The sequence below is a fragment of the Vicia villosa genome, linkage group LG3, assembly GCF_029867415.1.
Source record: "Vicia villosa cultivar HV-30 ecotype Madison, WI linkage group LG3, Vvil1.0, whole genome shotgun sequence".
In the NCBI taxonomy this organism is placed as follows: Eukaryota; Viridiplantae; Streptophyta; class Magnoliopsida; order Fabales; family Fabaceae; genus Vicia; species Vicia villosa.
Window position 1 is genome coordinate 145,163,052 of NC_081182.1, and position 72,089 is coordinate 145,235,140.

At 38.4% G+C, this 72,089-nt stretch overlaps 2 long non-coding RNA genes across 3 annotated transcripts; both read left to right on the forward strand.

Moving 5' to 3' along the window:
• Window positions 1-2,838: 2,838 nt before the first annotated feature.
• Window positions 2,839-4,669, forward strand: LOC131656770 (uncharacterized). Its single transcript, XR_009300285.1, has 3 exons — window positions 2,839-2,919; window positions 2,994-3,063; window positions 4,448-4,669. It is a non-coding gene; the product is annotated as an uncharacterized LOC131656770 (long non-coding RNA).
• A 26,476-nt stretch (window positions 4,670-31,145) lies between these two features.
• LOC131656771 (uncharacterized) lies at window positions 31,146-34,199 on the forward strand. 2 transcript variants are annotated; one of them, XR_009300286.1, is made up of 6 exons: window positions 31,146-31,557; window positions 31,676-31,968; window positions 32,127-32,179; window positions 32,301-32,340; window positions 32,485-32,614; window positions 33,662-34,199. It is a non-coding gene; the product is annotated as an uncharacterized LOC131656771 (long non-coding RNA). The 2 variants fall into 2 exon arrangements; XR_009300287.1 differs by having other exon boundaries at window positions 32,485-32,607.
• Window positions 34,200-72,089: the final 37,890 nt, after the last annotated feature.

Genomic DNA, 72,089 nt, shown 5'->3' on the forward strand with positions numbered 1-72,089 from the left:
GATTGCACTTGAATGATCCATTGATATTATCCTTTATGAAAGAGTTGTGGTAGATCATAATGATCGCAGCGTAGGGCGTATGTAGCCTTCCGGAGATTTCGTAGTTTTATCCTATTGCTTTTGTATTGAAAGTTTGTAAGTTTCTCATACTAAATCCAAGTTAAAGCTTATGAAAATAATTTATTCTTTGCAAATGGTATTGAAATGAGAGAGAAAGCGTAGTATGCAAGAAAAGAAACTTTTATTGATATTGCCTTGAATTGGCAAGTGTACAAAAATGCGAGAAAAGAAAATGACAAATAGAAATGATATTAATATTGTCGTTGCTCCTTTGTTATCGAGGGTCCCAGTAATCCTTTGACCTTAGAAGTAGATGATTGCACGAATCCTTATCCTTCGTAGTTTGCCTCTGGCTTATAGCCGGTAATCCTGCCTTTGCTAGGCGTAATACTTCTTGACCACATCAGAGTTGATTGGGTGCGGTAGCTCGTCCCCATCCATTGTAGTGAGAACTAATGCTCCTCCGGAGAACACCGTTTTTACAATATATGGACCTTCGTAGTTAGGTGTCCATTTTCCCCGAGCGTCAAGTCGAGGTAGTAGAATTTTCTTGAGGACAATGTCGCCTTATTTATAAATTCGAGGACAGACCTTTTTATCGAACGCCTTTTTCATCCTTTTCTGATAGAGTTGCCCGTGACACAAAGTCGTCCGTCACTTTTCTTCAACGAGATTAAGCTGATCAAAACGAGTTTTTACCCATTCTGATTCTTCTAACTTTGTGTCAGCTAGGACTCTTAATAAAGGAATCTCCACTTCGATAGGGAGGACTGCTTCCATACCATAAACCAAGGAGAATGGTGTTGCTCTTGTGGATGTGCGCACTGAGGTTCTGTAACCGTGTAGGGCGAAGGGAAGCATTTCGTGCCAATCCTTGTATGTTTTCACCATCTTTTGTATTATCTTTTTGATATTCTTATTTGCAGCCTCGACAGCGCCATTCATCTTAGGCTTGTATGGTGAAGAAATGTGGTGTTCAATTTTGAACTCCTCGCACATCTCCCTCGTCATGTTGTTGTTTAGATTCGACCCATTGTCAGTGATAATCCTATTTGGAACCCCATACCGACATATGATGTTGTGCTTGATAAACCGGGTAACTACTTCACTCATCACGTTGGTGTAAGATGCAGCTTCAACCCATTTGGTGAAATAATCTATGGCAACCAATATGAATCGGTGTCCATTAGAAGCTTTCGGTTCGATCATCCCTATCATGTCAATCCCCCATATTGCAAATGGCCACGGTGAACTCAGAACGTTCAATGGATTTGGCAGACATGTACTTTGTCGGCGTATATTTGGCATTTGTGACATGTTCTTGCATATTGGAAACAGTCCGCTTCCATTGTTAACTAGTAGTACCCTGCTCGCAATATTTTTCTCGCCATTGAGTGTCCATTTGCATGAGTTCCGAAGGTCCCTTCGTGTACTTCTCTGATAATATCCTTGGCCCCATTTTTATCCACACACCTTAATAACACCGAGTCGTAGTTCCGTTTGTATAGGATATTTCCACTCAGGAAGAACTTAGATGCCAATCTCCTTAGTGTCTTTTTATCAATCGTAGAGGCGTTCTCCGAGTATTCTTGTTTCTCCAAGTACCTTTTGATATCGTGGTACCATGGTTTGTCATCAGACTGTTCCTCGATTGTGAGACAATAGGCAGGCTCATCAAAGTGTCTAACCGTTATCCGTGGTTCATGGTTTGGCCAAGTCATTTTGAACATAGAGGAAAGTGTTGCTAATGCATCTGCCATTTGATTTTCTTCCTTTGGGATGTGAGTAAATGTGATTGTCTCAAACTCGGCCATTAACTCCAGTATAAGATTTCGATATGGGATTGGCTTTGCATCTCGAGTATCCCATTCTTTATTTACTTGGTGGATTACCAGCGCTGAATCCCCATACACCTCAAGTAGTTTAATCCTTAGATCGATTGCAGCTTCTAACCCCAATATGCATGCTTCATATTCTGCAATGTTGTTGGTGCAGTCAAAGCACAGTCTTGTAGTGAAAGGTAAGTGACAATTGTCAGGAGATGTCAAGACTGCCCATATACCATGTCCTAGTGCATTTGAAGCACCGTCGAACGTAAGTGTCCATATTGCCCCTGGTTCAGGTCCTTCGTCGGGTCCTGGTATTTCGTAATCCCTTACCACCATGATATCCTCGTCGGGAAAGTCAAATTTCATAGATTGGTATTTTTCGAGAGGTTGATGAGCAAGATGTTCTGCCAGTACACTCCCTTTTATCTCCTTTGGGGTGACATATTGTATGTCGTATTCTGACAGTAACATTTGCCATCTTGCGATTCTACCCGTGAGAGCTTGTTTTTCGAACACGTATTTTAAAGGATCCATTCTCGATTATAACCATGTGGAATGATTCAGCATATATTGCCTTAGACGTTTGGAGGCCGATGCTAGGGCACAACATGTCTTTTCCAATGGTGAATATTGTAACGCCTGTATTTAATTAAATATTTTAATTAAATATTATCGAATATTATTTCTGCTTAACTGTTGATTATGTTGAATATGCGGTGTAAGTTGTTAAATTGGTACTCGGGTAAGATTAACCGAGAAATTAATATTAGATCTAGTATTAATTTTAGTAGAACTTATTAAAATAAATAAAAGTGGGTGTAGTAGTAGAAATAGGTGTATTATTTAGTGAACCCAAAATGAATTTAGAAGCCCATTAATTAAGTGGCCCGTAGAAAGAGTTAGTGGGAAGTAGTGGTAAACAAAACAAAATAACTCAGTACCCTAGCAGAGAAAATTCACGTAGAAACTGAAGAGCAGAAAGAGGAACCGAGGGTCTGAAGGCTAGTTTCAACCAAGAGAAAAACACCAGGTAAAATTAATTGATTTCCATGGAATTAGTATAAAAAAAAACCCAGAAAATTAATATTAGTTTATCAATTTCAGAATTAAGGTCCTGTTAGATCCGTGAAATTCGACCGAGTGGAGTATTTAGAGCTCTCTTCAATCCAATCAGGTAAGGGTGGGGTTTGATTATTATAATCGATTGTATGATGGTTTTTAGATGGGATTCCGGGTTGTATAATATTTGCTTATGCGTTCATGAAATTGTTGTTGATTGCTGCATTTTTGGGTTAAATTGAAATTGATTTTCGGGGTTTGATACTGAGTTGCATCGATGGAACAAAATATAGTTTAAGTGGCTGAGTTGTGTTTGGTTGAATCCTAATGGGTAAGGTGAAATTCAAGACTGTTAAGGGATATCCAAACGAGGCCTAACTATAGGTGGGACCGGTTTTGTTGCTTCTTGGTTTTACTGTGTGGTCATTTTCGTGAAAACATATATATATATTCTATGACTTGAACCATTGGAATGAAGACTTGTTTCTAATGCATTAATAGTAGCAGGTATGTATAATGATATAATATATAAATAATATATAGTATGAATATTTGAATGAAGACTTAGTTTTAATATATATTTATAATTGAACTAGAAGACTACTATTAGATGAATTTGATAGTATCATAATATTAGTTGATTAATGAGTATTAGTTGATTTAATATAATATGACATAATGAGAAACTAAATATACTAGTAGAAAAGTGGTACTAGTAGTATATAGAAACTAGTTAATTTATAATTTAGCAGAAACATGAAATAGTGATAGCAGGTCAATAATAGATACTGATATATGTAATAATAGAGTGGAAATTTTGTTCACAGTATAATTTTGAACACAGGGATATTATTATATTAGTATAATAAAATTTGTAGAAGCTAGTTAATAATTGCTCGGAAAAGAACCGAAATTTATGAGGTAGTTCGTGTATATGAGTAGATACGTGAATTGTGTTTATCATGTTAAATTTAAATTGAATGCGTGGACTCGCAGGTACAGTTGATTAAGTTGAATTGTCCCGGATTCAGACAAATTTTTGTTGTAGGCTTAAATAGCCAAAGTTGAATGTTGTTTAAGTTGTGGTTCAAGTTTTTGATTTTGTAGTTGGTGTTCGAGTTGTGTTGTGCTGTTGTTGATTGAATATCATTCATAAGTCGCATACATTCGCATTGATTAAGTTGGCCGAGATTGGCACCCGTTTAAGTTGGCCGTAATGGCAATCTGATTAAGTTGAAATGCCCTAATAATCTGGCATAATGTTTAAGTTGGGAGTTTTACTCCAAATGGTACCACATGCATTTGCATCAGTTTGAGTCGCATTTGAGTCATGTCGATGAAGTTGTTTACGTTGAATATTGAATAGTTGTGTGATGAATGTTGTGAAGTTGTGAATATTGTATGATTCGAATCTAATTTATTAATTATCATACTTTTGCTTATAATTTTGATATCTCACCCCTTCTGTTTGAATGTTACTCTCTGTTGGTAACGTGCAGGTAATCAAGGAGAGTAGCCGTTATCGTTTAGTTCGTGAGGGTGTCATTGCTCTGATACGTAGCACTCGGGGATAATGAACGCTTGAATGATTTCTTTTGTTGTTTCAGTTGTTTTATTTTAAAAGAATTGTGTTGATTATGTTGTTTATTTTGAAAGATGCTACGATGGTTTGAGTTTTCGTTAATGTTGGAATTATGTTGAATAATCCGCTGCGTGGTTTTTAATTGAAAGTTGTTTGAATTGAGACTATACCAGTTGTGAATTTATACTTACAGGTGTTATGTATCTCTTTTTTGAAAATGTGCAATTGAGTTTTGTGTTTAGGTGGAATGTGATATCCCAATGATTGTTGAATTTTGAAATTTACTCTGATTATTTTATCGTAAACGTTGGGTAGATTTTGGGGTGTTACAAATACCGAGATTTGCAATCCGTGAATTTCTTGCTAAGGTAGTAAATAGCGTGTTCCTTTCTGCCAGTTTCATCCTGTTTCCCCAGTACACATCCCATAGATCTTTCGAGAACTGTGAGGTACATGATCAGTGGTCTCCCTGGTACGGGAGGCAGGAGTATCGGTGGTTCTTGCAAGTAACTCTTTATAGTTTCGAAGGCTACTTGACAATCATCATTCCATTTGATTGGTTGATCTTTCCTGAGCAACTTGAATATAGGCTCACACGTGGCCGTTAAATGTGAAATAAACCTTGTATAGCCTTCACCTTGTCGGGATCTACCTCTATGCCTCGTTGGCTCACAATGAATCCAAACAGCTTTCTTGACCTTACACCAAATGTACACTTGTTCGGGTTTAACCTCAGCTTGAACTTCTTTAAGCGCTCGAACAACTTATGTAAGTGTGTGATATGCTCTTCTTCTGTGCAAGACTTGGCAATCATGTTGTCTACATACACTTCGACCTCCTTGTGAATCATGTCATGGAACAGTGTGACCATGGATCTTTGGTATGTTGCCCCTGCATTTCGCAATCCGAAAGGCATTACTTTGTAGCAGAAAGTACCCTAGGATGTCATGAAGGTGGTCTTCTCCATGTCCTCGGGAGCCATCTTGATCTGATTATACCTGGAGAACCTATCCATGAAGAAAAACACTGAAGCTTGTGTTGTGTTATCCACCAAAACATCTATGTGCGGTAGTGGAAAGTCGTCCTTTGGACTTGCTTTGTTTAGATCCCTGTAATCCACACACATGCGTACCTTCCCGTCTTTCTTCGGAACTGGCACTATGTTGGCAATCCATGGTGGATAGTCAACAACAGAAAGAAACCCGACGTTGAACTGTTTGAGCACCTCTTCCCTGATTTTGTTATCCATATCCGGTCGAACCCTTCTGCGCTTTGTCTGACCCGTGCACACCCTTCTTTGAGCGGTAACCTATGCACGACGATATCTGTATCCAACCCCGGCATGTCACGGTATGACCAAGCAAATATTTTTGCATACTCGTGGAGGAGCTTGATTAGCGTTGCTTTCACGTCCTCGTTCAGCATTGCCCCAATCTTGATTTCCTTGGGTTCTTTGTCTGTACCCAAGTTTATGATTTCAATGGCCTCTTGAGGAGGGATCATGGTTTTGGATTCTTTGTCCATTAACCTTGACAACTCTTCTGGAAATTCATCGTCTTCCTCGTCCCCTTCTTCGGACTGATTAGCGAGAGCCTCGAGTTTGTATAGAGTTTCAGCAGTATTATTATCGGTAGTGTTAGAAGGTGATCTGCACACGTTTTATGTTTTGTTTTTAGTATGCAGATATGGATGTGGTTTTTTGTGCAAGAAATTTATTTGTCATTTTGAAAGAAAAGAAATAAATGCGAGAAAAGACAATGTTTTCAATACGAAATGCAAAGACAATTTTATTAATAAACTTTAAATCTTGAAAGTAAATAGGGCCCTTACAAACAAACTCTATGCTTCGGGCGAGGCATGAGCGTTATTGTTTTTTGTCTGAATTTGAAAAGAAATAAAACACAAAAAGCAAATTACTTCGAAATGAAAACTATCTCCGGTTTCTCCAGGCTTGTCCAATTCTGAAGTTTTTCTCCTGGCCTGACCTCTCGGATGAAGTTGGACGTTCCTTCCTGAGAATCCTTGTTGGACACCATAGCCCCATGTTCGTACCCGCCTGTCACAAAAGTCTGCATAATCGGGGGGAATCGTTGTCCCTCCTTCTCAGTGCTTGTGATCCTTGACGGTCGGTATCCTAGCCCTAGGCGATCCTTCTTCTCCAAGATCTCTGGTACTTTGTGTCATACCCCAAAATTTACCTCCCACACTTTTCTCATAACAAAAGCAAGGTTCAAATCTCAAGGCATGGCTCATTCACATAATCCAGATAATTCACAGTCAACTGATCCAAATTGAAAGGTCAATCACAATCAAGGCATGATCCAAACCTTAATCATTGGGCAAACATCAAGTATGGGGTGCATAACCATCATTTGATCAAGAATTGATCATGATTCCATTAATAGAAACTCAGAGATGAACAAATATGAAAAGGTTCAAATTAGGGTTTCTTAGGAGAAAGTCAACCCAACTTTGACTGGGCATAACTTTCACATGGAACATCAGAAATTCCCCACTCAAAGCCTATTTTGAAGGAAATTGAATTTTCTACAGCTTTGTGTCTCACAAGCCAAGGCTAGAAATGCTTCATTTAAAAGATACAAAGCAAAAGATTACAGGTCAATTTTAGGCATCCTTCAAAAGTAGTTTTTTCCCAAAGAGAATATGATCAAGATAAAAGCTTCAAACGAAAAATATGTTCCAAAGTGGCTTATAGAGGACCTCTTGAGGTTTCTAAAAAGTATTAGAACTCCCTCATAGCTTAAAAATTGAAGGAGATATGCTTGATCAAAGTCAAGTGATTTTGAGGGACCAAATGTGAAATAAAAGAGGTCCAATTTGATTTCCTTGCAAGTGGGCCTATATTTTATGACCCAAACTTGATTCATAAGCTATCCAAAACATATGCCATGAATTATATCATTTTATTCGATTTTACATAATTTTATTTCATTTAAAATTAATTTTTAATGATTTTAATTAAATGGAGAATCAAATATTTGGTAAAAAATATGTTTTGATTGTTTTTCAATAAACAATAATGGCAAAATACACTTCAATTTTCGTGGCAAATCAATTAGGAAAAGATTGATATAAGTTAGGCCAAAATAGAAGCTTGCCTTACAAGAATAAAATCAATTTCTCAAACTTTGGCAAGATTGGATTCTTAAAGATTTTTGGTTGTTTTAAGTGACCTAATTCACTCCTTATAAGTAGAAGGACTAGGGCATACGAATCAGGGGGGGAAAAATCTGCAAGAGGAGCACATTCACGAGCAAGAAATTTCTCCAAGAACTCAAAATCGGTTTGGGAGATTTAAGGCATCTCAGAGAGTTTTAAAGGCCGCACAAGGTTCTCTGAAGGATTCTGAAGCTGTTAGGATCATCACGCTTCATCAGTACCCCCAGATAATCCTCCAATTGACCGAGGTATGTAGTTTTATAAAACGGATCGATTGACATGATACCTGCATATTCATGATGTTTTGTTTGTATGTTTGGCTACGTTTCATTGCTGTGATTGTTTCTGGGCCGGTTAATTGAGTTTTCATGCATTATGTCGTGATTTACCATTGGTATCCGAATGAAGGTTTAGGGTTTAAATTGGGGATTCGTTGTAGAGGTAAAATTAAGGTAGGATAATAGCGTGGTTAGATTCGTATGGTGAAAACGAGTGGAGTTAGGGGGTCGCGCCTGATTTATATGAACGTATGCTCTATTCGCTGTTTTTGTGTTCTTGTGTTGGCTACGGAAAATTCGTAGCTAAATGGTAGCAAAACCTGCAGAGGTTTGATGTTTTGGGGAAGAAGATGATAACGTGTCCCTACCTGTGTGGTTATTTTGAAATTCGCGCGCGTTTCTTGGTCAGGTGGGCATTTCGTTTTATTTAATTTACTGGGCGCGTATTATAAACAAAGAGCGTGTTTGGTTGGGTTGGTGGAACGTGCGTTCGTGAGGGGAGAGGTCGCAGGTTCGAGCCTCTCCTCCGTCATATATTTTTCTGGATTTGTTTCTATAAGATCCCATGCATCCACAGCCCTGCGTACCTTCATATACCCTCAGATCCTCACCACTGGATCTCCACTAACTTGAAATCTAACGCCCCAGATCGAACCACTATAACATGAGCCTTCATGAATATCACATTGAATCATTATCTCAATAGAACTTATTTTCTTTTAATTTTTTTGTTTTCTTTTAATTAAAATAATTATTTTAATATATATATATTATGTTATAATTTTCTTAATAAAATAAATACATGATAATTATATTAAAATTTTTAATTTGTTATTTGCGCCGATTAAATCGATTAATCGCTGTGGTTAACAATAATTTTAATTAAAATGCCATTTAATTTAAAAAAAATAAGAATCAAACTAAATTCGATTAAATGGTTGCAATCATCTTATTGATTGTGATGATTAATCTCGCCTTATTATTTAATTTAATTTGTTATTATTTGTAGTCGTGCTAACCGATTATGAGAGGTAACAGTATAAAAAATAAAAATTCATAAAATAACAAAATACAATAAGTTGTTATTAGTGATGATCGAATCTATCGATTTGAATTGGTAACAATGCAAATCCTAAATCTTTTAACTATGGTGGTCAAACCTATTGATCATTGCGGTTAATTGTGCCAAATCAGGGTTGTACGCCCAAAACCCTAATAATTCTAAACTCCATTCAAATTACAAAGACAAAACAAACTGCGATAGGCTAACCAAAAAGCCTCTAAAAAACCATATCAAATCAAATTCAAACTCTAAATGGCGTACAACCCTTCCCGAACTACGTAGACTCTGATCCTCCCTAAGGAGGTACGTAGGCACTTGGCAACAAGGCGAGTCCCCCTCTTCAAAATCTCAATCAGGTCATTAAAATTCTATTTGCCACATTTCTTTACAAATCCTGCCATGCAACCCTAATCTTTGAACATTAGCCTTTAGGAAAGGGCTGAGGGTGCCTAACACCTTCCCTCAGCCTGATTATAATAACTTACCCTCAATCTCTTATCTGTGTAGGGTTTCCTATTCGCCCTTCAGAATAGGTGGCGACTCGAAAGCTGAAATTATTAGGCAGGTTGCTACAGCTGGCGACTCTGCTGGGGACAACACTTTTAGTGAATTATTATGCTCCTAAGGCTTGAGTGGGTTTAGGTTTATGGCTCGTGGTTTATGGTTTAGGGTTTGTGGCGCATTTTAGGGTTTGGCAAACTTGCCATTTTTAGGGTTTGGGGGAGGTTCATCTTTTAATAAAAATTAATTTATTTTTTTTATTTGTTTTTGTTTTTTTTAAATGTTTATTTATCTGCCTTAAAATGTTTAATTATTATATGCATTGCTGAATTTATGTTGTGTTAAAACCCTAAGTGTGGGAGTTAACTTTGAGATCAATAGGGGAGTACGAATCTCCTACGAATCTCACTGATAACTCCACTCGGAGTGGGTTGAGTGTTCGGAAAGATCCAAAACGAGGCTTGACTTTGTTGAGGGCTGGACTGGATACTTGGCTGATCTCTCCGAGAACCTACCCCAAAAATTCGAACCTCATGGATAGAATGAGTCGTTTTAAAATCCGAAGAGACAAAGAGTCCCGGAGGCTACGAATGACCCCATGAGACCTTCTAGAACCCCCCATAAAAGGTTGGCTCCCTAGAGCCCCCTACGTCGAACCTATGAACTTGGGTTTCTTGAAATATTGTGTTATATATGTTTGATTTGTTTATATATTTTTTTGTTGCTATGATTTTCTTTTCTTTGTTGTGTGTTTGCATGCATCATCTCTCATTTGCATTCTCATCATGTTTTATCCACAAAAAAATAGTAAATAAAAAAAATATGTAATATAAATGTAAAAATATATTCTATTTGGTGAATGTGTAGGAAGGATGAGTACCAAGAAGACCATTGTTCACTTTTCTGTTTCCACTCCGGATATCAAGAAGCTGAAAATAATCAAGGAAAAATTACCATCAAGTGCTTTGGATAGATTTGTAATCCGCTATGGGAACATTTTGGACTTGCTAAGGGTGAGAGTACAAGAAGAAGCAATTACTGCTTTGGTTCAATTTTATGACCGTCCTCTTAGGTGCTTCACTTTTCAAGACTTTCAGTTGGCTCCAACTTTGGAAGAGATGGATGCTACGTTGGGGTTCTCAAAAATTAAAAAAGAATTCTATACTGGTGTGGGTAAAGAAGTTGACTTTTCAGATTTGGCAAAAGCTTTGGGGTTATCTGCTACGGAATTGAAGACTAATTACAAAACTGATGGGGATGTGCATGGGATCAAAAGATCTTACTTAGAAAATCAAGCTTTAATGTATGCTCAAAAGAAACAATGGGACATTTGTGGACATTTACTAGCTCTTTTGATTTTTGGAGTTGTTTTATTGCCAAAAAATGTTGATTATGTTGATCCCGCCGCTATTCATGCTTTCTCCTCCTTTAAGGTTTATGGAAAAGATCCTACGCCAACTATCCTCGCTAATATTTACTATGCTATTCATATGAAGTACGAAAAGAAGAAAGGAATGCTATTTTGTTGTGTCCACTGGCTATATTCTTGGTTGACTTCTCATCTCTACAAATCTAGTTGCTTTATCAAAGAGCTTGCTAGGAACGAGTGGTCTCAAAAGCTAAGGGCTCTTAAAGCAGATTCTATCTTATGGTATGCAAAGAAATTAAAATCTGATAGGATCATTTACAAATGTGGAGATTTCGACAATGTGCCATTAATGGGGACTCTTGGTTGTATTAATTATAACCCTGTTTTAGTATTGCGTCAATTAGGACATTCTATGGATAGTGAACCTTCCGAACAACAAATAGAAGAATTGATCTTGCATGATAATGGGAAAGGTGCACCAAGAACATTGAAAAGAGTGATTCAAGCTTGGAGTCAGGTTCAAAGAAAATATTTTGGACCAAAGAATGCAATTGCAAAAGCACCTTACACCACATGGGTCCAAGAAAGAGTTGGGAAGATTTTGCTACCTTTTGTTGTGGATCCCGCATACAAGCCTGATTCTCCTGATCCTGTTCCTCTATCCATCGAAGAGATAGAAGGAATCAAGGCTGCCCTAGAGGCATCCCAAAAGGAGAAAGAGAAACTAGAACTTGATTTGCATCAACTTACCAACGAAAAGAGTCAACTACGCTTTGACCTCAAAGAGAAAAATCAAGAACTTCAAGCCATGAAGGAGGAGAATGATAGACAAAGGGGTAAGAGGAAGCGTGCAACTGAAGGGTATTTAAGTGCTAATTTTAATTTAGAGGCTCATGATGAGAGGTTGGAGCAAGCTAATGCGGAAATTGCAAGGTGGAGAAGGCGTTATGAGAAGGCTTCCCATGACAAAGCGGAATCCGAGAAAAATCTAGAAGCTGTAGTCTTTGAATTAACTGATAGAACTAAGGATCAAGAAGAGGAAATAAGGAACCTCAAATATGATCTTCAAGAAGCTCGCAATTCTGAACAACAAGAGCGCGCAAGAAGATTAACCACGGAAGAAGAACTTTTACAGCGCACTGGTGAGTACGAAAGAGCATTTCAAGCTATGGTATCACTTCGGGAAGTGTTCATGAGAGAAAAAGAGATACACGAGGAAGCCTTGAACGAAAGAGACTATTGGAAAAGACTCTACACAATTGTTTCTACGGCAAGTGAGCATGTGAGCATGGTTCCTAAGATGCTTGAAGACTATGAGAAATGTCGCGATGATTATGATAAGCTAGTCTTCTTGTGTAATGATTTAATTCAAGATATTCCAAAGAGTTTGGCAAAAGCAGAATCATCTCCTATCATCCTTCCCGAAGTAGTCAAAGAGTTCATGAAGCTTTGTAGATATATGGTGGACAAGTTCCAAGAAGACATCCAAAGGCGTTCTTAGCTTTATGTTATTTCCTTGTTGCTTTTATTTCAAGTACTTTTAATTTAATTTATTTTGAGTATTTTAATTTCAGTTTCCCTTTCCTTTTTGTAAACCAACAATGAAGTGGCACTTCTTTTCAATTAATAAAGTGTGTTTATTTTCGCATTTACTTATTGTTCCTATAATATTCACCAAATAAATATATGCAAAAAAAAAAGAAAAAGAAGAAAAAGAATAAAAAAAAAGGAATGTATATTTACTATAATAATGTGGATAAGACATGAACATAGCATAAGCATAGCATGCATATCATGCACGTCATATTTATTTCTTCAAAAACATAAGAAAAACCATCTTCATCTCCAGTCACACCATTGCAACTCAACCGCTGATTCAGACAAGATCTCAGAAGAAAAAGGCAATGGAAAAATTGGAACAGAACCAAGCCGCCCTTCGTGAGGAAATGACCCAGCTGAAAGGTACTGTTGAAGACCTCAAGGGAGGAATGGCCCAAATGCTGAGCTTCATGAAAGACCTCAAAGATAAGCAAGACAAGGCTAAGGAGGTTCAGGATCAGTATGAGGAGATACCTCAAGATGGCAACCCATTGTTAGGGTATGTACGAGGCTATGACCCTCACAAAACAAATGCTCACGCATCTAAAAAAGGTCACTACGACCCATGAAGAGGGAGAGGCTTCTCGAGAAGGGTTTATTCCTACTGCTCAGAAAGAAGGGACGTCTCGCACAGTTCGCATCCCTATCAACAATCCGCTTAGGGATGAGGACTACTTGGATCTACAGTATGGGGACACTAATGACATAGATCAAGTCCCTCAACCAAAGCTGACCTCTGCTGATTCTGGGGAGAATTCTAAGGAGAGTGGACAAATCAAGGCACTGGAAGAGAGACTGAAGGCTGTGGAAGGGTATGACGCTTTTGACGTGGATACTTTTGAAATGAGCTTAGTCCCAGATCTGACAATTCCACACAAATTCAAAGTTCCGAATTTTGAGAAATATAAGGGACTCACCTGCCCGAGGAATCACTTGCGCATGTATGTGCGAAAAATGGCCGCTTATGCTCATGATCAAAAACTGATGATTCATTTCTTCCAAGATAGTTTGAGTGGAGCATCGGTCGACTGGTACATGCAGTTAGAAAAGTCTCATATCCGAAGCTGGACCGACCTTGCTAACACATTCCTGAAGCAATATAAGTACAATTTGGACATGGCGCCCAATCGGATGCAACTCCAAAATTTGTCACAAAAGAAAGAGGAATCATTCAAAGAGTATGCACAGAGGTGGAGGGAAATGGCTTCCCGAGTTCAACCTCCCCTGTTGGAAAAAGAGCTGGTGGATATGTTTATGGCTACACTACAAGGGCCATATTACGATAAGATGGTTGGAAGCGTGTCATCAGGATTTTCAGACTTGGTAGTCATCGGTGAAAGGATTGAGAACGGAATCAAGAATGGGAAGATACAAGGGGCATCGTCTGGATCCTATCAGGCGAAGAGGCCTACCCCCAACTTCACAAAGAAGAAGGAAGGAGAGGCTAATGCTGTAGGGCATCAGGAGAACAGACCTCCCATGTCATATCCACCACAACAAAACCGGTTTCAGGGAGGACAAAGGAGATTCGATCCGCTACCTACTTCCAAGAAAGAAATTCTGAAATATTTAATAAATGAATCCTTGGTAGAAGTTAGGCCACTGCCACCTCTTCCTCCAGGCAAGATCACACCCAACTACAAACCGAATGAAAGGTGTGAATTTCACGCCAATTCTCCTGGACATACCTTGGAGAAATGTTGGGCTTTTAGACACATAGTTCAAGATCTGATTGAGTCAGGGGCAATCGCCTTTGACAAACCCAATGTGAAAACAAATCCGATGCCACACCATGAAGGCGCAGTCAATGCAATAGAAGTTGTCAATGAGCAAGAGTTGGTTCAACAACGGAACTCCCCCATAGATGCACTTAAGCGGTATCTTCTTATAAAGGGGTTTATCCTAGAACATAACGAAGCTTTCAAAGACACCTTGCAAAGGCTCATGGATCAAGGATTGATCCAACTGGAAGAACACCCTGAAGAGGAATATGTGGCGATGGTGGAAAGAAACGAGCCTTTAATGATACCTGCACAAGGGGCAAGGAAACCATTGATTATCCCATGCTCTAGACCACCAGTGATGATACCTACGCAAGAGCGTACCAAGATCATCCCAATCAGAGGACCATATCCTTTGGACAAGATGAAAGCGGTACCATGGGAATATGAGACCGATACTAATACCGCAGTATCAAGCATCGTTGGACCTGGAGGCATGACCCGTAGTGGGCGCATATTCAAAACTGCGCAGGTACAACCAACGTCTAATGAAAACTTGACGCAGTCTGGAGAACAAGTTGTCATGAGACCAAGTGACGAGGCTGAACCTAAGGATAAAGAAACTTCTAATAAGGATGCTGAGGAGTTTCTCGCTCTGATTAAGAAAAGTGATTATAGAGTGGTAGATCAGTTGCAACAGACACCATCTAAGATATCGCTCTTATCACTATTGATACACTCTGAGAAACATCGAGATGCTCTGATGAAGATCCTAAACGCTGCCCATGTAACTAAGGACATCACAGTCAATCAATTTGACGGAATGGTGGCCAATCTAACTGCCGGGGCATGCCTAGGTTTCAGTGACAATGAGCTACCCCTACAAGGAAAGTCACACAACAAAGCCTTGCATATCTCCATGCAATGTGGGAAGGCTCATCTAGCTAGAGTTTTGATCGACACAGGGTCATCTTTAAATGTGATGCCAAAAGCAACACTTGACAAGATAGCCTTAGAAGGACTGGTAGTCAGACCAAGTCGCCTGGTGGTAAAAGCTTTCGATGGATCACAAAGTCCGGTGTTGGGAGAAGTGGATCTGCCCGTTGTAATCGGTCCTCATACCTTCTGCATCAATTTCCAAGTGATGGAGATTGAGCCAGCTTATACCTGCCTACTAGGACGCCCTTGGATCCACGCAGCTGGGGCAGTCACCTCCACCCTCCATCAGAAATTAAAGTTTGTGAATGGGAACTCCATAGTGACTATCAATGGAGAAGAGGATATATTTGTCAGCAATCTAAACTCATACAGATATATTGAGGCTGGAGACGAAGCATTGGGTACCGCATTTCAAGCTCTATAAATTGCAACCGCTATCACACTACCAGTGGAGAAGATAAGAAGGGCGGTGACATCATGGAAGGATCTACAAGACACAGATGCTAAAGGATGGGGCAAGCTACCAGAGGTGTCAGAGAAGAAAGACCGCTCAGGGTTAGGATACCAACCCACCAAGGTCACAAGCATTAAGAAAGAGGAACGATCATTTCCCCCAATAATGCAAACTTTTGTGACTGGCGGGTATGAACATGTGGCTATGGTGTCCAACCAGGATTCTCGAGAAGGGACGTCCAATTTCATTCGAGAAATCAGGCCAGGAGAACAGCTTCAGAATTGGACAAGCCTGGAGATACCGGAGATAGTTTTCATTTCAAAGTAATTTGCTTTTGTGTGTTTTATTTCCCCTTTTTTGATAAAGAAAAACAATAACGCTCATGCCTCGCCCGAAGCATAGAGCTAGTTTGTAAGGGCCCCATTTACTTTCAAGTTCGAAGTTTATTAATAAAATTGTCTTTGCATTTTGGTATTGAAAACATTGTCTTTTCTCGCATTTATTCCTTTTCCATTTCTGAAAATGACAAATAAATTTCTTGCACAAACAAAGCACGTTCACATCTGCATACTAAAAGAAAACAAAACATAAAACATGTGCAGATCACCTTCTGACACCACCGATAGTAATACTGCTGAGACTCTATACAAACTCGAGGCTCTCGCTAATCAGGCTGAAGAAGGGGATGAGGAAGACGATGAACTTCCAGAAGAGTTGTCAAGGTTAGTGGATAAGGAATCCAAAAGCATGCTCCCTCCACAAGAGGCCATTGAAATCATAAACTTGGGAACGGATGAAGAACCTAAGAACATTAAGATTGGGGCAACGCTAGGTAAGGACGTAAAAGCAACGCTAATCAAGCTCCTCCACGAGTATGCAGAGATTTTTGCTTGGTCATACCGTGACATGCCGGGGTTGGATACAGACATCGTGGTACACAGGTTACCTCTCAAAGAAGGGTGTGCGCCGGTCAGGCAAAAGCGCAGAAGGGTTCGACCAGATATGGATAGTAAGATTAGGGAAGAGGTGCTCAAACAGTTCGATGCCGGGTTTCTTGCTGTAGTTGACTACCCACCATGGATTGCAAACATAGTGCCAGTTCCTAAGAAAGACGGGAAGGTACGCATGTGTGTAGACTACAGGGATCTAAATAAAGCAAGTCCGAAGGACGATTTCCCACTACCACATATAGATATCTTGGTGGACAACACAGCTCAAGCTTCAGTGTTCTCTTTCATGGATGGTTTCTCCGGGTATAATCAGATCAAGATGGCGCCCGAAGATATGGAGAAAACAACCTTCATGACATCTTGGGGCACCTTCTGCTACAAAGTGATGCCTTTTGGATTGAGAAATGCAGGGGCAACATATCAAAGAGCCATGGTCACATTATTCCATGATATGATTCACAAAGAGGTCGAAGTGTATGTAGATGATATGATTGCCAAATCTGGCACAGAAGAAGAGCATATTACAAATCTACATAAGCTGTTTGAACGCCTAAAGAAGTACAAGCTGAGGTTGAACCCGAATAAGTGCACATTTGGTGTAAGGTCGGGAAAGCTGTTGGGATTCATTGTAAGCCAACGAGGTATAGAGGTTGATCCTGATAAAGTAAAAGCCATACAGGCGATGCCCGTTCCAAAAACAGAAAAAGAGGTGCGAGGTTTCCTGGGCCGATTGAATTACATCTCAAGGTTCATTTCACATCTAACAGCTACATGCGAGCCTATATTCAAACTACTCAGGAAGGATCAACCTATCAAGTGGAACGACGATTGTCAAGTAGCCTTCGAAACTATAAAGAACTACTTACAAGAACCACCGATACTTTTACCTCCCGTACCCGGAAGACCGCTGATCATGTACCTCACAGTACTCGAAAGATCTATGGGGTGTGTACTGGGGCAACAAGATGAAACAGGCAGGAAAGAACACGCTATCTACTACCTCAGTAAGAAATTCACGGATTGCGAATCTCGATATTCACCATTGGAAAAGACATGTTGTGCCCTAGCATGGGCCTCCAAACGTCTAAGGCAATATATGCTGAATCATTCCACGTGGCTAATATCAAGAATGGATCCTTTAAAATACGTATTCGAAAAACAGGCACTCACGGGTAGAATTGCAAGGTGGCAAATGTTGTTGTCCGAATACGACATACAATATGTAACTCAAAAAGCAATAAAAGGGAGTGTATTGGCAGAACATCTTGCTCACCAACCCCTCGAGGAATACCAATCTATGAAGTTCGACTTCCCCGATGAGGATATTATGCTAGTAAGAGACTATGAAATACCAGGACCCGACGAGGGACCCGAACCGGGTTTGGTATGGAAACTCATGTTCGACGGTGCCTCAAATGCACTAGGACATGGCATAGGGGCAGTATTGACATCTCCCGATGACCGGCATTTACCCTTCACTGCAAGACTATGTTTCGACTGTACCAACAACATTGCAGAATACGAAGCATGCATATTGGGGTTAGAAGCTGCAATCGACCTAAGGATCAAACTCCTTGATGTATACGGAGACTCAGCATTGGTAATCCATCAAGTCAACAAAGAATGGGACACTCGAGATGCAAAACTAATCCCATACCGAGACCTTATACTGGAGTTGACGACTGAATTTGATACTATCACTTTTACTCATATCCCGAGGGAAGAAAATCAAATAGCCGATGCACTAGCAACGCTCTCCTCTATGTTCAAGGTGACCTGGCCAAACCATGAACCACGGATAACTGTTAGACACTTCGACGAACCTGCCTATTGCCTTGCGATTGAGGAGAAGTCTGACAACAGACCATGGTACCATGACATAAAAATGTACCTGGAAAAACAGGAGTACCCGGAGAATGCCTCAACAATTGATAAAAAAGACACTGAGGAGACTTGCATCCAAATTCTTCTTAAGCGGAAGCATCCTATACAAAAGGAACTATGATTCAGTGTTGTTGAGGTGTGTAGATAAAAACGAGGCCAAGGAGATTATCAGGGAGGTACATGAAGGAACCTTTGGGACCCACGCAAACGGACACTCAATGGCTAGAAAGATACTGCGAGCAGGGTATTACTGGTTAACAATGGAGGCCGACTGTTTCCAATATGCAAGGACCTGTCACAAGTGCCAGATCTACGCTGACAAGGTGCACGTACCACCAAACCCGTTGAACGTTCTGAGTTCACCATGGCCATTTGCAATGTGGGGAATCGACATGATAGGGATGATAGAACCTAAAGCTTCGAATGGACACCGATTTATATTGGTTGCCATAGACTACTTCACTAAATGGGTCGAAGCTGCCTCTTACACCAACGTGACGAGACAAGTAGTCACTCGGTTCATCAAGCATAATATCATATGTCGGTATGGGGTTCCAAGCAGGATTATCACCGATAATGGGTCGAATCTAAACAATAACATGATGAGGGAGCTGTGCGAGGAGTTCAAGATTGAACACCACAATTCTTCACCATACAGGCCTAAAATGAACGGCGCTGTCGAAGCTGCAAACAAAAATATCAAAAGGATAATTCAAAAAATGGTGAAAACATACAAGGATTGGCACGAAATGCTTCCCTTCGCCCTACACGGTTACAGAACCTCGGTACGTACATCTACAGGGGCAACCCCCTTCTCCCTAGTCTACGGTATGGAAGCTGTCCTCCCAATCGAAGTGGAGATCCCGTCACTAAGAGTCATAGCTGACACAAAGTTAGAAGAATCGAAATGGGTAAAAACTCGTTTTGATCAGCTTAATCTCATTGAAGAAAAGCGACTGACAGCTTTATGTCATGGACAACTCTATCAGAAAAGGATGAAAAAAGCGTTCGATAAGAAGGTCCGACCTCGAACCTACAAAGAAGGTGACATTGTCCTTAAGAAGATACTGTTACCTCGACTCGACGCTCATGGAAAATGGACACCTAACTACGAAGGTCCATACATTGTAAAAACGGTGTTCTCAGGAGGGGCATTAGTCCTCACTACAATAGATGGGGATGAGCTACCGCACCCAATCAACTCAGACGCGGTCAAGAAGTACTATGCCTAGCAAAAGCAGGATTACCGGACATAAGCCGAAGGCAAACTACGAAGGATAAGGGGTCGTGCAATCATCTACTTCTGAAGTCGAAGGATTATTGGGGCCCTCGATAACAAAAAAGAGCAACGGCAGTATTAATATCATTTCTATTTGTCATTTTCTTTCTTCGCATTTCTGTACACTCGCCAATTCAAGGCAATATCAATAAAATTTCCTTTTTTGCATACTATGCTTCATTTCTAATTTCAGTATCACTTGCAAAGGATAATTTATTTTCATAAACTTTAACATGGATTTAACATGAGAAACTTGCAAACTTGCAACACAAAAGCAAAAAGACAAAATCTCCGGAAGGCTACACACACCTTGCACTGGTGTTACCCCAGGTTGATCCTTTCACAAAAAAAAAAGGGGGGGGGTCGGCAAGTCATCCGAATGCGAATTGAGCCAGAGTTCACAAACAATTCAAAAGAGGTTAAACAAAGGCAATGGGTGATAAGGAGATGAGTGATAAGGAGATAAGGTGTCGGGGTTATCATACATACATCATTGCATACATTCATCAATATACATACAACATATGCATGCGTAAGCATTCACACATACGCATTATACAAACAGCAGGGGCATATGCACAACATATAAACATAATGCATACGCATTTACAGGAACAAAAATTCTACACAGGTAAATTCTGCAACAACACTTGCAGATAACCCTGTTGGTGCAGATGAACTTGCTAGAACTATAGCAAGCAATCCTATCGGGGTCCAAACTGCGATGTAACTTGCCAGAACTATGGTAAGTGAGAGGTACAAACTGCGACGTAGCTTGCCAGAACTATGGTAAGTGAGAAGTTCACAAACTGAGAGTAGCTTGCCAGAACTATGGTAAGTGAGAGGTACAAACTGCGACGTAACTTGCCAGAACTATGGTAAGTGAGAGGTTCACAAACTGCGAGTAGCTTACCAGCACTATGGTAAGTGAGAGGTTCACAAACTGCGAGTAGCTTACCAGCACTATGGTAAGTGAGAAGTTCACAAACTGAGAGTAGCTTGCCAGAACTATGGTAAGTGAGAGGTACAAACTGCGACGTAACTTGCCAGAACTATGGTAAGTGAGAGGTTCACAAACTGCGAGTAGCTTACCAGCACTATGGTAAGTGAGAAGTTCACAAACTGAGAGTAGCTTGCCAGAACTATGGTAAGTGAGAGGTACAAACTGCGACGTAACTTGCCAGAACTATGGTAAGTGAGAGGTTCACAAACTGCGAGTAGCTTACCAGCACTATGGTAAGTGAGAGGTTCACAAAATGCGAGTAGCTTACCAGCACTATGGTAAGTAAGGGGTTCACAAACGACTACGGAAACTTACTAGAACTATAGTAAGTGGGGGTTCACAAACTACGGAGGCTTGCTGGCCATAGTAAGCCGATTACACAACCAACAAAGGTCCTCGCTATGTAAGACTCAGGCTTTAGCAGGACATTTCTCTTCATCCATACTCAAATTCAAGGCAAATTTAAGGGTCTTCCAGTATTTAATAACTCTTCGATCGGAATGACGCGAGGTCTACACACTCTCTTGTCACCCAATCCAAGGTAATTAAATAGGGGCAGCTGTCATACCCCAAAATTTACCTCCCACACTTTTCTCATAACAAAAGCAAGGTTCAAATCTCAAGGCATGGCTCATTCACATAATCCAGATAATTCACAGTCAACTGATCCAAATTGAAAGGTCAATCACAATCAAGGCATGATCCAAACCTTAATCATTGGGCAAACATCAAGTATGGGGTGCATAACCATCATTTGATCAAGAATTGATCATGATTCCATTAATAGAAACTCAGAGATGAACAAATATGAAAAGGTTCAAATTAGGGTTTCTTAGGAGAAAGTCAACCCAACTTTGACTGGGCATAACTTTCACATGGAACATCAGAAATTCCCCACTCAAAGCCTATTTTGAAGGAAATTGAATTTTCTACAGCTTTGTGTCTCACAAGCCAAGGCTAGAAATGCTTCATTTAAAAGATACAAAGCAAAAGATTACAGGTCAATTTTAGGCATCCTTCAAAAGTAGTTTTTTCCCAAAGAGAATATGATCAAGATAAAAGCTTCAAACGAAAAATATGTTCCAAAGTGGCTTATAGAGGACCTCTTGAGGTTTCTAAAAAGTATTAGAACTCCCTCATAGCTTAAAAATTGAAGGAGATATGCTTGATCAAAGTCAAGTGATTTTGAGGGACCAAATGTGAAATAAAAGAGGTCCAATTTGATTTCCTTGCAAGTGGGCCTATATTTTATGACCCAAACTTGATTCATAAGCTATCCAAAACATATGCCATGAATTATATCATTTTATTTGATTTTACATAATTTTATTTCATTTAAAATTAATTTTTAATGATTTTAATTAAATGGAGAATCAAATATTTGGTAAAAAATATGTTTTGATTGTTTTTCAATCAACAATAATGGCAAAATACACTTCAATTTTCGTGGCAAATCAATTAGGAAAAGATTGATATAAGTTAGGCCAAAATAGAAGCTTGCCTTACAAGAATAAAATCAATTTCTCAAACTTTGGCAAGATTGGATTCTTAAAGATTTTTGGTTGTTTTAAGTGACCTAATTCACTCCTTATAAGTAGAAGGACTAGGGCATACGAATCAGGGGGGGAAAAATCTGCAAGAGGAGCACATTCACGAGCAAGAAATTTCTCCAAGAACTCAAAATCGGTTTGGGAGATTTAAGGCATCTCAGAGAGTTTTAAAGGCCGCACAAGGTTCTCTGAAGGATTCTGAAGCTGTTAGGATCATCACGCTTCATCAGTACCCCCAGATAATCCTCCAATTGACCGAGGTATGTAGTTTTATAAAATGGATCGATTGACATGATACCTGCATATTCATGATGTTTTGTTTGTATGTTTGGCTACGTTTCATTGCTGTGATTGTTTCTGGGACGGTTAATTGAGTTTTCATGCATTATGTCGTGATTTACCATTGGTATCCGAATGAAGGTTTAGGGTTTAAATTGGGGATTCGTTGTAGAGGTAAAATTAAGGTAGGATAATAGCGTGGTTAGATTCGTATGGTGAAAACGAGTGGAGTTAGGGGGTCGCGCCTGATTTATATGAACGTATGCTCTATTCGCTGTTTTTGTGTTCTTGTGTTGGCTATGGAAAATTCGTAGCTAAATGGTAGCAAAACCTGCAGAGGTTTGATGTTTTGGGGAAGAAGATGATAACGTGTCCCTACCTGTGTGGTTATTTTGAAATTCGCGCGCGTTTCTTGGTCAGGTGGGCATTTCGTTTTATTTAATTTACTGGGCGCGTATTATAAACAAAGAGCGTGTTTGGTTGGGTTGGTGGAACGTGCGTTCGTGAGGGGAGAGGTCGCAGGTTCGAGCCTCTCCTCCGTCATATATTTTTCTGGATTTGTTTCTATAAGATCCCATGCATCCACAGCCCTGCGTACCTTCATATACCCTCAGATCCTCACCACTGGATCTCCACTAACTTGAAATCTAACGCCCCAGATCGAACCACTATAACATGAGCCTTCATGAATATCACATTGAATCATTATCTCAATAGAACTTATTTTCTTTTAATTTTTTTGTTTTCTTTTAATTAAAATAATTATTTTAATATATATATATTATGTTATAATTTTCTTAATAAAATAAATACATGATAATTATATTAAAATTTTTAATTTGTTATTTGCGCCGATTAAATCGATTAATCGCTGTGGTTAACAATAATTTTAATTAAAATGCCATTTAATTTAAAAAAAATAAGAATCAAACTAAATTCGATTAAATGGTTGCAATCATCTTATTGATTGTGATGATTAATCTCGCCTTATTATTTAATTTAATTTGTTATTATTTGTAGTCGTGCTAACCGATTATGAGAGGTAACAGTATAAAAAATAAAAATTCATAAAATAACAAAATACAATAAGTTGTTATTAGTGATGATCGAATCTATCGATTTGAATTGGTAACAATGCAAATCCTAAATCTTTTAACTATGGTGGTCAAACCTATTGATCATTGCGGTTAATTGTGCCAAATCAGGGTTGTACGCCCAAAACCCTAATAATTCTAAACTCCATTCAAATTACAAAGACAAAACAAACTGCGATAGGCTAACCAAAAAGCCTCTAAAAAACCATATCAAATCAAATTCAAACTCTAAATGGCGTACAACCCTTCCCGAACTACGTAGACTCTGATCCTCCCTAAGGAGGTACGTAGGCACTTGGCAACAAGGCGAGTCCCCCTCTTCAAAATCTCAATCAGGTCATTAAAATTCTATTTGCCACATTTCTTTACAAATCCTGCCACGCAACCCTAATCTTTGAACATTAGCCTTTAGGAAAGGGCTGAGGGTGCCTAACACCTTCCCTCAGCCTGATTATAATAACTTACCCTCAATCTCTTATCTGTGTAGGGTTTCCTATTCGCCCTTCAGAATAGGTGGCGACTCGAAAGCTGAAATTTTTAGGCAGGTTGCTACACTTTGACCCATCCCTCCATATCCACGTCTTGTAAGTCTTTCCAGGATGTTACCGCCCTTCGTACCTTTTCCACGGGCAGTGTAACAGCAGTTGCAATCTCCAGTGCTTGGAATGCAGTAACCAGTGCTCCTTCTCCAACCTCGATGTATCTGTATGAGTCCAGATTGCTGACAAATATGTCCTCTTCTCCATTAATGGTCACTATAGAGTTCCCATCCACAAACTTTATCTTCTGATGGAGGGTGGAGGTGACTGCCCCAGCTGCGTGAATCCAAGGACGCCCTAGTAGGCAGGTATAAGCTGGTTCAATCTCCATCACTTGGAAATTGATGCAGAAGGTATGAGGACCAACTATGACAGGAAGGTCTACTTCTCCAAATACCGGACTCTGCGATCCATCAAAAGCTTTAACCACCAGACGACATGGTCTAACCACAAGGCCCTCCAAAGCTATTTTATCCAGTGTAGCCTTTGGCATCACATTCAGTGATGAACCTGTGTCAATCAGAACTCTGGCTAGATGAGCCTTTCCACATTGTATGGAGATATGCAAGGCTTTGTTGTGTGCCTTTCCCTGTGGAGGTAACTCATTATCACGGAATCCTAGACATGCCCCAACAGTTAGATTAGCCACCATTCCATCAAACTGATTGACTGTGATGTCTTTAGTTACATGAGCTGCATTCAGAATCTTCATGAAGGCGTCTCGGTGCCTCTCGGAGTGTACCAGCAATGATAAGAGTGATATTTTAGATGGTGTCTGTTGTAACTGATCCACCACCCTATAGTCACTCTTCTTGATTAAAGCAAGAAACTCTTCAACATCCTTATTATTAGCTTCTCTATCCTTGGGCTCAGCCTCGTTATTTGGTCTCATAACAGCTTGGTCACCAGATTGTGTCAAGTTTTCATTAGACGTTGGTTGCGCCTGTGCAGTTTTGAATATGCGACCACTACGGGTCATGCCCCCAGGCCCAACAATACTTGACACAGCAGTATTGGTATCAGAATTGTACTCCCATGGTACCGCTTTCATCTTGTCCAAAGGATATGGTTCTTTGATCGGGATGATCCTAGTGTGCTCTTGCGTAGGTATCATCAATGGTGGTTTAGAACACGGGATGATTAATGGCTTTTTTGCCCCTTGAGTTGGTATTATTAATGGCTCGTTCCTATCCACCATAGCCACATACTCTTCCTCAGAATGTTCTTTCAGCTGAATCAATCCTTGGTCCTCTGCAGAGTGTCTTTAAAAGCCTCGTTGTGTTCTAAGAGAAACCCCTTTATAAGTAGATACCTCTTAAGTGCATCTATGGGGGAGTTTCTTTGTTGAAGCAACTCTTGCTCTGTAACGACCTCTATTGCATTGACTGCGCCATCATGGTGAGGCATAGGATTTGTTTTCACAATAGGTTTGTCAAAGGCGATTGCCCCTGACTCTATCAGATCTTGAACTATATGTTTGAAAGCCCAGCATTTCTCCAATGTGTGTCCGGGAGAATTGGCGTGAAATTCACACCTTTCATTAGATTTGTAGTTGGGTGTGACCTTGCCTGGAGGAGGAGGTGCCAATGGCTTGATTTCTACCAAGGACTCACTTATCAAATATCTTAGTATCTCCTTTTTGGAAGTAGGTAAAGGATCGAATCTCCTTTGATGACCTTGAAATCGGTTTTGTTGTGGTGGGAATGACATAGGGGGTCTAGCTTCCTGATGCACCACTGCATTAGCCTCTCCTTACTTCTTCTTTGCGAAGGTGGGAGCGGGCCTCTTTGACTGATAAGATCCAGACGATGCCCCTTGTATCTTCCCATTTTTAATTCCGTTCTCGATCCTTTCACCGATAACCACTAAGTCTGAAAATCCTGAAGATACGCTTCAGACCATTTTGTCGTAGTACGGTCCTTGCAAAGTAGCCATAAACATGTCTACCAGCTCCTTCTCCAACAGGGGAGGTTGGACTCGGGAAGCCATTTCCCTCCACCTCTGGGCATACTCCTTGAATGATTCCTCTTTCTTTTGTGACAAATTTTGGAGTTGCATCCGGTTAGGTGCCATGTCCAAATTGTACTTGTATTGCTTCAGGAATGTATTAGCAAGGTCATTCCAGCTTCGGATGTAGGATTTCTCCAATTGCATGTTCCAGTCAACAGACGCTCCGCTCAAGCTATCTTGGAAAAAATGAATCATCAGCTTTTGATCATGAGTATAGGCAGCCATTTTTCGCACATACATGCGCAAGTGATTCCTTGGACATGTGAGCCCTTTGTACTTTTCAAAATTTGGAACCTTGAACTTGTGTGGAATAGTCAGATCTGGGACTAAACTCATTTCAAAGGTGTCCACATCGAAGGCATCATACCCTTCTACAGCTTTTAGTCTCTCTTTCAGCGCTTTGATTTGTCCACTATCCTTAGAATCCTCCCCAGAGTTAGGGGAAGTCGACTTGGGTTGAGGAACTTGATTTGTGTCATCAGTGTCCCCATATTGTAGATCCAAGTAGTCTTCATACCTAAGAGGAGTGTTGACAGGAATTCGAACTGTGCGAGACGTCCCTTCCTTCTGAGCAGCAAGAATAAATCCTTCTTGAGAGGCCTCTCCTTCTTCATGGGTCGTAGCGACCTTCTTAAAGGAGTGAGCCTTTGTCTTGTGAGGGTCATAGCCTCGAACATATCCTAACAACGGGTTGCCATCGTTCGGTATCTCCTCATACTGGTCTTGAACCTCCTTAGCCTTGTCTTGCTTATCCTTGAGATTTTTCATGAAGCTCAGCATTTGGGTCATTCCTCCTTTGAGGTCCTCAACAGTGCCTTTCAATTGGGTCATTTCTTCACGAAGGGCGGCTTGATTCTGTTTTAGTTGTTCCATTGCTTTCTTCTTCTGAGCTCTTGTTTGGTAAGGCGGTATGGTTGCAATAGCGTGACTGGAGATAAAGACAGTTTTTTTCTTTTTTTAATGTTTTTGCAAAATAAAAATGATATGCGTGCTATGAATGCTATGTTTATGCTATGCTCATGTCTTATCGGGTGCAATTACTGTGCATAGATAAAAATCTATGCACCATGCATAGATTATTATGGACTCTTGGATCAACTTCTAGACATCAATTGTTATTACTCAATACTCAATATTCACCACTCAATACTCAATACTCAATACTCAATACTCAATACTGGATTAAAAATATGATCCAATGGCTTATGTAGGCTTATGCATGGTGCATAAGTAAATCCTTATGCATATTAGCCAAAGCCATGTCCTATCCACATCCTTATTATAATATATATATATATATATATATATATATATTATTTTTCCCTTTTTTTTTGTAGTAAAACCTCTTTTTTGAATAATCCTTTTTGGTGAATAATTGCGAAGAAATTGAATAATGCGGAAATAAACACACTTTATTAATTTAAAATACTTTAAAGAAAGTACAATTTAAATTGTTCAACATTGCGAAAGGAAATAAACACCAATAGAAATAAAACTTCTAAATAATAAAAATAAAAAAAACTAGGGTTAATACCATTTTACCCCCTGCCATAAAGGTCATTTCTGGTTTACCCCCTGTAAAAATATTTTTTTGAAAAACAACCTTGCCATTTCAAAATACTAACTTTTTAGCCCTTAAAGTCAAAATCCGCAGGAAAATCCGAAAGAAAATTCGCAGGAAACCTGCAGATTTTCCTGCGGATTTTGACTTTTGGGGCTAAAAAGTTAGTATTTTGAAATGGCAAGATTGTTTTTCAAAAAAAAAATTTACATGGGGGTAAACTAGAAATGACCTATATGGCAGGGGGGGTAAAATGGTAATAACCCAAAAAACTATAAATGACTAAGAACACCTATGAATGTCCTCCTTGAATTTGTCCACCATGCCTCTACATAGCTCCAAGAACTACTTCACTTCTTCGGGAAGGATGATGGGGGAAGGCTCCGCTCTTTCCAAACTCTTCGGAATGTCTTGGATTAAATCATTGCATAAGTAGAGTAGCTTATCATAATTCTCACGACACTTCTCATACTCTTCAAGCATCTTAGGAACCATGCTCACATGCTTATTTGCCGTAGAAACAATTGTGTAGAGTCTTCTCCATTTATCTGCTTCATCCCTTGCCCCTTCATACATCTCCCTTTGCCTTATGAATACATGACTAAGTGATGCCATAGCTTGAAATGCTCTATTGTACTCACCGGTGCGCTGTAAAAGTGCTTCTTCCGTAGTCAATCTTCTTGTGCGCTCTTCTTGTCCAGAATGGCGAGCTTCTTGAAGATCATATTTGAGATTCCTTATTTCTGCCTCTTGATCTTTAGTCCTATCAGTTAATTCAAATACTACAGCTTCTAGATTTTTCTCAGATTCCGCTTTGTCATGGGAAGCCTTTTCATAACGCCTCCTCCATCTTGCAATTTCTACACCCGCTTGTTCCAACCTTTCATTGTGTGCAATCAAATCAAAGTTAGCACTTAGAACTCCTTCAGTTGCACACTTTCTTTTATTCCTTTGTCTATCATTCTCTTCCTTAGCAGCTTGAAGCTCTTGGCTCTTCTCCTTAAGATCGAGGCGTAGTTGGCTCTTTTCGTTGGAAAGTCGATGTATGTCAAGCTCTAATTCTTCCTTTTCCTTACGGGACGCCTCTAGGGCAGCCTTGATTCCTTCTATCTCTTCGATGGATAGAGAAACGGGATTAGGAGAATCGGGCTTGTATTCAGGATCCACAACAAAAGGAAGCAAAATCTTTCCAACTCTCTCTTGAACCCATTTAGTGTAAGGTTCCTTAGCAATGATATTTTTTTGTCCATAATTCTTTGTTTGAACATGCTTCCAAGCTTGAATTATTTTCTTCAATGTTCTTGGATTTCCCTTCCTATTGTCATGCAAAATTAACTCTTCCACTTGTTGGTCGGAAGGCCCACAATCCATAGAATGACCCAATTGGCGCAATGCTAATACGGGGTTGTAATTAATGCAACCCAATGTTCCCATTAAAGGCACATTGTTGAATTCCCCACATTTATAAATAATTCTTTCAGAATTCAATTTCCTTGCAAACCAAAAGATAGAATCCGCCTTGAGAGCTCTTAATTTCTGAGACCATTCATGCCTAGTCAAATCTTTGATCAAGTAGTTGGCTTTGTAAAGATGAGAAGTCAACCAAGAATATAATAAATGAACACAACAGAATATCGTTCCCCTTTTCTTTTCATATCAATCATGGATAGTAAAATAAATATTAGCAAGAATAGTAGGAGTTGGATCCTCAATTGACTTTCTGAAGGAGGTAAAAACATGAATAGCAGCATCATCGACATACTCCGCCTTATTAGGAAATAAAATAACACCAAAAATCAAGAGAGCTAGAAAATGTCCACAAATGTCCCATTGCTTTTTCTGAGCATAACACATAGCTTGAGCCTCTAAATAAGTTCTCCTAATTCCTTGTATTTTACCATCAGTCTTGTAATTAGCTTCTAAATCCGCAACGGGCACTCCTAAGGCTTTGGCCAAATCAGAAATCTCAACTTTCTTTCCAGCACCTGTATAAAACTCCTTTTTAACCCTTGAAAACCCAAGCATAGCATCTATCTCTTCCAAGGTAGGAGCCAACTGAAAATCCTGAAATGTGAAACATCTAAGCGGAGGATCATAGAACTGGATCAAAGCAGTGATGGCCTCTTCTTGAACCTTAACTTTGAGAAAATCCAAAATATCACCATAACGGCCCACAAACCTATTCAAAGCAGTTGATGACATTTTATGCCTAATATTCCTCAATTTCTTGATATCAGGCACTGAGACGGTGAGGTGGACAATAGACTTCTTAGCATTCATTTTCCTGAATTTTCACCAAAAAGAATTATTATTATTATTATTTTATTCTTCTTTTTTTCTTCTTTTTTTTACCTGTGGATAAGACATGATAAAAAAAATATGCATATGATGTATGATGCATGCAAACAATTATACACACAAAAAAACACAATAAAATAATAATAATAATAAGCACATATTCAGCATATAATCACATAGGCCCTAGGTTCATAGGTTCGACGTAACGGCTCGGGGAGCCTACCCTTCCCATGGGAATGTTCTAGAAGGTCTCATGGGGTCGTTCGTAGCCGCCGAGACTTTTTGTCTCTTTGGATTTTAGAACAACTCATTTTATCCATGAGGTTCAAATTTTAGGGGTAGGTTCTCAGAGAGATCAGCTAACTACCAAGTCCAGCCCTCAACAAGGTCAATCCTCGTATCAGACCTTTCCGGATATTTAACTCACTCTGAGTGGAATTATAATAAGACTCGTAGGCGATGTAATTCCCCTCTGGTCTTAAATATAATTCCCACGCTTAGGCTTACCAGCAATCACATATAAACCCAACAATGCAAATTATATAACAATTAAACATTTTAATGCAAATATGGCAAATAAACATTTAATGAAAATAAACAAAAATAAATAAATAAAACAAAAATTAAATATTTATAAAAAGATAAACCTTTCCCCAAACCCTAAAAATGGCAAATTTGCCAAACCCACTAGTGTAGAAATGACAAAAGAATTATTGATATCATATCCATTATATTAAAAATAGGTGTAAAATTCATCTTCGATGGCAATTTTGTAAATATATTAAAAAGTTAATTTTAGTGGTTAATAATAGACACCTATTTTTCAAATTAAAAGGTGTCAAATGTACATATTTTAAAATAAATTATATATACATAATCAAATAACACCTAATTTTGAGGAAAACAGCTGTAACATAAAGAGGCGGTGGCAAATTTGTAATTATCAATCAATACCTAATTTTGGAAAAGAGGTGTGACATACTAATTATTATACCATTATATTTAATATTAATTAATACGTATTATTTAATTAATATTAATTATAATTTACTCGTCCTGTCAAACCTAAAACTTGTGGTTCTGCTCCAAACCCTCGATCAAAACTTTATGCATTCAAACTCAGAATACCTTCCGGAATTTGAAATTGCCCTCTCAACAATTGGAATTCCTCTCTCGCTCAATGTTTCGCCTCTTGACTCACCTGTCTATTTATATTCCTCTCACAATTCCCATTTCGATTCAATTTCTCTCTTGAAATGTTGTAGATTCCTCTCTCATAACCGACAATTTCTCTCGCTTGTTCATCACAACAATTTCCTAACGATCCTTCTGCAATAAGCCCTCCTTGTCTCGTCATTTTGTTTCTTGTCAATGTGGGTTTGTTCATGTCGCTGACATAGATTGCTAGAAGACCAAGATGAAAAAAGTAGCTCAAGACTAATCAACTTTGCTCTCTATTGACATCTATCCATCTCGGTATGATTTTCAATTTTCGGATACTATTCCACTTGAATATGGTGTTTTTAGCACCATTGTTGTCACTGTTGATTATTAAATACATGCTTTTTTCATTTTGTTTTATCATGTGGTGTAGGCTTGAATCACCATTTTCTATCATAGATACATGATGGATATATAATTATTGTGTTTCAATGCATAATGGAGAAGAAGTCGAAAGCCTGACATGCCCAAATATCTATCACTTTACCAAATAACTCTATGGATAAAGAATGTACCACAAAACCTTTATCCTGCCTCTTTAATTTTTTGACAAACTGAATATTGTGACCATTTTCCATTTTATGATTTTTTTTCCATATAAGAATCAGGTTCTATGTGTATAAGAGGGAGCCTTGAGTTTCTACAGTTCAACTTAAGTCTAGTAAGGTAATTTGTGAAAATGAGGAATTCTTAGGTTCTATGTGCAGTATGATCAACTTTGTCACCAATCACCACAAGGTTGTCTATATTTGAATTAAATTATATATAATATAGTTTTTCCACTTTTACTTGCATATATCATTAATTCACGATGTCTTTTTCAGCTAATAAACTTTCAGTGGGTTTCAAATTCGTTAAGCAGGATCATTCTAAAGAGGTAGATTTTGATACATTTAACTTTAAAAATTAAACTCATCATTGTTTAATAATCTTTTTACTGGTCGGAACATACATCAAAGAAAGCATTTTCAACATTTGAATTGAAAATTGTTGAACAGGCTGCAGTTGGATATGTTCAGGAAGCTTGTGCCTATGACCGTATGATTCTTTTAAAATCTTGTGTGAATGTTTAAATTGGCTGTGTTTTTATAATTTTGATTTTCATTCATACTTAAATTGATTGGTACCTAGGTTAATTCCCCAGTTGATGCTTCATTTTTGTTTTTGTAATGTAATATGTAGAATACACTCTTCCTAAACTGTATGTAAGATGCAATACTGAGTCTCATGTGCTATTCATTCTCATGTTGTGAGAGTCAGATCTCGCAGTGATAGGAGGAAGCGTGACCCTCAGAATTTTATCAGGTGCAGGGTAATTAACTTTCTTTATAACCTTTATTTTCTCTATTTTGTTATCAACTAGTTTATTGATTGAATTGCCATTCAAATTGATATTAGACTCTAATCTAATCAGAATACGTTACATGTTTCAATCTTATCTTAATTTTAATTTAGGCATTTGAAACTGCGGTTTCTATTTTTTATACCTTTTTCTATACTGTGTTGATGCTTTTTCTTTCATGCTTGTCAATGTTTATAGCCTGTCATCAAGAATGTGAATGTTAGAGCCTGTTAGAGGGGACTGTTTGTTTGATATTTTTGTTTATGAGAATTTATTTGGCATTGGGATAAAATACATTTTCTTTATAAAATGTATCACAAAATTTCTAAGGACAGGTTAATTAACCTTTTCATCTATTAATTTCTAACCCCTCTGCATGCCAACCATCTATCACAGCTACAATACGATAGCTCATAAAGGATTAATCTAAATTAGCTTCTTGAACTAAAGCAAATTTTAGTTGATTTAATGAACTATTAAAATTTCCAACTCGGTTCAGGTGATAAGAGGATTTATAACTCATAATTTAAGTTCTAGATAATAACATAACTAAATGTATCCTCGAACAAATATTTATCTACTGCTTCAAATTATGATTTTGGTGTGAAGATTTCAATAGTTCATGTTTAAAGATTGTCTTCCAAATAACAAATTCATGTGATTGATGGTATAAAACTATAAATTGTCATTTTTCCTCAATTTTATTATTTGGTTTCATTAACTAATTTATTTAATGAGTTTTATGAATTAGTGTTTAATTTATAGGAGACATTGTTGGATTAAACAAGCTGTGTTTCAATTTGAACCAGTTTGCAATTTTCTCAAAAAAGTCTGCCATTATTTAGTGTTTTCTTTTACATGCATACCAAGTTTTAACATAACTAGAAAATCTTTATCTCCTATATTTACATAGATAAAGTGTTATGTATCAAGAATTCTAGGAGTCTAAATCCTACCATGCAATCTTAATTTATAAGTAAAAACATAATTTGATTACATTTTTTTATGTGTTCACAGCATTGGCAGGTTCCTATCCATTTCCAAGTGTAAGCTAGCTCCAAGTCATTCAATTCCACTAAATGAATTCATTCCCCAATCCAAGTCAAGTCTTCCCAAGCATCGCTCTTTTTTTAATAAATTATGTTTTTTTTCTCCCTTCTCTTACTAGAAAATTTTGTTGATGCTAAAAGTTACAATATTTATTGGATTAGATTGTTACATTTGTTCATTTTGCCCTTAGCTTAGCCTGCTATTAGGTAGGTCAAAAGTAATAAAAGTTACTAGAAAATGATGTTGAAATGATTTTGTTTGATTGAAATTGATGTAAAAATAGGTAATTGATGTAATATCTCACTCCAGATTTTTAGAGAAAAATCGGTGATAAAACATCATCCACGTTTTCAAAAGTAAAGCAGCCATACATACCACACCTGTTTTTTCAAAACACAGGTATTTAAGGATGTTTTCTACATCGGTTTTTTTACTAAAACCGGCCTCAAACATTTCCTCATGATGCATAATTAATAAATATTAAAACCTGTCAAAAATATTTAACACCGGGTCAAAAACCGGTCTAAATTTTAATTTTAATACCAGTTTAAAAACAGGTGTCAAATACCATATTTACCATACCTGTAGCATTCACACCGAAAAAAAATAGGTATTAAATTTAAATAAAACAGGTGTTAAATCACTTATCTGCACTAGTGACCCTAAAATTCGCCAAAAACCTAAACCATTAATTAAAACCTAAACCCTCTCAAGCCTTAGGAGCATAATAATTAACCAAAAGTGTATCGTCCCCAGTAGAGTCGCCAGTTGTGGCAACCTGCTCTAAAAATTAAAGGTTTAGAGTCGCCACCTATTCTGAAGGGCGAATAGGAAACCCTACGCAGTATAAAGATTCAGGGTAAGTTATTATAATCAGGTTGAGGGAAGGTGTTAGGCACCCTCAACCCTTTCCTAAGGTTGCATTATAGAATAAAGGTTTATGGCAAGGTCCATAAGGCTAATAGCTAATGAAATGAAAAGGGTAAAAATTGAGATTTAAAATGAATTGAAATTATAGGGGGGGAGACTCGCCTTGTTACCAAGTGCCTACGTATCTCCTTATGGAGAATCAGAGTCAACGTAGTTCGGGCACAGGGTTGTACGCCTTAGGATTGGAGTTTAACTTGATATGGTTGGAAGTTGTTTTAAAGGCTTTTTGAGTGGCCTATCGTAGTTTTGAATTTGATTTGAGGATGAAAAAAGTTTGAGGTTTGGCATACAACCCTTATTTGATATGTCACAGTTAGATGCGATAATCAATAGATTTGATCATTATAGCTAACGAATTACGAGGTATTGCTGGTTACTCTGATCGATAGATTCGATCGTCGTGGGCAGCAAATAAAAAGTGTTTTAAATTTTATATATTTTTTTATCTCTCGTCTTATGCGACTAATAGATTTAGTCGGGTCGAGAAGAGAATTAAATAAAGGATTTTATTAAATTATTATTAACAAATAAATTAAATTAATCAAAATTATTTCTCGCCTAATGCGACTAATAGGTATAGTCGGTTCGGGGAGAAAATTAGTTTGAATTACGAAAAAGACGAATAATTAAACAAATAACCTTTTTTGTTACAAAATTAATTAATTAAGTGTTGTTTTTAATTTTATATTGGGGGGGTGTGTTTCTGTTATAGGTAGAAATTAAGGGGTGTGTAAACAATAAGGGGCTTGGCCCATTAGGATTTCTAGTCCGCATGGTTGAGTGTGCAGAGGGAGTATGGGGTGTGGTATGTGTCTAATGGCGTGTAAGGCCAGGATTTATTGGATTGGATCTTAATGGCCTGCATGCACGGTTGAACGAAGGTACACGGTAACGGATGGCACACAGAATCATGTTCGGTGTTGCAGACGAGAGGCCGTGGGATGGCCACTTGTCATCATCCGATGACACCCACGAGGGACTATAAAATGGGATCTTCTCCGATCCCTTCCTCTTTTCTTTCTTTTTTTTCTCTCTCTATTCTTTTGCTCTCACTCTCGTTCTCTCTTCACTCTTAAACAAAATCCCAGAAAACACCCCCAACCACCAGCCGGAAATCGCCTCCGCCAGTGGCGCCACCCCCTAACCGCCCTTGAAACCCAGTTTCCGGTTGAGTTTCAACCGTGAAACTCAAACCTTCAACCCCTCCCCAGCCCAGAAACCCAGATCGATGAAGATCCTCACGATCTTCATCCCTCCCAACCCCAAAGTTCATCGAACAAACCCAGATTCAACTAAAATCAAACATAAACATGCAACTAGATGAATCCTAAGCTAAGTTTTGACGGTGGTTACCTTTTATCTTCAGTTTCTGGAACGTGTGTGCTCCCCCTCGCTCTAATTTTCTTCTTCCTTTCTGTTTTGCAGGTTTGATTGAAGATCCAAGTCCTAGGGTTTGTGTTCGCGGCGGCGTAAAAGGGGCTCTCCGTGTTTTTCTCTTCCAAAATTCCAACCCCTTCTTATGATTTCTTTCTTTAATTTTATAGACTTAGGGTTTCAATTAGATTAGGAAATATTAGATTGTATTAGGTTTATGATTTGATTCCCAATCTGTTTGTAATTGATTCGAGTCTTTAATAAAAATTTGTCTGATTTTCGTTATAATTATGTTATTCGATTTTGTTAAGATTTTATTTAATCTGAAATTTGATTCCGTCCGATTCATGGATTTGGGCTTTGGAAGTTTGTTTAGGGTTTGTGTTGGCCGTGGGCGGCGCTTGCTGAAGGTTGGGGGTAGACGAACAACTCCTAGGGTTTCTCCATGAGGGAGGAAGTGAACAGGACCTGGGTCGGGTTGACCCGGTCTGTCCTTTGACCCACCGAGCCCAAGATCCGCCCCTTGATCCCTCATTGCATAAGCTAGCCCAATCATTTTGCATTTGTTTGGCCCAAGTACCACTAATTCGTTGTGGCCCAAACAGTAAAAACAAAACAAACAAACAACAACAAAAAAAACCTAATAACCTCAAGTAATTTACTTAATTAATTAATTAATAGAATAAACTAGTTAGTTAATGATAATCCAATAAAGATACCGATTAATAATATCCTACTAATACCAATTAATAATTTTATTAGTACTAATAATAATTGATTAATCTTAATAACCCCAATATTAACACTAATAATAGGAATTAATAACACTAATAATTCATAACTAGTAACAATATAAATATTATTTGGAAGATAATAAAATGATTAAATGATGAGACAAATGGGCCCAAACAAATTGGATCCCAAATACTTTTTATCACACCTCATTTTATTTTAATCAGTTTATAAGGGGATTTTATAAGAGAGCGAGTTTAATAATAGGTATATTAAACCATATGGCTCCTAATTTTTAACGCCCTTAATAAATTGACAAATGCAAGTTATATCGGGTAAATTTTGGGGTATGACACACACCATCTACGATAAGCTTACTCCAACTACGATAGTGAGTAGGTATGGCTAACTGCGACGACTTACTAGAACGATAGTAAGTGGGTCATACCATCTACGATAAACTCACTCCAACTACGATAGTAAGCAGGTATGGCTAATTGCGACGACTTACTAGAACGATAGTAAGTGGGTCATACCATCTACGATAAGCTTACTCCAACTATGATAGTGAGTAGGTATGGCTAACTGCGATGACTTACTAGAACGATAGTAAGTTGGTCATACCATCTACGATAAACTCACTCCACCTATGATAGTAAGCAGGTATGGCTAACTGCGACGACTTACTAGAACAATAGTAAGTGGGCCACACCATCTACGATAAGCTTACTCCAACAACGATAGTAAGTAGGTATGACCAACTACGACGACTTACTAGAGCTATAGTAAGTGGGTCATACCATCTACGATAAACTTACTCCAACTACGATAGTAAGCAGGTATGGCTAACTGCGACGACTTACTAGAACAATAGTAAGTGGGCCACACCATTGTCGCACGCTCGCGAAAATCAGACAGAGTCGCCACCAATATATTTATCCCATAAGGGAAAGGAATATCAGAAAACCTAAGATGGATAAAAACGAGGTCTTTCGACCAGAGATAGGGTACGGGAGTCGGTTACGCAAGGGGAAGGTGCTAGCACCCCTCACGCCCATCGTACTCGATGGTATCCACCTATGTTTGTTGCTATCTAAAGGGTGTATAAATCTAAAGCTTAATTACTAAGGGAATGCATGCAAATGAAAGAAAAGAAACACGGGGAAAATAAGGTTTTTTAAATAGTTGTGCTCGCTTAGGCCCCGCGACCTAATGCCTACGCATCCTTTTCAGGAATCAGAGCGCCGTAGTTCGGCTCTTTAGTTTTTGTTTGTTTTTGTGTTTTTTAGTTGAACAGTTACATTCGCACTCCGCTGCTCGACCTCTGGAGTCTTAAGCTGGGAATGGAGCGGAAATAACGTGTCCGATTAGGAGAAAGAATGCCCTGAAGGCAGGAGAAAGAATGCCTCTGAGGCAAGAGATGAAGAAGAGATTTTGAGCGTTTCGAGGAAATCCCTTAAGCAAGGGAAACTCGAGTTACTCTTTGGTTTGTGTTTTTTAGAGGTTGGGAACTTACGCCTGAATGGAACCCTTAAGCAAGGGAGCCCCAAGCACTCGAACATCCCTTAAGCAAGGGAAGTTACAAGCTTCCATTCCCTTTTTATTAGTCAGAAATTTATTAGTCATTTTTTAGGTGCTTTCTTTGTATTTTTTATGGGAATTAAGTCAAGTATTTGTTAAGTGTTTTAAGGTTGAAAAGGAAAAAGAACTAGCCTAGAAACTAGCCTAAGTATGAAAGGGATTTCTACCTAATGTTGTCATGGCTTCTACCTAAGGTTAGGAGAAAGAGATACATGAAAATTAAGGCAAGATTAGAAGTCAAAATTGAGAGTGATAATGGTGCAAAATTACATACAAGCATGAAATAGCAAGTCAAAAATATAGTACAAAAAGTGGACTAAAATACTATTATTTTTGTTGGTTTTATGAAGAAAATTTGATTAGACATTAAGAGAAAAATTAGACTAAACTAACATCTTTTCGGTGATTATTTTTGTATGTCAAAATTTGTATTAATGTCTCAAAATGATTAGTGAAAATTAACAATTAAATTTGCTTAAGAGATATTAGTAAAAACTAATTAAATCTAAAATTAAAATGCAAACAGGGGTGCCAAATGGAAATTAATGGTGTGGTTAGAAACTGGGCGTGGGACCCAAAATCAAGCCCATAAGCAGTTTTTTGTTTGAGTTTGTGCTGCCAAAAACTAGCATGGGCCAAAAAGGGGGTGAGGGTAGCGTTTGGCCCAATTGTTATCATATACTCAGATTTAATTGACAAAGAATGATTCGGATTTTATTTGAATAATCACTAATTATTCAGCCTAATGACAGTTAGTGATTGGTCTTACCTAATTGATCCTAATTAATCAAAATAATCAATTAATTATAAAAATTAATCAAAATAAAAAAGAAGAGTTAGGGTTCACTTGCGACGTTCCCCCTTCTCACACTCTCGTTCTCAGAACTCAAGCACGCGACGGCGCCTCCGCCGGCCGGAACTCCCACGACACCGCCATGCCAACGTATCTTTCCTTTCTCTCTACCTCACTTCTCATCTTATCTTTCCGAATTCATCTCAATCGCACCTTAACCCAAACTACTCACCAACAAATGGCCAAATCGGAGGAAGATGAGCGAAGGACACGCTCCAGAGAATCCACCGGTTCAATATAGCGTCAAGAGTGAAAAAGGGGTGAGGATCTTGAGGCAAGTGAATAGAGACTCACCGATGCGACGCTTCTTGAATTTGGGAGATGAGAAGAACGTAATCCGGAAAGGTGCGAAATAAACGCAAATTGAGAACGAGGTATCTTCAGGTGAGCTCTGAGTTCTTCCTTAATCTTTCCTCGATTCCTCTCCTTCTATATTTATTCTTCTTCGTTGAAACTGATTTTCTATGTTTGCCTGTGGTTGAGGTGGTTGCAGATGTGATAAGGATGGCGATTGAAAATGATGGATATGATGAAATGTTCAGAAGTGGTGAAGAAAGTTCGAAAGTGAATTATGGAGTGAGGATTGGTGACGAGGATTTGCAGGATCTATGGAGGATCAGAGTTGAAGAAGATGATTATGGAGTCATGAAGATGAAAACTGGGAGAGTTGGATGAAGAGATGAAGGTTACAAGATGGAGATTGAAGGTTTGAGAAGTCTAAATGTGTGAAGATTTTGAGGCTCTACCCTTCTTCCTTCAAAGTCTGCAAGCGAGACAATGATGAAGATTGATAGTGCTTTTTTTTTTGGTGTCCATTGTAGATGGGTGAAGCTGACTATTTATAGGAGCAATCATTGAGTGATCATTAGGAATCCTTAGATGTGGGACTCAGCATTATAGCTTGCAAGGTATTTTTTCAGTTTCTTGAATGTGGGACTTGCATTTGGTTTCTGATTTTTCTGGTTTTCTGTTAGTTATTTAGGATGGTTCTTTTTTGGGTTAGTTACAAGTTATGTAGGCTGCTGGAAATTCTGTGGGTTGAACTGATTGTAGTGTCTTGGTTAAATTGTGAGCAATGGGGCTGACTGGGCTTTATGGGAATGCTGTGTGAATTTTGTTTGGTTGAATGTGGTTTAGAAAGGGTAGGAAATGCTCTAGCAGTTGGTTTTGTATTGGATTTTCTGTCTCTTTTCCAGTTGATTATGCACGGATGCAGTATGACTGTTCCTTTTGTATTTGTTCACTTTTTGTCTCAATGATTGATTGCTTGAACCGTATCTGAATGGCATTCTGGTTGTGGAATTTTGGCTCTGAATATGATATGCATTGCTTATACTCCCCTGCAGGATTCAAATACATTTGCGCCACGGATGCGGAGTCACTTGGTTGAATGTCCCACCTGGACCGAGATCAGAACACAGAGCATTGCAAAGATGAAGTTTACTAGTCATGAGGAGTGATGGATGGTAAAAGTGTATGTATGAGTATTTTTTTATGTAATTTGTTGGTTATGAATGAAGATGTATGACTGAAGCATGGTTCTGCTTTATGTAGGTATTCAAATGGGGCAGGTTAGTATAGGCATGAAATGAGGTTATGAGAATGGTTAGTTTTGAGAAGTTAGGTTGTTAGTAATGAGATCAGTTAGATATCTTTTCTGGTTAAGTTAGAAACTGTTAGTAGAAAACAGTTAGAGGTTAGACAAAAAGGGATAGTTAATTAACTGGGTATTAATATAGGTTTTCTTATGGCCGCACAGGTTTTATGAAGAGGCTAAGTACTCTGTTTGGGGTTGCAAAATCTGTTAGAAGTTTTGGTTATATGCTGTTACAAAAGTGGTTATAGGTTATGAAGGTTAGTTGGAGAATCGGTTAAAGGGCGGCTAGAATATGAACTGAATGTGTAACTATTTTGTATATGCAGATTTTTGTTAAGCACTTGGTGAACTGAACCTACAATCGGTATATGGATTTTCTATTTTCTGTTTAGGATCATACTTAGAACTCTGTTAATTCAGCACTGAAGAATGTAATAGATTAGAAGCCCCGTTGTGAATATCTCTTAGATTTGAATGTGAAGTCGGTAGTAACGTGAAATTAGTTAACTGCCCCTGTATGGATTTTGATTTGGTATGGATGTTGATGTGGTTTTATATGTGATATGAATTTGCTGTGCAGCATTTCAGATTCTACAACCTCATTATCATTTGGAAGCTCCTTGGAATTAGCATCAGCAGCAGCGAATTTCTGGTCTAGTAGCCTCGGAACTAACAGGCTGATTGTGTTTTTTCTCTCTTTATGTCTGACTTAGTGTATCAAAGGCTTCAACAAAGATGTGGCCCACAAATCTCGTGCATATGACTTGGAATTGTAAAAGGGATGAAAGTATGATGATTAGGAATACGCGTTTTGGTTTTGATGTAAATGTCCTCCTTTATTTATTTTTTTTTATTGAATATGATGGCCCTGTAAGAACAATAGAATAAAATCTTTTTGTACTCTCTTGAACTTAACTAAGAAACTTCAATACAGTAACCTTTTCCTTTCCATGAACTTGAAATCTCATCCTTTTGATATGTATGAATTGAACTTCAAACTCCGATGATTCTCAAATCTATGGCCAAAATTTATCTATGGATGAACTCAAGTCAAAATCATTTGAAACAACACCATATTCTCTCATCCGATAATTTGCAAATAGCCACAGTAATTGACTTAAAAAAAAAATGAACCACCTTGAATTAATGAATCCACATCTTTCTCAAAATCATCGATTTGCAACCCATGTAATTGAATGGCCTAATGTCTTGAATGATAGTAAACCAAACTTGAACCCAGTTTTAAGAGACGATGAAGACCAACTCATTTAAGCCTCTGATGATGATAGAAACCTTATTCTACTCCATAATCCTTGATCCCTTGCCTCAATGTTATTTCATGAATGACTGTTATGTTATGCACATGAGCTATTGAAGTGTATGCATATGAATGAGAATTAAAAGCCAATGAATAAATTAAGATGGGCAAATTTTGGGGTGCAACAGCTGCCCCTATTTAATCGTCTTAAACCTGAAGGTGAGATTGGCGCTAGCCTTTCGAACATTCAAGGTAGAAGAAGATTAAATATCAAGTGAACCTGAAAATTTGCCTAAGAAAGATGAGATCCACTGGGGAAGAGATGGGGTCAAATCCATTGATGGAGATTGTATCAACTCTGGGTTGAGCAAGTTAACTCTGGGTTAGAAACGAAATAAACATCAACTCTGGGTTGAAAAAGAAAAGTGGGTCAACTCTGGGTCGAAGAATAAAGGGAGGTCAACTTTGGGTTGAGAAAGAAAGAAGGTCAACTCTGGGTTAAGAGAAATTAATGACATCAACTCTGGGTTGAAAATAAGAGACAAATATCAACTCTGGGTTGAGAGAAGGTAATTCAACTCTGGGTTAGAAATGAAATAAACGTCAACTCTGGGTTGAAAAATAAACGTGGGTCAACTCTGGGTTGAAGGATAAAAGGAAATCAACTCTGGGTTGAAGACAATGGGTAGACATCAACTCTGGGTTGAGAGAAGGTAATTCAACTCTGGGTTGAAAGAGGAAAGATGATCAATTAGGAATAACCATCAACTCTGGGTTGAATGGGAGAGAAAGAAAGTAACCGTCAACTCTGAGTTGAGTGGGAAAGAAACAAGACAACCATCAACTCTGGGTTGAGTGGGAAAAAGATAAGCATCAACTCTGGGTTGAATAAAAGACAAACATCAACTCTGGGTTGAATAAAAGGTGACCGTCAACTCTGAGTGAGTGGGAAAAGAAACAAGACAACCATCAACTCTGGGTTGAATGGGAAAAAGATAAGAATCAACTCTGGGTTAAATAAAAGGTGACCGTCAACTCTGGGTGAGTGGGTAAAGATAAAAGACAACCATCAACTCTGGGTTGAGTGGAAAAAAGGTAAGGACCAACTCTGGGTTGAATAGAAGATAACCGTCAACTCTGGGTGAGTGGGAAAAAGAATAGGAATCAACTCTGGGTTGAAGAGAGATGAACATGATTGTCTTTAGGAGATGACACTACCATGGTAACTCTGAGTGGCCCAGTGGAATATCAGTTGATTGCTTGTAGAGATCCCATCTGATGAGTAACTTGGCTTATGCTTCACATGCAAATTTTTGATTTATTTGTGCACTTCTGGAAATGCAATGCAAGGGATTCTATATGCAGTGTACTGATGCATTGTTCAGGGTTTCTGCTTTGATGTGGAATAGATTAGGTGGAGTTTTGAAACTCTGCTTGATTCAAGATAGGGTGGATGCCCCTGATTTGTCGATGATCGGATCATGTGGGAGAAATGATAATGAAAATGCAATGATATGCATGATGTATGTATGATTATGAATGGGATGATTGTCTCCAAGATACCAGGAGTGAATGGAGGGTTCCCTTGCGGAAGGGTTGTTGCTTGAAGGACAACACTTGTGAAGGTGAAGTGTTTAGTTTGACTCCTCGACACTTGTCTTGATATCTGACACTTGCTTGGGGATGGAAGAAAGAATTGTCACTAGCTTGCCCCAGCTTGTATGACCTTTTGATGGGCTTGAATCATGGAGATTTGTAATGGTCTGCCCCCAGTGTTGATCATGGAATGAATGCCCCAGATTGAAAGGAACTCTTCCACCAAATGGATTCTTCAAATATTTGTTCAGTGGATGACCAACCTTTGCCTTTGTAAGATCACTCGATAGAATTTCAATGTTGAACTTTCCTTGGTATCAAGTACTTACTTTCTGATTAGAGACAATTCTGCTTTGAAAAAGATAATGAGAATGCAGTGCACATGTTAATCTCAAAAGAAAAGTTTTATTTGTCAAAATGTTATACTGATACTAACACAAATGACACAGCAACAATAGGAGTCAGTTTTGACATGATTTTACAGTTTGTATGCTTTCGGAACGAACCCTGCTTCAATTAGGACTTTTGAGGGTTGTAACGTGGCCGGGTTCACGGTTTGAGAAACAAAGGATAAAGGCTCAAGTTCTACTTAACCCACCCCTCTTCGTGATGTTCTCCAGTCCTACGTTCAGATAGTTTGACACGAGTGTTCGCCTTTCAGGAAGGATTGCGATGGATGAGGATCCTTTGTGGATTTGATGGAGGTGGCAGTCACCCTTTGATGCTTTCGTTGATGGTCATAATAACTTTTCCCTTGGAGGATTTCTTTTGCTTTTGCCTTTTGTTTTCCCTAATTTTTGCCTGGACAAAAAGTTTCTTTTGATTTTGGTTTTTGTTGTCCAGCGGGATATGCCCTAATTTTTGCCTAAGTCATTTGCTTAAAAGCTTTTTTCTTTTTTTTTGACTTAGCGGGCTATTGTTTCTTTCTTTTTTTTTGATCATGATTCAATACTTTCTTTTCACTCCTTTTTTTTTTGCCTCGTTTGGGAACAAGTTGTATGATTTTTGTGACTGACTTGATGAAAAGGTTATGACTGCCTTTGTTCTTAGTGAATGAGAGACATCCATTGTGGATTGTTCTCTTCTTCTTTTGTTGCGGGACATGAGATGTAATTGATCCTCTGATGGAATACCTGAAAGTTGAGCGCTCGGTCGCACTAACTGAAGACTACCCTGCCCCTGGTTAAGATGAAGGGTTTCATTGTTTTTTTTTTTTTTGAAAAGAAACTACTACTCCTTAGGCTCAAAGGGGTTTACGAAGGTTTCACTCCCTTATAACTCCGGTGTTTAGGAATTGAAACAATGCCTGCACATCGTCAGCAGGATCTTTGTTCCAAAAGCATACAGTTAGTAGTTCATGTGTTTTTGATTTTCATCATTCTCCTTTTTTAGTTGCTTAATACAAATGAGTAAAGTATCAATGAACATAATGACAAAGATGAAATGATTTGAGAAAAACATGTATATTGCATTATTTTTATTTATTCAAACAGAATGAGTTTCTTACAATGGATAGTACCTGATAACAACAAAAGTAGTACAATTGAAAATACTAAAGAAATCTATACAATGGCAAGCTTGGCCTTATTCTAATGCAAATGAAATGTTCTCTGACAGACATAAAGTCTTCATGGTCCACTGGTGGAAGCTCCGTTGTGAGGTGGCATGGGATTGTTGACCACATTAGGTACCGCAGGTGTGAACGTGATCTCTTTTGCATCAAGCAGGTCCTGAATTTTGTCCTTGAGAACTCTGCACTCTTCAGTGGTATGACCAGATCCTCCAGAATGGAATTCACACTTGGCATTGATCTTGTAATTTGGAGGGAGAGGATCAGGAGGAGGCCTTGCTTCAGCTAACTGAATCAGTTTTTGATCAAGCAAGGCGGCGAGAAGTTGGCTATAGGTCATTGGCACATGATCATACACCCTCTTAGGCCTAGTCTGCCTCTGTTGACCTTGTCTCTGTTGATAACCTTGTTGTTGAACATATTGCTGATAGGGGACCCAAGGTTTTTGGCCAGCAGGTGCCACATAAGCTTGAGGAGCGGCGGCGGCCACTTGATAGCGAGGAGCTTGATCTTGAGCATAGGTGGCACTAGTCTCACCTTCCTTCTTTTTGACAAAGTTACCCTGGGGCTTCTTATACCCATATTGGTTTGCAGCAGCAGCATTGGCGGGATTCTGGATCTTACCAATCTTCAAACCATTCTCAATTCTTTCACCAATCCTGACCAGATCGGAGAAACCAGAAGAAACACTTCCAACCATTCTCTCATAGTAATGCCCTTGAAGAGTGTTCATGAACATGTCAACCAATTCAGATTCAGAAAGTGGTGGATTAACTTGAGCAGCCATTTCTCTCCACCTTTGAGCATACTCTTTGAATGTCTCATTAGTTCTTTGCACTTGATTCTGAAGTTGCAACCTAGTTGGTGCCATGTCAATGTTATACTGATATTGCTTGAGGAAAGCATCAGACAAATCCTTCCAGGATCGGATTTTATTACGTTCCAGATTCATATACCAGTTCAGAGATGCCCCAGACAAGCTATCTTGGAAGCAATGGATGAGCAATGAGTCGTTGTGGATGTGAGAAGCCATCTTACGACAATACATGATGATATGGCTCTTCGGACAGCTCAAACCCTTGTACTTCTGGAAGTCGGGAGTCTTGAACTTAGGAGGGACAACCAGATTAGGAACTAGACACATATCCTCAGCATCCATCCCATAGGCACTAAATCCTTCAATGGCTCGAATTCTTTCCTCAAGGATTTTGTACTTCTCAGCAGATCTCTCAACGGGTCGAGCTCTTTCAGCAGTTGGTATTGTTTGCATTTCTGGATTAGCAGACTGAGGACCACAGAAAGCAGGATAAGGGATCTCTGTATGAGGAGGTGGAGTAGGAAATGGGAAACCCGTCCCAGTCATAGTTGGCACTCCAGAAGTCACGGGTATAGTCCCACCTTGGTTTGGAGCTCCAAGGGTATCAACAGTCATGAAGTTGAATGGCATCCCAAGAGTAGCATTAGTCCTTGCTTGGAACTCAAATGGAGTAGAAGAAGGTGGAATGACCTCATGTTGGCTAGAAGCAGCTTGGTTACCAACAACAGGAATCTCTTGTGTAACAGGAACCCTTTCAGTTCTCAAGGCTTGGATAGCTTCCAGGATAGCATCGACCTTAGTTTTCATTTGATCCATCTCTTCCCTAATGGCAGCTTGATCTTGTTCATAATTCTCCATGATTCTTCTTCTATGAGCTCTTGTCAGATATCGGTGTGGAGGAATCGTCTTGACTGATCTGATGGAGAGGAAGAGTGGTAAGAGTCTTGGTAACCATGGATGCAAATGCATGAATGCAAAAATGTTAATGAAGATGCAAATGTATCAAGATCAAGGATCAAGGCTTCTTGGATAACAACTTCTCATGGCAATAAGATATGGTCGAACCCTCCAGATTCAGAGGTTCGACGTTGCTTTCTGGATAAATAGCTTGTGCATAAGTCAAAGATGGTCGAATCCTCCAGATTCAGAGGTTCGACGTTGATTCTGATAAATAACTGATGTAGAACTTCTGTATAAGTCAAATGTCCCAGGATCAAAGGTTCGGCGTCTTTTGTTGAATAACAGAAATCCGGGTATGATGAAGGTTAAGTTTCCTGTCCCACCCCAATCTCACAGGTATGTAGTCTAGACACGGACAAGTGGTCCCTAATGGTCACCAGGGTCTACAGTTCCCATGGGGTACAAAGTGTTTGAGGCAACAAGCGTGCCAGACACAGTGTTCCATGAAAGAACCTCGCCCAGTTGTGGTACCTCATATTGAACTCATCCATAGCAAGCGCTACGGTAGTCAACATGAGCATCCACGCTAATCCTATGTGTCACTTGGCCTGGGTAGTGGGCCTTTTACCTCATACAAACCCCCACCTGCAAAACAGAACAGAAGACCCCAAGGAACACAGAATATAATCCATATGCATGAGGTGCAAACAGAAATAAACATGATATGCAGGCAAAGAATAAGCATGCAAACATATATACAAGGTATAGACATAAAAACAAGTAAACACCCAGTAAATAAACAAGCAAACGTAGGCTAGGATCGACTTGCTTAGGTATCCCCAGCAGAGTCGCCAGCTGTCGCACGCTCGCGAAAATCAGACAGAGTCGCCACCAATATATTTATCCCATAAGGGAAAGGAATATCAGAAAACCTAAGATGGATAAGAACGAGGTCTTTCGACCAGAGATAGGGTACGGGAGTCGGTTACGCAAGGGGAAGGTGCTAGCACCCCTCACGCCCATCGTACTCGATGGTATCCACCTATGTTTGTTGCTATCTAAAGGGTGTATAAATCTAAAGCTTAATTACTAAGGGAATGCATGCAAATGAAAGAAAAGAAACACGGGGAAAATAAGGTTTTTTAAATAGTTGTGCTCGCTTAGGCCCCGCGACCTAATGCCTACGTATCCTTTTCAGGAATCAGAGCGCCGTAGTTCGGCTCTTTAGTTTTTGTTTGTTTTTGTGTTTTTTAGTTGAACAGTTACATTCGCACTCCGCTGCTCGACCTCTGGAGTCTTAAGCTGGGAATGGAGCGGAAATAACGTGTCCGATTAGGAGAAAGAATGCCCTGAAGGCAGGAGAAAGAATGCCTCTGAGGCAAGAGATGAAGAAGAGATTTTGAGCGTTTCGAGGAAATCCCTTAAGCAAGGGAAACTCGAGTTACTCTTTGGTTTGTGTTTTTTAGAGGTTGGGAACTTACGCCTGAATGGAACCCTTAAGCAAGGGAGCCCCAAGCACTCGAACATCCCTTAAGCAAGGGAAGTTACAAGCTTCCATTCCCTTTTTATTAGTCAGAAATTTATTAGTCATTTTTTAGGGGCTTTCTTTGTATTTTTTATGGGAATTAAGTCAAGTATTTGTTAAGTGTTTTAAGGTTGAAAAGGAAAAAGAACTAGCCTAGAAACTAGCCTAAGTATGAAAGGGATTTCTACCTAATGTTGTCATGGCTTCTACCTAAGGTTAGGAGAAAGAGATACATGAAAATTAAGGCAAGATTAGAAGTCAAAATTGAGAGTGATAATGGTGCAAAATTACATACAAGCATGAAATAGCAAGTCAAAAATATAGTACAAAAAGTGGACTAAAATACTATTATTTTTGTTGGTTTTATGAAGAAAATTTGATTAGACATTAAGAGAAAAATTAGACTAAACTAACATCTTTTCGGTGATTATTTTTGTATGTCAAAATTTGTATTAATGTCTCAAAATGATTAGTGAAAATTAACAATTAAATTTGCTTAAGAGATATTAGTAAAAACTAATTAAATCTAAAATTAAAATGCAAACAGGGGTGCCAAATGGAAATTAATGGTGTGGTTAGAAACTGGGCGTGGGACCCAAAATCAAGCCCATAAGCAGTTTTTTGTTTGAGTTTGTGCTGCCAAAAACTAGCATGGGCCAAAAAGGGGGTGAGGGTAGCGTTTGGCCCAATTGTTATCATATACTCAGATTTAATTGACAAAGAATGATTCGGATTTTATTTGAATAATCACTAATTATTCAGCCTAATGACAGTTAGTGATTGGTCTTACCTAATTGATCCTAATTAATCAAAATAATCAATTAATTATAAAAATTAATCAAAATAAAAAAGAAGAGTTAGGGTTCACTTGCGACGTTCCCCCTTCTCACACTCTCGTTCTCAGAACTCAAGCACGCGACGGCGCCTCCGCCGGCCGGAACTCCCACGACACCGCCATGCCAACGTATCTTTCCTTTCTCTCTACCTCACTTCTCATCTTATCTTTCCGAATTCATCTCAATCGCACCTTAACCCAAACTACTCACCAACAAATGGCCAAATCGGAGGAAGATGAGCGAAGGACACGCTCCAGAGAATCCACCGGTTCAATATAGCGTCAAGAGTGAAAAAGGGGTGAGGATCTTGAGGCAAGTGAATAGAGACTCACCGATGCGACGCTTCTTGAATTTGGGAGATGAGAAGAACGTAATCCGGAAAGGTGCGAAATAAACGCAAATTGAGAACGAGGTATCTTCAGGTGAGCTCTGAGTTCTTCCTTAATCTTTCCTCGATTCCTCTCCTTCTATATTTATTCTTCTTCGTTGAAACTGATTTTCTATGTTTGCCTGTGGTTGAGGTGGTTGCAGATGTGATAAGGATGGCGATTGAAAATGATGGATATGATGAAATGTTCAGAAGTGGTGAAGAAAGTTCGAAAGTGAATTATGGAGTGAGGATTGGTGACGAGGATTTGCAGGATCTATGGAGGATCAGAGTTGAAGAAGATGATTATGGAGTCATGAAGATGAAAACTGGGAGAGTTGGATGAAGAGATGAAGGTTACAAGATGGAGATTGAAGGTTTGAGAAGTCTAAATGTGTGAAGATTTTGAGGCTCTACCCTTCTTCCTTCAAAGTCTGCAAGCGAGACAATGATGAAGATTGATAGTGCTTTTTTTTTTGGTGTCCATTGTAGATGGGTGAAGCTGACTATTTATAGGAGCAATCATTGAGTGATCATTAGGAATCCTTAGATGTGGGACTCAGCATTATAGCTTGCAAGGTATTTTTTCAGTTTCTTGAATGTGGGACTTGCATTTGGTTTCTGATTTTTCTGGTTTTCTGTTAGTTATTTAGGATGGTTCTTTTTTGGGTTAGTTACAAGTTATGTAGGCTGCTGGAAATTCTGTGGGTTGAACTGATTGTAGTGTCTTGGTTAAATTGTGAGCAATGGGGCTGACTGGGCTTTATGGGAATGCTGTGTGAATTTTGTTTGGTTGAATGTGGTTTAGAAAGGGTAGGAAATGCTCTAGCAGTTGGTTTTGTATTGGATTTTCTGTCTCTTTTCCAGTTGATTATGCACGGATGCAGTATGACTGTTCCTTTTGTATTTGTTCACTTTTTGTCTCAATGATTGATTGCTTGAACCGTATCTGAATGGCATTCTGGTTGTGGAATTTTGGCTCTGAATATGATATGCATTGCTTATACTCCCCTGCAGGATTCAAATACATTTGCGCCACGGATGCGGAGTCACTTGGTTGAATGTCCCACCTGGACCGAGATCAGAACACAGAGCATTGCAAAGATGAAGTTTACTAGTCATGAGGAGTGATGGATGGTAAAAGTGTATGTATGAGTATTTTTTTATGTAATTTGTTGGTTATGAATGAAGATGTATGACTGAAGCATGGTTCTGCTTTATGTAGGTATTCAAATGGGGCAGGTTAGTATAGGCATGAAATGAGGTTATGAGAATGGTTAGTTTTGAGAAGTTAGGTTGTTAGTAATGAGATCAGTTAGATATCTTTTCTGGTTAAGTTAGAAACTGTTAGTAGAAAACAGTTAGAGGTTAGACAAAAAGGGATAGTTAATTAACTGGGTATTAATATAGGTTTTCTTATGGCCGCACAGGTTTTATGAAGAGGCTAAGTACTCTGTTTGGGGTTGCAAAATCTGTTAGAAGTTTTGGTTATATGCTGTTACAAAAGTGGTTATAGGTTATGAAGGTTAGTTGGAGAATCGGTTAAAGGGCGGCTAGAATATGAACTGAATGTGTAACTATTTTGTATATGCAGATTTTTGTTAAGCACTTGGTGAACTGAACCTACAATCGGTATATGGATTTTCTATTTTCTGTTTAGGATCATACTTAGAACTCTGTTAATTCAGCACTGAAGAATGTAATAGATTAGAAGCCCCGTTGTGAATATCTCTTAGATTTGAATGTGAAGTCGGTAGTAACGTGAAATTAGTTAACTGCCCCTGTATGGATTTTGATTTGGTATGGATGTTGATGTGGTTTTATATGTGATATGAATTTGCTGTGCAGCATTTCAGATTCTACAACCTCATTATCATTTGGAAGCTCCTTGGAATTAGCATCAGCAGCAGCGAATTTCTGGTCTAGTAGCCTCGGAACTAACAGGCTGATTGTGTTTTTTCTCTCTTTATGTCTGACTTAGTGTATCAAAGGCTTCAACAAAGATGTGGCCCACAAATCTCGTGCATATGACTTGGAATTGTAAAAGGGATGAAAGTATGATGATTAGGAATACGCGTTTTGGTTTTGATGTAAATGTCCTCCTTTATTTATTTTTTTTTATTGAATATGATGGCCCTGTAAGAACAATAGAATAAAATCTTTTTGTACTCTCTTGAACTTAACTAAGAAACTTCAATACAGTAACCTTTTCCTTTCCATGAACTTGAAATCTCATCCTTTTGATATGTATGAATTGAACTTCAAACTCCGATGATTCTCAAATCTATGGCCAAAATTTATCTATGGATGAACTCAAGTCAAAATCATTTGAAACAACACCATATTCTCTCATCCGATAATTTGCAAATAGCCACAGTAATTGACTTAAAAAAAAAATGAACCACCTTGAATTAATGAATCCACATCTTTCTCAAAATCATCGATTTGCAACCCATGTAATTGAATGGCCTAATGTCTTGAATGATAGTAAACCAAACTTGAACCCAGTTTTAAGAGACGATGAAGACCAACTCATTTAAGCCTCTGATGATGATAGAAACCTTATTCTACTCCATAATCCTTGATCCCTTGCCTCAATGTTATTTCATGAATGACTGTTATGTTATGCACATGAGCTATTGAAGTGTATGCATATGAATGAGAATTAAAAGCCAATGAATAAATTAAGATGGGCAAATTTTGGGGTGCAACAACCATCTACGATAAGCTTACTCCAACTACGATAGTGAGTAGGTATGGCTAACTGCGACGACTTACTAAAACAATAGTAAGTGGGTCATACCATCTACGATAAACACACTCCAACTACGATAGTAAGCAGGTATGGCTAACTGCGACGACTTACTAGAACGATAGTAAGTGGGTCATACCATCTACGATAAGCTTACTCCAACTACGATAGTAAGTAGGTATGACCAACTACGACGACTTACTAGAGCTATAGTAAGTGGGTCATACCATCTACGATAAACTTACTCCAACTACGATAGTAAGCAGGTATGGCTAACTGCGACGACTTACTAGAACAATAGTAAGTGGGCCACACCATCTACGATAAGCTTACTCCAACTACGATAGTGAGTAGGTATGGCTAACTGCGACGACTTACTAAAACAATAGTAAGTGGGTCATACCATCTACGATAAACACACTCCAACTACGATAGTAAGCAGGTATGGCTAACTACGACGACTTACTAGAACGATAGTAAGTGGGTCATACCATCTACGATAAGCTTACTCCAACTACGATAGTGAGTAGGTATGGCTAACTGCGGCAACTTACTAGAACGATAGTAAGTGGGTCATACCATCTACGATAAACTCACTCCAGCTACGATAGTAAGTAGGTATGGCTAACTGCGACGACTTACTAGAATGATAGTAAGTGGGTCATACTATCTACGATAAGCTTACTCAAACTACGATAGTAAGTAGGTACGGTCAACCGCGACGACTTACTAGAACTATAGTAAGTGGGCCCTACCATCTGCGACAGACTTACTCAAACTACGATAGTGAATGGGTATACCAACCGCGACGACTTACTAGAACTAAAGTAAGTGGGTTACCTATAAACTGCAAAAGCTTGCTAGCGCTATAGCAAGTTAACTATCTTCTACACAGCAAACGGCGAATCCTCGCTATTTCTAGCTACGGTTATTCATCACGTTAGTCCCTCGGCAGTGATCCTCTTCAAAGCTTCATCAAACAAAGGTTTTATTTTTCTAACATAACTAACAGTCATGCATCATTCAATTACATACCTCATTCATACATAATTCATATACATACATCGCTCTCATTTATTTTGAGAAGCTCACTACATCATACATCGTATGCATCATGACATTGCATAAAATTAAGGTCGCCTTTTCAGGCCATGCCACAATCAAAATACAGTGGTTTCTTTCGAAAGCATATACTTCGCACTCTAAAAGAAGAGGGGTATTTGCCTTGGATGACATCTTTAAGCCCATCTCCCACAGAACTTCTTCCCAACAAATGCAAATTTCAGGGTATTTTTAGTGTTCAATCATCTTCTACCTTTAGATCACGATAGACAGACGCGCCTATCTAACTCTTCAGGTTTAAGAAGATTGAACAGGGGCAGTTGTCATACCCCAAAATTTGCCCTCTTCATTTCATTTTCAATGACCCAAGGTTCAAGGGTTTATCCAAGCAACATCCTCCTAATTGAGGGCCTCCAAAACTAGGGCTTGCACTTTATCAAAAGAGTTTGAATCTCTAAGGCCTCACATGGGTCTCAAGGTGTCTCATATGTCTCAAGGCATCTCCATGTCAAAAGTCATGTTTCTATTTCAAGGATTTCTCACTCAATGGCTCAGGTGATCAACAATCGACTAATTTGACCTAAAAGTCAACTATGGTCAAAGTACACTCAAAACTCCGGACTTTTGGTCAACATAAAGTATTTGAAGTTATATCCATCATTTGATCAACGGTTGATCATGACTCATTAAAAAAAACTCAGAAATGAACTAATTCAAAAGGTTCAAATTAGGGTTTTTTATAGGAAAAGTCAACTCAACTTTGACTGACCATAAATTCCACATGGAGTATCAAAAATTTCCCAACCAAAGCCTATTTTGAAGGAAATTAGATTCTCTACAACTTTGTCTCTCACAAGCCAAGGCCAGAAATCCTTCATTTGAGATATATGGTCCAATACATTATAGGTCCTCCAAAAAGTCAACAAAAACACCTTTTGAGTCAAAGCTCATAACATGAGTATGGAAGCTCCAATTGAGATGAAACCAAAAGGGACATTTAGAGGACTCTTTAAGCTCTCCAAAATGGTCAAGATCACTTTCATATGATTAAAAACGAGAGAGATATGATTAGAAGAAGTTGGCTAAAATTCAAGAAACTCATAAAAAAAACCAAAGTGATGAATTTTGAGTTTGTGACTAAATGGGTCTAAGAGATGGATTTCAAATCTGACCATGGGCCTTATAATGATTCTTAAAGTAATTATTTTATTTTTATAATATTTATTTTTATTTATTTGAATTTCAATTCAATTAAATATTAATAATTCATATAGAATATGAAATAATTTGTTTAAAATCAAAGATTGATTTTCCAATCGAATCCAATTGATCAATATGTCAAATATATGGTACGAATTCGTGGGCGAAGAAATTGGAGAGAGATATGCAAATTTTAGCCAATTTTGGAAACTTTAAAAATCAAATTTCAATCAAGATTCAATTTTGGATTCAAGGGAGATTTGCTGCATTCTATTTACCCTAAAGTGCTTTACTATAAGTATCTAAGGAGTAAGGATTGAAAGGGAGTTTTTTGGTCGAAAAAACATATTGTATAGAGCTTCAAAAAATCGCAAAGTCAGTGGCCATGGCAGAAGAATATTGAAGCCATTCCGAGCCATTCCAAGATTACCAATCAACTCCTCGTGGTTCTCTAAAGCTAAATGCATCATTCTCATTCATCGAAACCTGCGGAATCACGTCCTAGAGGCCACGGTTTTTTCTTGATTTTTTCAAATTCGATTACATCCTTTCACGTATTATAAATTGATTTTGATTGTATATTCGTATTTATATTGATGATTACAAGCTTTCTGCATAGTTAATTGAGTTTTGGTTGCTGTTTGGAGGATTCACCATTGTTAGGTTTTCAGAGCTGTGTTTTAGGATCCAGAGTTGCAGATGAAATTGGACGAAACCGATGATACCAGTGGATTTGGAAGGCGACTTTAAGTCGGTCTATGTCCTTGTAATTTATTTATTTCTTGTGCTTGCTTGGACTCAAATTTGCAGGGATGGCCATGGTTGTTCGCGAACAGCTGCAACGAAGAAGAACATACACCAGCGCGTGTCTGTTTTTGTTTTGAATTTTGGCTTGTTTGTTTTTTCATATATTATAGTTTGGTGTCTTAGTTTTAACAGCATACGAGCGCATCACAGTTGGCTTTACACCGAGACCTGCATCCAAGGGGTTGCGAGATCGATTCTCAGCAACCTCACTTATTTTTCATCAATTTTCTGGCAAGAGTAGGCGGGCAAATCCAACGCCTCTCAAGCGCGAGTGTCCACCATACATCTTCGTTGTCAGCCATTGGATCTTCAACAAACAAGATCCTACGCATCAAGATTGAATGTCCATCATGGAGCCTCAGGATACACCCACATACAATCAGGCCCCAGGTTTTTGTTTTATTTGTTTTTTTATTTTGTTTTCTTAATTAGACTAAATGTTAAATTTAATTAATTATCTTTAGATTATTCGATTAGGATTAATGATATAATTAGGATTAGGACTATAGTTATTCCCGATTATTTTCTCGATTATTTTCCCGATTATTCGATTTAATTAATTTATTTAACTTTAATTATAAAACTCACAAAAACCCTAGAAAATTGTTATCGAGGCATTAGGGTTTGCCCAATCCCACTGGCCATTTGGCCAAAGTGTTAATAATTTATTATTCGTTCCGACTAAATCTATTGGTCGCAATGGTTAATAATCAATTAATTTAGTTAATTAAATCCCAAAATATATTTATCTTGCTAAAAGGTTTTAACCAAAGCTATTGGTTACGATGATTAGCATTTCCGCTTTATCAAATTCGTTATCATTTGTAATCAAATCTATTGATTATGAGTGATGACGATAAATAAATCAATAGTTAAAATATCTCAATTTGCTAAAAGTGATAATCGAATCAATCGATTAGAATTGCCAGCAATTCCCTTCAATCCGTTAACTATGGTGATCAAACCTATTGATCATCGCAACTAACGGTAACATATTAAAAATCAGGGTTGTACGCCCAACCTTAAAACACTTTACAAAACCTTTTCAAAACTACGAGTACCAAACTACGAATTATCATAACTACGATAAGGCAACTCAAAAAGCCTTCAAACCACTTCATATCAAACTCTAAGGCGTACAACCCTGCCCCGAACTACGTAGACTCTGATCCTCCATAAGGAGGTACGTAAGCACTTGGCAACAAGGCGAGTCCCCTTCCCCAAAATCTCACTTTTTTCCCTGTTCATTTCCTTAGCTATTAAACCTTAACTTTTAGCCATAAACCTTTACCTTAGCTCAAAACCTTAGGAAAGGGTTAAGGGTGCCTAACACCTTCCCTTGACCTGATTATAATAACTTACCCAGATTCTCTTAACTGTGTAGGGTTTCCTATTCGCCCTGGTAAAATAGGTGGCGACTCTAAAAGTCAAATTTTTTGGGCAGGTTGCTACACCGCCCGCCCTTACCACAACATGGGGTCCTTCCCATTTGTTTCTTTCTTAAAGGACGGTCGTCCCTCCTTGTTTCCCCCGTCCCTCAATTCTTCTTTCTCTTCCCGGACATGGTTTATCACTCCGGTCTCAGTAATCAACTCAAACACAAGTTTCGATTTTCAAAAAAATTATCATCGCAGCATCACCAGTCATTCACCGTACAGAATATATATTCATCATCATCGATTACAAATTCAATCCAATCATCACAGACAACACAAAATCAACAACACTCATATATCAACATAGTATTTCATACAATTCACAGAGAATATCATCACACATATCACGAAATTGACCAGAACAAAGAGATAATATCAATCCCCTAAACCCCCACATACGGTCTATCATATCCCCGTTTATAGAGCTAGAACCCCACCCTTAGCTTATATTCGGAGTCCGCTCCACAATTTTCAATCATCCGCTCCACAATTTTCGATCGAATTCCTAGCTTCCGGCTTCCCATAATTCCTCCGTTTTCCTCTTCACGACAAAGCTATCTGTATCACCACCAACCTTTTTCCTTTTTTTTTCTTCACAGCAAACTCAATCCAAAGCCCTTGTTTCTTTTCTGATAGCACTCTTTTTTGATACCTCCCATTTTTCATTTTATTAAATATAACCAAATAATATCAATTGTATTATTCTTATTTGGGTTACTCTTGGCATACCCCCGATTTACTAACACCAACCATCAATTAATTAACACAGTATTCTCCCTTTATGCACTTCGTCTCAAATTCTCGTCGAACATTAATTACTCGGAAAATTCCTAAAACGCCAAATATTAATATATTAATATTTCTAATGCTGAAAATATAAAATCCTCGATTAACTCTCGATCCGCTATCCCAAAATAATACCGACTGAATCGACTAAAATACGCCAAAATTCAATAAATACCAAAATAATCCAATTTAAATACTAAATCAAAATACGGGCGTTACAGTTGTGGTGTTATGTGTAAGAACAAAATTTGTTCAAGCAATAAGTCTCTATGTTTCGACGATAACAACACATATATTTTGTATGTAATAATTTAGTTTCTAATAGTTTTCTTAAGTGTGCAGATACTAAAGAGATTCTAGATTGCTGTCCGTAAAGAGTCATCAGAAACAATCAAGGCAACTCAGAAACATTATTTGCTGCTGAATGATCATTAGAAGAAGTTACTGTGCACTTCTCCACAAGCTGCTGCTTTAGAAGTTGCAAGTAATCAGAAGGAGTCAAAGTCAGAACCGGTACTCCAGCATCATAAATTAGCATGCAAGATCGAGCCTTCAAGCCAAAATCAGAAGCTGAGATTTGTTCGTCAGAAGAGCTGTTGCCTCCATTTCTGAAGACAAATTCAAAGATTCTAAATACAGATCAGATACATCAAAAGTCAAGTGAAGCATAAGAAGATTAGACTCAAGGATGTACTGAAGATCAGAAGACGAAGATTCAAGAATCATAAGTTCCTTCATCAAAGGAAGAACTCATTTTCAGATTGGCTGGTGTCATAAATATCTGGAAAGCAGGGTTCTAACTTTAAGGACTCTGAAGCAAAATCTGGACAAGCTGAAGTGTTACAAATCTACTCCAGATCAGAAGTCAAGTATCGTTTCTTCAAAAGAGCTGCTGCTATCAATTATGATAAATGAGACTCTGACTCTCATGGGATAATGATTCTCTCTTCTCTCAAAGTAGTTTTTGAACTACACATCAGAATCATTATCAGAAAGAAGAAGACAAGTTGATCTCCTCCAAACTTACTACTTCAGAACCGAAAGTACATTATATGAGGATAAAATCAAAAGAACTTGGCCAAGAAGGAAATAGTACAGTAGTTTATTTCAACCATCTGTACGTACTATTCTTCAAAAGCTGTCTCCCATCAACTGCAACATATCAACCAATAAGACAAAAGAAAGTACTATTCAAGTACTATCCATAGCAAAAGCTTGAGTCTATCCGTTGGGAACTAGTCGTTGGGATTCAAAATACCTTCTTAACCTTAATCGTCTCTTTTTAAGAACTATATAATAATACTAAATCATCCAACACAAGGTAATGACATTGGGAACAACTTTGTTATTCACATCTATGCGTAGCTTCTGATGCCGCTAGCATTGCTACAAAAATAGAAGCCACAATTGTGTTCTTACTGCTATAACGGCTGTTGTCGTGTAGTTGTTAATTATGATATGGTTTGAGATGGAAATCAACCAACATATATTAACATGAACTAACTGATGAAGAAGATGATTATGCTTACAATCTGATATCACGAAGCATATGTCATAAAGAGAAGCTGAAACACATACTAATCAATATGTTGTTGGGTAATCTAGCTGCCGCTAAAGTCTAAGCTGTTTATGCTGACGCTGATCAAAAGAAGATTCTTCAAGATTCCATTCAACGATCATCAGATGCATCTTAGAAGAAATCAGAAGAAGCAAGAAGCTGCTGCTCGGATCTTGCTCAACAAGGAGATGAAAAAGAAAACCACTACAAGATGCTACTAAACTTTCAATCAGATACATCTTTGTAGAGCTATTTAATGAACACTAGAGTTCTTGCTCGTATAATGTCGTTGGTCTAGGATTCTTCTTGTAAATTGTTTTAACATAGAAGTTGTTGCTCAGATCTATGTTAAACAATATGTGCTTAATGTATTTGTGAAATCTACTTAAAAGAAGCACACATGTACATACAAGTTTATGAACTGAATGTTGATTATTCCTAGAGCGGCCGAGTGTAGGTCAGAGGCTTGAGAAAGCAGTGACTGCGGTCAATGTGGGAAATCCTCTTAGAAGGCTGAGTGAAGGTAAGAAGTCTAAAAGGGTAATTAATGTTATATTTGTGGATCAGATCACTAAACAATTCATTGTTTATTAGTCACAAGTGGTTCTTGTGCAAGGGTGTTAGTCAAAAACAATGGTTTGTGCAAGTAACAATGAATGTTATATTTGTTGATCAGATAACTGAATAGTTCATTGTTGGTCAATCACAGGTGGTCTTGTGCAAAGGGTTATTAGTCACATGGGTGCATGTGTAGGGAACAATGAATGTTATATCTGTTAACTCATATCACTGAACATGTCATTGGTTGTTAGTCACAGGAGTTGCCTATGAAGGTGTTAGTCACAGGAGTTGCATGTGCAGGTTGTTAGGCACAGGGTTGTCTGTGCAACGTTAGTCACCGGCAGTTGGCCCGTGCAATTGTAATCAGTTTGGTTATAATGGATTAAGACCTTGTTTAAGGCAAAATCACCTCGGAAGGGTGGATTGTATTAGCTTGAGATTCTCTCAAGTGAACTAGGATATATCTGGTGTTCATTTATTTATTTAATGTTTAATGTATTCCAGTTATCATATGCTTAAAGAAGTCTTAACTTTCGAAGAAGGAAAACTGCTTATGAGAAATGATAAGCTTCTGATAAGTGAGAGCTTATAGCTTCTGATGAATAGCAACCTCGTAAGCTTCCGCGCGAGAGTTTCTAAAAGAAAGGGAATTATTGAAAACCCAATTCAAACCCCCCATTTCTTGTGTATTTCCCAACCTTCATTATGCGGATTTGGATAATCAATCAAGAATTTGAAGATTGTTATTGCTCAACTAGGTAATAATAAGTTTTTTTTTACAAGATTTCAATTTTCTTTACATTTTTGCTTACAATTACATTTACAAGATCTGAATAATTAATTTACATTTACATTTATCTGCTCCCTCTTATCGCTGATATCTTCTTCTGACTTGTCCTTCTTTTTGTGTTGTGTGTTTGATTGTTATGTGCGTTGTGAATATGCTGCTTGAGCGAAAGGAGGAGGGGAGTGGCTCGGATCCAAGGTTGGTTGCAGGGGAGTGCTGCGGTTTTGAGTGAAAGTAGGAGGGAATGATGTGTATTTTAACAGTACATGAGTTTGAGAATAAGTTAATTGGTGTTTGTTTTATGTGATCGAAAATGATTTTTTGCGAAAATTGAAATAGAAAACACGTGAGCTTGTATGAGTATTTATGTAATTGGTATTGGTGAATCAATTCCTTTCTATGAATTTGCAGGTGTTATATGGTGATGATAATGGGGAGGCTGCATGGTAAAGTGGCTGCCGGTTAGGGTTTTGACGGCGTGATGATTTTTACGGCATTACCTCTACAACGGAGACAATTCTGTCTCTCTTAAGACAGTTTTTGGCAGCAATGACGCAATTGATGACCACGACAAAGGTTGCTTTCTTATTAGTTATTGAACTAGAGGTTTGTTATCTGTTGCAGTTTTTGGGAGTTTATGTTACATTAAAATTTATGGCAGCATATCTTTGTCTATTAATTTTCAGAATTACAAAGTCCCAGCAACAAATGTTGAAGCATTGAAGTCACCTTATATGGGTTGTTGAAGCAGGCATAACGGCAAGTAACAAAAGATTTGGAAATAATACTTTAGGATTTATCGTGTCGACAAAGATGGTGAGAATGCCATTCAACAGTTTATATGGTTTCAAACTCGGGTTTGAATGAACAAAAGTGTAAAAACAGAAAAATAAATAGTAACACAAAAGAATTCATTCTTCGGAAAGAGAAGATTTGTCAAGCATCACATATAATCTACTTCTCACAAACTTAAACTTATCGACCAATTATACTAAACATACAACACTCGTCTATGTCATCACGTATCTCTCACATTAGTTTCCATCTCTGGAGCATCTACAAGATCAACTCACAACCAAGGTTATCTCTAACGCAAAGTCGCTAGAACATCCGTATTCTTGCATCGGCGATCTCTCGCGCATCGTTCAAACACGAAAGCATTAAGTACAGATACCCATAATGAATGTTAGCTCTAAATCTATCTAGAGTTCAGAAACTAACAAATAATCCTCCTAGATAAGGATCCAAGAAGTTTATCTCTAAAGCAACCCAAATCCTGAGCACAGAGCAAAAATCTAAGACAACAATCAACACAAATTTGTAAAGCAAGTTTTATATAACGCCATGGGCGACAAATATACATGAGTTCAAAGTAAATACATAAAAAAACCCAACTATAAGATAAAACACAAAGAGGAAGAGAAATGAACCGAAAATCTCCCAGTTTGTCAGCTCTGTTCGACAATCAATCCACCTCCAACCATCTAAATAAAAGCTCTCAATAGTTATTTTCTAACCTAATCTAACCTAAAAATGAGAGTTTGGTGAGTTGGGAACAAATACCCCAAAACATAAACTAGAAAATGTGAATTTTGCCCCTTTTAACGTGCTGTTGTCTCAGGCAATATCGCTTAGCGGTAGTAGAAAAAAAACCAAATTTTGTTTTCGCCATAACTTGAAAACCGTAACTCCGAATTGCGCCCGGTTCGAAGTGTTAGAAAGCTTATTCAATGCTCCATATAACAATGACTATATGGAAACCAAATTGATGATTTTTATCATCCTTAATTTGAGCCTTATTCTTTGATGAATTGGTAAAATTTGCATTCTTGAAGCTTAGGCTTTGGCCTTTATTACTCAATGCTCCAAATATGCACGAATACCTATAAAATGAATGGGAAACTATTATTCGGTACACAAATGGATCAAAAACACAATTATGAACATATTTACACAAAAGTTTGGATTTTAATATAAAAATGGAATGAATAGACTCGATCAGAGCCACAATTATATACTCTAAATAACGACATTTTGGAACTTGTCAATCTCTCCCCAACTTGAAACGTTGTCTGTCCTCAAACAATGTCAAATAACACAAAGAATCAAAAGTAATAAACCCAAGAATCGTGAATCAACAAGTTTATAAAATCAAAAGCAAATGTGTGGCTCAACAGAAAAAATGTATAAACAAAGTAAATACTTACCACTATCCTACAACGCCAACATGTAAACGAAACAAATCCTAAGTACAAAAATCATACAAAACATTCTAAAACAATACAAGCTCACATCATGAATCATACCTAGAAAAAATTCATCAATGGACGAAGAACACACAAAGGTGAAGGACTTTAACACTCATATAACAATATTGCAAACAAAAGATTAAATTATGCATTCATCCAAAAATCACATTGGAGATACAAAATAAAGAATCACAAGGACTTTTCAAGGTTGTAATTTGGCTTGGTTAACAAACAAGGGATAAATCCTAAGGCTAATTGAAACAAAAACTTGCCTAAACCTAAGGGAGTGATCAATTCACTAAGGTTCAAACAACACAATTCCAATCAAACTTCTTCCTTATTCCAAGTTGTCACAACCAAAACACCATACTTATTAACAAAATTATTACATGATATTTTTGTTTTTCCTTTTCAAAACTTTTTCTCTTTTTTCTTTCTTTTTATTTTCTTTCTTTTTCACTTTTTTTCTTTTCTTTTCTTTTCAACCTCATAGCAACTAACCACAAGTGCACAATCATTTTTCTCCCCAACTTGAATTCAACCACATCATAATATGAATACTTCCTACTTTCTAAGGCAAGGTAAAAATTCATACAACAACACAAAGTTGAGGGTTGAAGAAAAAAGAATCAACATCCATACAAAAATAAGTGAACTAAATGCAAGCATAGAAGTTCAAGAAATAACATGGATGTTGGCAAAAAGCTCAAAGGGGGTTAACAAATGCTCACACACTCACAAGGTGAATTGACTATTTGGCTAAGGTGGTTGTGCTCATAATGAAACAAAATTCCTTGATCCTTTTCATGCTTTCATAAAATCAACATAAACAAAAGATTAAGCATAATAAAATCCAGTTAAAATAAAGTGATTCCTGATCCTCCTAAGAGCAAAAGTGATGATGACTATGTTCACACTACTGGTAATGACATTCCCATGACTGAAGAGGAGAACAACAAAGATGCTCAAGAAGATGCTGTTAATACCAATGTCACTGAGGATGTCAATGACATCAGAAATTCTAAAGTTGATGATAGTCCAAGGAAAGATGCTGGAACAAGTACAAATGTTATGGACTTAGAGGATTACTCTGACAATGATTTGGTTACTACTGTGAACCCTAGTGTAGCCAAAAGGCTCATGGCTAGAAGAAAAGGTAAGGCTGTGATTCAGAATCCTCCTGTGAAGAAGGCTGATGTTAAAAGCCCTTCCAAAGACTTTGTCAAGAAGAAGAGTACCTCTGTAGGACCTATAGAGAGAAGAGATGTGGCTAAAAGTGTTGGTGTTGGTCCCTCAAAATCTTGGAGCAAGGTTGTTCCAAAGAAGAGGAAGGCAAGAGCTGTTGAAGAATCTGAGTCTGATGTTGAAGTGAATGTCCATGACATTCCATTAAAGAAGAAACCCACAACTAGAAAGCTTGCTGCTAGTGCGCCTGAAGTTCCCATTGACATTGTATCCTTCCACTTTGCTGCAAGTGCAAACAGGTGGAAATTTGTGTATCAAAAGAGACTGGCCCTTGAGAGGGAATTGGCTCAAAATGCTCGTGATTGTAAGGACATAATGAGCTTGATTGAGGCTGCTGGCATAATAAAAATTATTGTCCATTTGAATAAATGCTATGAAATGCTGGTGAAAGAGTTCATAGTGAACCTCTCTGAAGAGTATGCTGACAAAAGATCTAAGGAATTAAGAAAAGTGTTTGTAAGGGGAAAATGTTTTAACTTCTCTTCCACCGTGATAAACAACATCTTGGGAAGGTCTGATGAAGCTCAACTTGAGCTTGAAGTATCTGATAACAAGGTATGCCAAGTTATCACTACAAACCAAGTCAGGAGTTGGCCTTTGAAAGGAAAAATGTCTGCCAGTAAACTAAGCATGAGGTATGCAATGCTGCATAAGATTAGGGCTGCTAATTAGGTGCCAACAAATCACAAATCTATTGTCTCAACCGTTCTTGGAAGATTTATCTATGCTGTTGGTACAAAAGAAAAATTTGACTATGGTACCTACATCTTTGAGCAGACCATGAAGCATGCTAGTAGCTACAGTTTAAAAGGCCCTATAGCATTTCCTTCTCTCATATGTGACATCATCTTAAATCAACACCCTGGCATCTTGGTTGAAACTGATTCTATTTGCAAAAGGGAAAGTACTATGTATTTCCATTATAAATTGTTTTAGGGAACGCATGTCCTAGACATTTTCATGACATCGGCTGATACATCCAAGAGTGGATCATCAGCCAGTAAAGCTGAAGTCATAGCAATGCTGAAAGAGACTTGCAAAGAGCTGGAGGCAAGGAAGATATCTCTTGAGAAGATGATCAGCACTCTAGAGAAAGATGGTAATGAGGATTTTGCAGGTGCTACAGGGATAGAAGCACAAGATGAACGGGAAGAGGGAAGTGACTCTGAGGAAGAAGTTGAAGAAGGAAATACCAGTTCAGCTGATTGCTCAGATGAAGAAAGTGATACAGACAACTCTGGTGGGTCTGAATCTGAAGAGTAAAGACAGCTGGTGATGGTGATTTTTTTTTGTTGTTTTGGATTTTTTTGGATTTTATTATGGTCTGTACTTATTTACATATTAAGGTTGTGTTAGCTGAAGATTTCGTTTTGCAAACATGGTCCTTCGAAGGATAAAAACTCGAAGGAAGGATGGTTACTGATGACCATCTTTGAAGATAAAAATGGCTCCTGATGGCCATGCTTCGAGAATGAAGATTTCTAAGTTATAACGAAGATAGTGAATGCTGAAGCTAGTAGGAGTATATGTCTTCGAAGACTTAGACAGATTTCGTGAAATATGTTAAGTATTGACACTTAGCGTGCTTTTGTAGTGTTTTAATGTAAAATACACTGCCACGCATCGAAGAAGGACTTAGGCGGGAGGATTTGAAATTCGAAGACGGTTTCGTAACTGTCTAAAGACAGATGGCGTTCCTAAGGTTCTTATGAGAAACGTGGCATTAGATTAGCGTAGGACCGTTAAGGTCGAAACTAGTATAAATAAGGGTCTTAATATTAGGATTCCGTGTGTTCATTTTGTACAAATCACTCACATATTACTCAAGTATCAAGTGTTAAAGAGAAAGAGTTCGCTGAGAAATGTACGTATGACACCACCATTTTAATACATGTGTATTTTCCCTTTATTTTCAAGTATCTTTCAATATTATTGCATTTCGTTTACTTCTTGCCATTTACGTTTTTGTACTCATTATTTTCATGTCATTTATCTTTGAAGTATTTAACATTTCTGCACTTTAAGATTTTTGCACTTTTACAGTTTCGTCTCATATTTTATCTTGACTTACCTTTCGCTGAAGTTATACTCACGTGTATGACGAAGTGATTGCTAATTTTGTTTGTTTCGTTCGAAGTAATTCTTATTGACAAGATGAATCATAGATATGGTTCGAATGACCATCAATAACAATCTTCTTGACTATGTCCTAGGATCAATCTAGTCGATCCTGCGAGTAACCAAATCATATTTATTATAATTTGGAAGACTAGCGGTTGTTTACCGGAAATCACCGTAAACAAATTGGCACGCCCAGTGGGACAGTGTCAAGCAGATTGTTTTTAATCAATTGTTTTATTTTTGTCTAGACAATATCAAGACCTTGTATGAACCTTAGGAACGGTAAGTTAACGAACAGTGCACAACCGATTCCCAAACGAAGGTACAACAAGAAAATGGCCGTTACGACCAGTGCAGGGGGAGATCAAAATCCCCCACAAGGTTCAGGATCAGGAGCGGCAAATTCGACTTCTACTCAAGGAGCACGGGATATACCGGGTCCAAATGGATCGAGACCTGCAGATAATTCCCAGGCTATGCCTGAGAATAATACAGGACCATCAGGGACTATTCCAGTTTCAGTGTCGACCACCGCACCTTCATCCACAAGCGCGGAGGAGATGCCACTTTCCTCGACAAATGCTGCAAATAACTTATTTAACCAGGGGTCGAACTCTGCTTTCGAATGGAGGCCAAATTACCCATACGGAATGCCATACCCATTTGGAACAGGCGTACAAAGGGCAGGACCTACATATGCTACAACTAGCAATGCGACGTTTTCGCCAAATGTTGGTTCAGTGGGTCGAAGTGCACACAATACTGGCTTTTCTGCCCAAATACCCACTTTTACCACAAATAATCAAGCAGCATTCCGGCAAGAAATGGATGCAAGCAACCATGATATGTTAGGGGTCTTGGCCAAAGAATTGGCTTCAATTTTGAATCCACTAGCAACAAATATCACTAGTACAAATCGGGAAAACGTGGAGATTTTCCAAAAGATATCATCTCAAATGAATCGAATGGCAGATTTCATGGGAGTTCCACCACCTAGACGAAAAGACAAGCAGCCTTTGAATCAAGAAGAGAGGCCCATTTTGGAACGTATACAAGATGTGGTTCCCCCGTTTAGGACAGCCACTAAGAATGTAGGTGCCCCACAGAGAACAGAAACGATCGAAGGGACTCAAGTAATAAACTTAGAGGCTTCGAATCAAAGAACTGTCCCCGTTCGAACGGAAACCGAAGAAGATCGACCCAGATTAAGGATTGTGGGTAGGAACGAACATCCAGATGAAATCGTCCAGAGAGTCAGAAGAGAAAATCTGGCTACAGAAAATAACCTAACTGCCATGATAGAAAGGGTTATGGCCAATAACGGCCTTAGTACTGGACTTCGATGTCCAAATTATACATCCCCCATATCAGATTATATCATGCAAACAGAGTTGCCTAGAGGCACTAAAGTACCCAAGTTCACAAAGTTTTCAGGCGAAACTACCGAGTCAACTGTGGAACATATCGCCAGATATTTGACAGAGGCAGGAGACTTAGCAGGGAACGAGTATTTAAGGATCAAATATTTCCCTAGTTCGCTAACAAAGAATGCTTTCATTTGGTTCACTACTTTGCCACCAAATTCGATAGATGCTTGGGCACACTTAGAAAGGTTGTTCCATGAACAATTCTACATGGGTCAAACCAAGATAAGTCTGAAAGAATTGGCCAGTATTAAGAGGAAGTTTACAGAACCAATTGATGATTACTTAAATAGGTTCCGACTGTTGAAATCAAGGTGTTTCACAACAGTCTCAGAGCATGAACTAGTCGAAATGGCTGCGGGTGGTCTAGATTATTCAATTAGGAAGAAACTAGATACTCAATACCTTAGGGATATGGCCCAGTTGGCAGATAGGGTTCGACAAGTCGAACGCTTGAAGGCAGAAAAGGCTAAGGCAAATAAAAACTATAAAAAGGAAAGGGTAGCGTACATCGAAGCGAAGGACGCTGATGATGAGTCTTTTAACGACTCATACAACCCTGAAGAAGTCGAAATAGATTTGGCTGAACTGAAGGAAGCGCCACCTTTTGCCTGCAAACTACTCAACCCTGCAAATGGAAAAAACCCAGTAGAAAGCGATAAGAACGATAGATTCCCTAAGAAAACTTACACATTCGACGTCACCAAGTGTGATGAAATATTTGATTTATTAGTAAAAGATGGCCAAATGATACTGCCTCCAAATTCCAAAATTCCTCCGTTAGAACAACGGAAGAAGAGAGGTTTTTGTAAATATCATGGTTTTTTGGGCCATAAAACCTCACAATGTTTTCTTTTCAGGGATTTAATTCAAAATGCTATCAAAATTGGGAGGTTGAAATTTGCTGACAAGACCAAGAGCCACATGAGGGTCGACACAAATCCTCTGAACATTGCTGACGCTAGCCTCTGTGAGCCATTGGATATCAACATGGTAGAGGCATCTGAAGTCGAAGTTACGGAAACTAAAACGGTGTTCAATGGAGAGCAGGCTACTGAAAGCCTAAATGATGATGCAATCTTCAATACTGATGTTGAAGAATCTTCCAAGACAGAAATAACTGAGGGTTCGAGGGGAGAGAACAGCAAGGCCACTGAAGACCTCAGGGTGAAGCTCCAGAAAATCCAGATCTCTGAAGTTCCTCCAGCAGTTGTTAACATGGTCAGCGCCAGACGTCCAGTGTCTGAATTTGGCGAATTGGAGACATGGTTGACAAGGCAAAAGGGGGGCATTGAAATTCCTCCAACAGGAGAAAGCCTCAAGGACTACCTCTGGAATTGCCATGAAAGGAATGGCGGAAAACAATGGATTTGTCCAAGATGTTCGATCATGCTGAATCGAAGGGTCGAAGCTAACTTCGAAAGGGCTCGACGCGAAAGATGGGAACACCCTGGGAGAGAACCAAACCCTCTGCTACAAGTGTACCCAAAGATGGAGGAAAGCTTAGTGGGATTTTTGGTCAGATGTCACAGGGAAAACACTGAAGTTGCACTTTGTCCCAGATGTGGGGCAGTCTATGATGAAATGCTGGCACGATCATTCGAACGTGTGTACTGCTACATGGGTCGAGAAACTCAGGGATTGCGTCCTAACCTATACGGTTTCGACATATGGACCCCAACGAAAAGACCCGATAGCCCACATCCTAGAGCTCGAAGGGTAACATTCAAAGTTCCTGCGGATGTACCCAGGGACAGATGGGTGCAAGCTGGTGCAAGAACCAACAAATGGTGAAGTTGGGACCAAGGAGGAAGGACTGCAATGGCATATAGGAAGCAATTCCAAAAACCAAATCGAGAGATGTATCGATTGGAGAATTACAAAGGAAAAAATCCTATGTCCCGATCCCAGTGGAGAAGGCACCAGAGAATGAAAAAAGCTCAAAGGGAATATAGGCCAAGAGAAGCTGGAGAGTCTAGTAGCAACCAAGTCCCACATCAGGGGGCAAAGTCAAGCAAACCTCCGGTGGAACGCAGACTATTCGAAGCTGAAAAGATCTTGGATGAAGAAGAAAAGATGCATTCCAGTTCTTGGAAAGAAGAAGATAGAATGACAAATGATTTCGATTCTGATGGGGTGTCATCTATAAACCTCAACTGCAACGTTGTGTCTGTGCTCCCTCATGAGTTTAATCAGGAAACTGAAGTTGAAGACTGCGAAGAGGCTGATATCGAAGAAATGGCGAAACACAGACCTGTGTGTTACTATGTGCTAAATAATGGTGCAGTTGAAGAACAGAACGCTTTCTTCGAGAGGCCCGATGAAGGTATGCGAAATCACTTGAAACCACTCTATATAAGGGCTAAAATTGAAAATGTTGGCATTAATAAAGTCCTAGTCGATGGGGGGGCAGCAGTGAACCTAATGCCCCAATACATGCTGAAAAGAATTGGTATGTTCGATACTGATATAAGGCCACACAACATGGTTTTATCTAACTACGAAGGCAAGATAGGACAAACACTAGGAGTTGTTCAGGTGAATTTAACCGTGGGATCAGTCACGAGGCCAACTATGTTTATGATTATACCAGCAAAAGCAAACTACAACCTTTTGCTTGGGAGAGAGTGGATCCATGGAGTTGCAGCTGTGCCTTCAACAATGCATCAGAGGGTAACCATTTGAAGAGAAGATGGTATTGTCATACCCCAATTTTTGACCATAAGATCCCGCATATCAGGTTTTGTTGAAATTACATCAAGATCATGTGCGAGGTTCTCTTATGCTTCTATCATTTTGAGTTCACCGACAGGGGAATCACCAAACACCCCTTTGTTCGTATTTCTAGTTATTATAGTTATCATGTTTACTAACCATTAATCAAAATACCAAAAATATGTTTTGTTTTCTTAGACAGGAAATGAATCGAGAATACCAAGATTTGTGAGACGATTGTTTCACGGTCCAAAATCAAAGATTCAAGTCTACGTCAGGTTTAAAGTTTCAATTTTTATTTTTGTTTACCGTCAATTTAGTTCCTATTATTTAAGAAAATGTCAAAAAATATAATCGTTCTTTAGTAGTTTTTGTTCTAAATGTCAAATTTTAGTTTTTCATTCTAGTGGAATTGATTTTTTTTAATTGAAATTTAAAATCAGTTTTAATATTCTCTTTTCCATTTAATTTTTAGTTTATTTTCTATTTTTGCCACTGACCAGCTTTTTAGTTTTATTCCTTTTAGTTTTAATCAAATAGATAGGTGGAGAAAATTACAAGTGGGGACCTCAACAAAAGCAAGTCACGATTTCTACAATAGACTTCTCACGTTTCCAGCAAACTCAAAGTTTTATCCAAAATTCATCACAAATTGCTCACACTTTCCTTGCTCAAAAACCAGAATTTCAACTTCTAATCTCAACCATCCATTTCAAATTATCAATGGTCCACAATCAGTTTCACAAGTCACACGTTTTCCTCTCATGCTGCAGCAAATTCCAAAAACCAGTCACGTATTTCATCACCCTATGATTCTTCACACGCTTCAGCAAGAATTCACACGTATTTCAGATACAAATTTCACCTATAAATAAACAAGCTCAGTAGCAGAAAAAAGGGAGGAGAAAAATGTAGTGTTATGCTGCTAAATTCAATTTCAAATCTCTCCCAAATTCCTTTCAAACCTTCTTGTATCTCTAATTCTTATGCTCACCGAAACTCATGAGAGGTTCAATTCATGAACTCTCTCTGAGCTTTTGTTGAAGTTAAACCAACAGTGGCAACAAATCGTTAACATCCCAATTTACGTCCAAACAGCTTCAAATCTCCATTCATCTTCAATAAAACACCAAACCTTCACGAAGACAGTTCGTTTTGCTTAAAGATTCCTCAGCAAAGTCAGCAAATGGTAAGTCCCTTCATCAGAAGTGACAGTTTGCATCCAGTTCCTTTTCTCAAGCTATGTCCTTGATTAAAGAAGAAGTTGATCCCTATTCTTAGCGGCAGCTTATTATTCTCAGTAGCTCATCGTTAACTATTGAGGCGGTAATTCAATTTTCTCCTACCTTCAACTATTGAGTTGGTAGCTCACCTTCAGTGGAACGTTGGTGTATTACATCTCTTTCATCGTCAGTGGTACGTCGATGAAATATCCCTTTTTATATCATCAGTGGTACGGTGGTATATCTCTTCATGCCTTTAGTGGAACGTTGGTATGTGTTATCGTCAATGGTACGGCGGTACATCTCTTCATCGTCATTGGTACGTCGATGAATTTCTCTTTAATACCTTCAGTGGAACGTTGGTATGTGTTATCGTCAGTGGTACGGCGGTACATCTCTTTCATCGTCAATGGTACGTCGATGAAATATCCCTTTTTATATCATCAGTGGTACGGTGGTATATCTCTCCATGCCTTCAATGGAACGTTGGTATGTGTTATCGTCAGTGGTACGGCGGTACATCTCTTTCATCG